This window comes from Haemorhous mexicanus, chromosome 25, assembly GCF_027477595.1.
Source record: "Haemorhous mexicanus isolate bHaeMex1 chromosome 25, bHaeMex1.pri, whole genome shotgun sequence".
NCBI classification, from domain to species: Eukaryota; Metazoa; Chordata; class Aves; order Passeriformes; family Fringillidae; genus Haemorhous; species Haemorhous mexicanus.
The window spans coordinates 4,818,676-4,887,599 of record NC_082365.1 but is presented as its reverse complement, the minus strand read 5'-3'; the positions used below and the strand labels follow the sequence as shown (position 1 = coordinate 4,887,599).

General features: G+C 51.1%; 3 protein-coding genes across 6 annotated transcripts; 1 reads left to right on the top strand and 2 right to left on the bottom strand.

Moving 5' to 3' along the window:
* Positions 1-17,913: 17,913 nt before the first annotated feature.
* RBM15 (RNA binding motif protein 15) lies at positions 17,914-25,568 on the top strand. Of its 2 annotated transcripts, none has more exons than XM_059867865.1 (2): positions 17,914-21,426; positions 25,182-25,568. In XM_059867865.1, the coding sequence occupies exon 1, from the start codon at positions 17,989-17,991 to the stop codon at positions 20,815-20,817; it is 2,829 nt and encodes a 942-aa protein (XP_059723848.1). In that variant the 5' UTR covers positions 17,914-17,988; the 3' UTR covers positions 20,818-21,426; positions 25,182-25,568. The 2 variants fall into 2 exon arrangements, with proteins under 2 accessions (XP_059723848.1, XP_059723847.1); XM_059867864.1 differs by having other exon boundaries at positions 17,914-21,806.
* Positions 25,569-39,842: 14,274 nt separating this feature from the next.
* SLC16A4 (solute carrier family 16 member 4) lies at positions 39,843-62,347 on the bottom strand. Of its 3 annotated transcripts, none has more exons than XM_059867866.1 (9): positions 61,777-62,344; positions 61,186-61,307; positions 59,365-59,497; positions 58,523-58,666; positions 57,068-57,229; positions 55,214-55,756; positions 48,312-48,523; positions 44,996-45,089; positions 39,843-40,138 (listed from the first exon to the last, which is right to left on the bottom strand). In XM_059867866.1, exons 1-9 carry the CDS (start codon positions 61,784-61,786, stop codon positions 39,996-39,998), a joined length of 1,563 nt encoding a protein of 520 aa, XP_059723849.1. In that variant the 5' UTR covers positions 61,787-62,344; the 3' UTR covers positions 39,843-39,995. The 3 variants fall into 3 exon arrangements, with proteins under 3 accessions (XP_059723849.1, XP_059723850.1, XP_059723851.1); XM_059867867.1 differs by having other exon boundaries at positions 61,186-61,304; XM_059867868.1 differs by lacking the exon at positions 58,523-58,666 and having other exon boundaries at positions 61,777-62,347.
* Positions 62,348-64,578: 2,231 nt separating this feature from the next.
* Positions 64,579-67,293, bottom strand: LAMTOR5 (late endosomal/lysosomal adaptor, MAPK and MTOR activator 5). The gene is made up of 4 exons (XM_059867869.1): positions 67,210-67,293; positions 66,561-66,622; positions 65,959-66,076; positions 64,579-64,904 (listed from the first exon to the last, which is right to left on the bottom strand). Exons 1-4 carry the CDS (start codon positions 67,242-67,244, stop codon positions 64,844-64,846), a joined length of 276 nt encoding a protein of 91 aa, XP_059723852.1. The 5' UTR covers positions 67,245-67,293; the 3' UTR covers positions 64,579-64,843.
* Between the last annotated feature and the right edge of the window lie 1,631 nt (positions 67,294-68,924).

Below are 68,924 nucleotides of genomic sequence, written 5' to 3'. Positions count from 1 at the left end.
TATAAGGAGGAGAAGGGAAGGGGCAAGTTCTCCTCTCTGGTCTTGGCTGTGGCCATGATGGGGGGGTTGTGTTGTCTCTGTGCAGCAGAGTGAGAGCTCCTGTATGGGGATAAATTGGGGATAGATGGTGAGGAACCCCCTCGATGTCCTCCATCCTCTGCTAAAACCCCTCAGGAGACACCGTGGATTAGAATTCCTGTCTGTGGGGCTGCTGCTCTGATCTCAGGAAGCCCCTCCTGCCCCTTGCTTTGAATTCTTGGGTTTTTGCTTCTAAATTTAGCCCTCTTGGGGCAGGAGGGGTATTGGAGGAGGGCAGATGATGGATAAGGAGGAGGAGAAGCACTTCTTTCTCTCTGGGTCCATTGTCTAATCAAAGGGAGCCCGACTTTAAAGGCTCCTTGTTCAGCCGACAGGGAACATCCATCATTAAAAATGTTCAAGGGCTTTTGTTCCTCAGTACCTCTTTGAAATTGCTGCCAATGACCAGGCTTGGAGCAACCTGGTCTAGTGGAAAGTGGCCCTGCCCGTGGCAGGGGGTTGGAACAGGATGGGCTTTAGGTCCCTTCCCTCCAAAACCATTCCAGGATTCCAGGATTCTAAACAGAGCCTGGGCTGTGCTGCTCCTTCCCCTCCTCATCAGCCCCCAGGCAACACAACGGGGACCCAGCTCCTAGGAAAAGGAATTTAAATGCAGGAGTTCTTCGGGCTGGGATCTCCCCACTCCAAAATGCAGCATGCAGTAGGAATTTTCTTTTTTCATGTTCAGCCCCTCTCCCCATTTCCCTCTGAAACTGCACAGATGTTGCTGGAGCCAGAGAGGAATTTGGGGATAAACCAGGGATGTTTTCCTCTCTCTTGTGTGTAAAAAGGCAGCTGCTGATGGGTATGGCCGTGGTCCTAAACCAGCTGTAACCAAAACACCAGGCCAGGAGAGGGAGGTGATGCAAGGGGGGGTTCAGCTCTCAAATCTGCATCACCTGTTTGGGCCATGGTTTATTTGGGTCAGGACCCGCTTTTGTCCCCTCCGATGGACAGCTCTGGGGGCAGGATGGGGCCAAGACGCTCTGCTGCGGCTGCGGGGGAGCTGTGGGCAGGGAGGGGCGCTGGGCTCTCCCGCCCGTGCCCGGGATGCTGCTCTCGGCAGATCGATGCTAATCCCGTTGTCTGTGCTGCAGAGCCGGAACCGCCCCGAGGGCGACGGGCAGGAGCGAGGGGTAAAGCGGGATGGCTCCCGAGGCGCTCCAGTCCCTCCCTGCTGCCAGCTGATCCTAAAAGTGGTGCAACAAGGGATCCTCAGCTTCCACAGTGGGCATGGAGCTGCTGTTGAGGGAAGGGCTCCTGTCTCTGGTGGTCACGGTTTGTGCCCATCCTCCGAACCTCACTGGAGGGAGGAAAAAAGAATTTTCTTAGTGAGCTCCCTCCTTTGTGAGCCCCAACCTTTACTCCCGGCTCCTCTCCCCACATTTCATTGCTGCTTTTTCCCTGCACGTTTTCAGCCTGCAGGATAAAATCACCTCCGGAGCTGCCCCACAGCTGTCCCCCGTCCCCCTCAACACCCCAGTGCTGCTGCATTTCCATGCCATCACACCCTTCCCAAGACGCAGCAAGAACCATTCTCTGGGTTTCTCCCTCCAGATTTCCCCCGTGGAGGATGCAGGTGGATGGTTTTGCCTGGCCTGATTGAAATTCGGCTCAGCACACCCTGCCAGGCGATCAGTCCCGCTCCGAGCGGCGGCGGAGCGGCTGAAACGGCCCCGAGCAGCCCCGGCCGAGCACATCGGGCTGGGAACGGGCGGGATCTGCTGGGTGGGGGGGTAATTAGCCTAATGGGGGAGAAAATTGCTGCGAGGGGATGGGAATCATCCATCCGTTCCTGTGTCCGAGGCGGGCTCGTGGGCACGGGGGGCAGAGGAGCAGGTCGCCAGCCCCAGCTCCTGCCACCCATGCGCTTTCCAGCCTCGGGCGCATCCTTTCACTCCCAGATTCAGCTTTGATAGCCCAAACCCAGGCTGCCGGTGAGCTCTGCCGCTTCCAAAAGGCTGCTTTGGCTTTTTCCTTGGATTCTGCTCATTTTTGTGGTTGGAGGAGCCCATTGTGTTCAGTAACTTTGACTTCCTGCATTAGACAGGCCATAAAATGCTGCGTGGTGCTGAGCCTTATTATTAGCATTTATTACTGCGGAGGGAACGGGCTCGGCGAGCGCGGCTCCATGGGTGGGGAGCTTTTTAAAGCAATCACCTACGGCCATGCAACCTGTTATGAAAGCTCTGCATAACCAGGAGGAATTTGTTATGTTGGTAATTAGAGGAAAAACAGCCTCTCTTGACAGAGAAGAGCCCGGTGTGTTTGTTCTGGGAATTAGGGGGGTCGGCACGGCTGCTGGAGGTGTTTCCCCCCCATGTCAGGGTGGTGGTGGGGATGGTGCAGGTTGGCAGCCCAAGGAGCTGTGTTGGCTCCTGTGATGCCTGCCAGGAGCAGGGCTGGCTGCCTGGCTCTCCTTGTGGGCACAGGGGCCATGCTGGGGTAATTCCTGGGTAGGAAAAGGCAGTGCTGAACTCTTGATCATACCTTCCCCAATCATCCTCCGCTTCACACCGTGCCCTGAGGGTGGTCTGGGCTCAGAGCTGCCTCCTCCACCCCTGCTGACCAAGAGAACACTGATTTTTAGCATTGAAAGCTCTGGTCTGGGCAGGATTTTATGGTGTGAGGGGCTTGAAGGGCATAAAATGGGACCCACGAGGCCAAAGCCAGAGTGGGATTTGGTTCTGGGTGGAAGACAAGAGCCAGGAGAAGCCTTGAGACAGGGGAAGAGCAGGAGATGGGCACTGGAACAGACTGCCCAGGGAGCTGTGCAGCCTCTCTCTGGAGATTCCAAACCCACCTGGGGTTCCTGTGTCCAGCTGACTCTGCCTTGGCCAGGGGTTGGACTGGGTCATCTCCAGATCTTCCCAGCCTGACCAACCTTCCACCCTTCTGTAGCTCTGTGAGAGCGGGCAGTGGGATGGGCACAGGGTCAGGGCAGCACAGCCTGAGGGCAGTTTGGGAAGGGATCACAAGCACCATGGTTGCTGGGATGTTCCCAAGGAGCAGGACAAGAGCAGGACAGATTTAACACAGGAGCCACAGCTTTGGTCTTCATCCCTCTGCTCCCTGTGCCCACCTCCAGGGCTTCTGCCCACCTTGCCCACCTCCCCGTGGCTGTCAGCTCTGCCCCTGCACCACTGGGGGACAGTGCCACCACCTCCAGCCACACCAGCACCTGTCACCACTCAACACAACCCCAAAGTGACGATCTCAAGGGCTTCTGTAGGCCAAAACTCAGTGCAAAGGGGTTTGGGGGAGGCTGGAATTTTTGCTACACCTGGATATATTTTTCCTCCCTCCTGCACAGTGGTGCCTGGGGAGGAGAAAGGATGACAGGACCTGAGGAGCTTTGTGGCTGTATCAAACCCTGCAGCAGGTCCTGCAGGACCTTTCCTGCTGCTGGAGAAAGGCAGTGCAGGGAGAGGGAGAGGCAGGAGGACAGGCTGAACTCCTGGAGACACTCAGACATCTCTCCCTTCTGATTTGGTTTAAATTAAACCATCTGGTCACATTAAATGGTAAATTATCTCAGCTGCTGCTCCTCTCCCTGTGGGAACAGAGGCCGGAGGGGAGGGGGAATGCTGGAGGGCTGCATCCCTGGCCCAGGCCCTGAGGAAAACGTGGATGCCATGGAGATGGGTGTGATCTCCCCCTCGGTGTCCCAAGAGCCAGTCACCTGGGAAGATCACAGCCCTGCTCCACTGGCCTTGGGGGAGGGTTCAGAGCCAGTCTCAAATCCATCTAATCAAGTTGAGCGTGGTGTGCCCTTCCCTGTCTGGTGTCCTTGGGAGTCCTTTCCCGGGCAGCAGCACCAGATCAAGTGATCAGAGCTCTCACCACGATGCTGTGGCTCAGAGAAAGGAGGGGAGGCAGTTTCACCAGGATAGAGGGGTGGAGCAGCCATGGGGAATGACAGCCTAAGGCTGGAGCAGGACCCAGATTAGCCCAGGGTGGGATTTTGCTCCATTTCTGCCTGTTCCCCCTGTTGTTTACCTTCCTGGTTCTCCAGGGATGCCTTCAGCCTGCCCTGGGCGGGCACCCGTGGTTGTGGGGGGGACCCTCTTCTCTTAGGGCAGCTCAGAGGCTCACCCAGACCCTGCTGGGGGTCCCGGCCAGGTCCCCTCAGTGTGGGCTGCCAGCCCCTGGCTGAGCTTCACCGACTGCCCTCTGCCCCTGCCACGCTGGATGTCACCTGTGCCAGTGCCATGGAACCCTGGAATGGTGTGGGTTGGAAAGGACCTTAAAGCTCATCCTGTTCCACCCCCTGCCGTGGCCAGGGACACCTCCACTAGCCCAGGTGGCTGCAAGCCCCAACCTGGCCTTGGACCCTTCCAGGGATCCAGGAGCACCCACAGCTGCTCTGGGCACCCTGTGCCAGGGCCTGCCCACCCTCCCAGGGAAGAATTCCTTCCCAATATCTGTGTATTTCTGTCCTCTGACAGTTTGAACCCATTTTCCCTTGTCCTGTCCCTGCAGTTCCTGATGAGGGGTCCCTTTCCAGCTTCCTTGTAGCCCCCTCAGGCCCTGGAAGGAGCTGTGGCATCTCCACACAACCTTCTCCTCTCCAGGCTGGGCATTCCCAGCTCTCTCAGCCTGTGTCACACTTAGCAACACATCCAGCTGCCACCTCTCCATCAGTGCAGCCCCCCACACGCAGCCCCCCAAACCCAGCACCCCAAACCCAACACCCCAAACCCAGGCCCCCAAACCCAACACCCCAAACCCAGCCCCACCAAACCTGACCCCCAAACCCAGCCCCCCAAACCAGCCCCCTCCCACAGAGCCTCTGGCCCAGGGAGGACAGGGGCTATGGGTGCTCATTGCCAGCTCCTCACTGGGACCTGAGCCATCATCTCTGAGGAGCTGTGAGCTCTCTGTGCAGGGCTGTGACAGGGACATGCCAGCTGGTGCCCTGTGCCACCAGCACCCTCAGTGGGGACAGCAGCACTGACAGGGAAGGGCTGGGAGGGCCAGGGAAGGGATGGGAGAGCAACAGTCCTGGGGGGAAGAACTGGAGTGGAAGAAAAAGCAGCAGGAGGTAGAAGGGGCATTCAGGGCTCCAAAGTGCCTCTGGGTGCTGGTAAAACTGCCCTGGGAAGCCAGGGAAGGGATGGATGCTGGTCCTCGAGGGAGGATTTGCCCACTCCAGTGTCCCAGCAGTGTCTGTGTCCCCAGCTCCCCAGTGCCCCTGGAGAGCACCTCTGTCCAGCTGTGCAATGCTCACTGGGGCTCTGAGCATGCAAAGGACACCCACTCTGCCTGGGATCAGACAGAATTACAGAATTACAGAATTCCCTGAGTGGGAAGGACCCACAGGGACCATCCAGTCCAACCCCTGCCCTGCACAGACACCCCCAAATCCCACAATCCCACCCTGGCATCCTTGGCAGCGCTGTCTGAACCCTCCTGGAGCTCTGGCAGCCTCAGGGCCGTGCCCATTCCCCGGGGAGCCTGGGCAGTGCCAGCACCTCTGGGGGAAGAACCTTCCCCTGATCTCCAGCCTGCTCCTGCCCTGGCACAGCCCCAGCCATTCCCTTGGGTCCTGTCCCTGTCACAGGGAGCAGAGACTGCAGCTGTCTCTCTGCTGTCCCTCTGCTGTCTCTCTGCTGTCCCTCTGCTGCCCCTTGGGAGGATGTTGCAGACACCAATGAGTTCTTCCCTCCTCTCCTTCTCCAGGCTGAACAGACCAAGTCCCCTCAGCCCCTCCTCATTAGGCCCCTCCAGACCCTTCTCCATCCTCGTGGCTTCCATTGGATGCCCTCCAGTGGCTTCACATCTTATTTATATTGTGCTGCCCAAAAGTGCCCCAGGACTGGAGGTGAGGCTGCCCTGGGGCAGAGCAGAGCTGAGGAGGACAATCCCTGCCCTGGCCAGGCCAAGGATGCTGTAAGGAGTGACCAAGGCCACCTCCCTGTTCTCCTCCCTTGGCCTCTCTGTCCCCCCATCTCTCACACCCCTGTCACACCCCCACTGCTCTGAGCACAGCAGGAGCTGTCACCTGGCTCTGCTCTGGCCCACGTGCCCAGCTCTGGCTTGCAGCAGCTCTGGGTGTCCTGCTCCAAAGGAATCTTCTCATTGCTCCAGGAGCATCTGGAAGCAATCCTCCTTCCCAGAGCTCCTGGCAGTCAGGCTGGCTGGTCTGAGGGCTCAGTGGGAGCTGTCCCAGTGACTGACTGGCCATGGGAGGGAGGGATTAGATCCAGAGTCCAGGCTGTGGCACTTGACACTCACCTGATAAAACGTTTTCTGAAGCTGTAGGGTCTCCTCTCCATGTCCTGGGTGTCTCCTGGGGTCTCCCTCTGAGGGGCATTTTGGGGCCTCTCACCCCATCTGTACCTCTGTCTGTTAGCCTGAAGCTCATGGGTGCTGCTGAGCTGACAGAGCAGGATCCTGGATCCATCCCAGACTGATTTGTGCTGAAATACAGGTACAGGAGTTGATGGAGAACCTCCAGGACTGGATGTGCAACAGGACTTTCAAAGGACCCCAGCTGAGAAGTTTTACAGCGAGCCACAGCTTCCCTTCTCAGCTCTTCTGTCCCATCTCCCAGGAAGGATTTGGGGAGATTTTTTCCAGCAACAGCCAAATCCTCCCAGCAGCTCGAGGCTGCATTTGAGTGAGGTGTGAGAAACACCTCCGTGCCAAGGGCAGAGCCCAGGGAGGAAGGGGCTGCACCAGCTCACCCAGTTTGGTTTGCTGGGCATGCTCTGAGTGTGTCACTGGTGGTTACCGTGGTTAGAACTGATTGCTGGCAGCCTCAACTTCGGGGTCATTTTGCACCAAAAGGGAGCAGCCAGGGTCTCTTAAAGCATTTTGGAGAGATTTGAAGAAAAATAGAAGCTCTGAGTATCTTCAGGCCCTGGGATTTGCTCCTGTATCTTGTGCCACTCCACCTGCCCGTGGGACAGCTTGGAGGAGCTTTAATGGAAATCCAGGCTGGACTCTGGTGCAGAAATCTCACCAGTGAAACCTTGGGGCTGATTAAAACCTGGCTGCAGGTTAAAATCCTGCCTGGCCAGAGGGGCTGGGGGAGCTCCCTGGGAGGCAGGGCCTCATCAGGGATCTATTGCCTCAGAGGGATCCCCATTTTCTCATTTATAATGTGCTCCTGTCTTCATTTTCTGCTGTATCCTGTTGAGTCACCACTTCCCAAGGCTTGGAGATACCTGAGCAGCTGGGGAAGTGCCACAAAAAGGCTGAAGGTGAGTTGCAGGCAAGAAGATTTGGGTGAAGGTAGAGATGGAAAGCCACAGAGAAGAAGCCAGGAGCAAAGGAGCATTCCCCCTTTCCTGCTGGAAGCCAGCAGGCAATCCTGCCTCTTCCCACTCAGCCAGACAAAATCCCCAGGGACACCTGAGAAATGCCCAAACCGAAGGGGTCAGCGTGAGGGGGAGGCTGATGGAGATGAAACTCAGGGCTGGGAAGGAATCACCTGTGGAAGGGTGAGGGCAGAGCTGGAAGGGCAGATCATGCCTGCAGGGAAAATGAACGAGCCAATGGCTGCAGATGAATGAAGGCTTCCCAAGGGCAGGAGACTGGGTGGAGATGAAAGGGTTAAACCAACGAACTGGTTTCTCCTCAGCACCAGCCTGGGGTTTTGCTGGTTTGTGTTTCTCCCCTGGCAGTGTTTGAGTGCACTAACCCATGTGTGCACACATGCTGCTCTTCCCCCAAGGGCTGCCTTGGAAAATATCCTCTTCCATCTGCGGGGCCTTATTAGCTCCAGGAACGGGTGATTTTCCACAGGTGTCAGATGAGAAAATTGAGATGTAAAGCAGAGAAACAGCTTGGCCCAAGGTGGAAAATAAATTGGGTTTGGGGCTCTGGCTGGACCCGCTGTTTTCTCACGGCAGGCTGGGATGTGCCTTTGCCTTTGAGCAGGGGCTGCTCCCAAGCATCAGGACCAGGAGTAGATCTCATCCTGACCACGGAGGTTTAATCTAATTTAAGATTGCAGAGGTTCTGAAAGCCTTGTTTGGTGCCTGGGTGAGGCTGCAGAGGGGAATATTCCATGCTGGGTGCTCTTGACTGGTGATTAGCAGCACCCTGATGCCAGAGGGGGGCCGGACCTGCTGCGCTCTGCCCTGGGCCAGCCCTGTTGCTATTCTTGCTCAGCTCTGTCTGCTCTTTTTTGGGCTGGTTTTTGTCCTCAGCCAGTCAGGCACCCCATCTCCCAGACAGGAGAGATGAAAATGAGCTCTTGTCCTCTCTGGAGGAGAAGATCAGGAAGAGACACAGAGAAAAAGTGAGGGAAATTAAGCAGAAATAGCTTCAGGGGTCATTTAAAAATATCCCCACGACTGCCTTAAATATATATTTAGCAAGAATTCATAGTCCATGGCTGAAGGAGCTCCAGGCAGCAAATGTGCAGTGTGGTTTTTGATAAAGACCCACAGGATTTATCCCGGCTTAGGGGGGAAGAAGGAGGAATGGAGATGGGTTGGAGATGAGGGAGATCCCGGGGCAGGAGGAGGCTGCAGGTTTCTCCCGTGCCTGTGAACTGCCCCCACACTGCATAAAGCCACATGTTGAACATTTTGGGTCTCTTAAACCAGATCCTTTTCCACCAGGATCTCCCAGCAGGTGTCCTGCTGATGGGGTTGGACCCCAGTGGGTCCCACCAGGGCAGGTCTGTGGTGACATCACCCTGTTCTTCATGGCGCTCCTCTGGGAGTAGCAGTTCCTGGTGCCTCTGCTGGACAAGGACAGCCTAGCTTGGGTCCCTGTCCCCGTGGAGCCTGGGAGCACATGAGGAGGTTCTGGAGCGAGCCCAGCCCTTCTGGAAGGGAGCTGCTGATGGACCAGCCAGAGGGATGGAAAAGCATGGAATTCAATCCATAATGCAGCATCCATGAGGAGACACAAGGGGCAGGGATGGTCCCATGGGATGAAGAGCATGGAGCCACCACAGGGATGAAGCTTGGTGGGTGTGAATCACCAGGGTGGCCCAGGGTGACACTGTGCTCTTTGCATCAGTTGGGATTGAGATCCCAAAGCATGGTCCAGCTCCCAGTTCTCTGGAAATGAGAAGATTCCCTTGTTCCAAGGATCATCCTGGGCTAAACCCCCTGGGAAGAGCAGCCCTCAGAGCCCAGGTCTGCCCAGGAGCTGTGCCACCAGCCAGCACCATGAATTATTCACAGCTCCTCCATAGGGTGGAGGATCTCCTTACACCTGGAGAAGGGTCTCCTTGAGCAGCACAGCCTTGCCCAGAGCTGTCAGCTTGGAAACACAAGATCTGGAGGGAATTGAACTCACACATTTCCTCCTCAGGTCCAGCACTGCTCCAACAGCAAAGTCAGGCGAGGTTTTGACTTTGGGGCCCTGACTGAAGGTTGGTGGGTGTCTCCTTACAGACCTACAGCCTTATTGATTGTCTCCTGCCCGAGGTCCCTCCCCATCCAGGCTGGAACTGTTCCTCTCGAGATGACAAATGGAGCTGCTGGCCTCTGGCTTATTTTAATTGCCATTTTTCCCTTCTCCTGGTGACACAAAGACATGATGAATCCATGCTGGAGCACCCGAGGCAAGACGTGCTGGGGGCTTGGTGGGGGCATTGCCCACCCATACGTATGGAAAAACTGCTCCCTGAACCCCCCAGTGTGGGGAAACTGAGGCACTGGTTAGGAGGAGGTGGGAAATTGTCTGCAAATGAATGGGATGAGAAGCCAGTTTTGGGCTGCCTGTGCATCACAGGGGATGGGAAGGCAGATAACTAGGAAAAACCTGGAGTTTTGTGGTGAGCACAAGTTCTCAGAGCTGAGGGATCCCAGGCACTTTCTCTGGGCTCTCACCTGTGCCCTGGGGTGAAGCATCTCAGCACACCACCTTTTGCCCTTGGGAAGGTGCTGGAGAGGAAGGAAGGTGGCAGGAGGATTTGGTCTGTTCTCCTCCAGGGCTGCAGGCAAGGCCCTGAAGGGACAGGGACAGGGACAGGGACAGGGGAGGACGTGCTGCTTGGCATGGCATGCTCCACTCCCCCCGTGGCTGGAGCCTGTCACACACAAGAGCTGCCAGACGTGACACACACCACCCTGAAGGTGAAGGGAGATGGGGATGATCCTTAGAGGTGTGGAAGAGAGGTGTGAGGTGCCTGGAGCTGGCTGGCACATGGAGCTGTCTCCTGGGGCCATCCCCTTCGCCTCTGTGTGAGTGCCGGGCGCTCCGCAGGCTCCTGCCCAGCGCCTCCCTTCCCGGCTGCTTGTGCAAATGGTTGGAAAATGTCTTTTGCCGCAGGCTGTGTCCTTGTTCCTCCCTGCTGGGACATGGGGAAGGGTGCAGGTCTCGCTGCTGGTCTCACTGTCTGGCTCCTCAGAGCATCCTCAGCGCTGCCTCTCCCTCCCGGAGCAAGTGCCACTTGTCCTGCAAACACGTCACACGCAGCGGTGACGTTATAGCTCAGATCAGGGCTGGGGGGGGGTCTCCCCCATTTTCCCTCCCTTTCCCTATCCAAGGAGAATCCTTTGCCAAAGGCAGCCAGGAGCCCTGGCTGGGATGGAGCCTCTGGTGTTTGGGTCGTTTTGGGCACTCATGGTTATGTGATGTGCCCCCTCCAGAGCTGCCACCTGTTTGGTGTCTGCCCAGCAAGGCCCAGCTCGTCCGTCATTCCCGGCCGTGTCACCGTGTGGTGACATGGAAATGGCTCCAGCAGAGGCTCCAGCGTTTAAAGGCGCCTGCCTGCCGGGATCGCTGCGGGAGCACGGATGGGCCGAGTCCTGCTGGGCCCTGCTGCTCCTCCCGGGCACGGCGAGGAACCGAGGCAGGCGTGGCGACGGACCAGCTCCCTGCCTCTCGGTGGAAGGCTCTGGGAGGGAGCAGGATGTCAGTCTGGGCTCCTCTGAGCACAGGTAACGCTTGGAAGGCAAAGGCAGCAGCTTGCAGGGGGCAGATGGACCGGAGACAGAGCGGAGCCAAAGCACCTGAAGGCCGTGGATGTGTGCATCTTCCCGGGGCTCCGCTTGGCTTCCTTGGGCTGCATCCCTGCGGGAGGAGCCGCAGGGCCCGGCCACGAGGGATCGGGGCTGGGCACCCAAAATCAGGTGGCTCCATCCTGTACAGACATCGCCGTCCTGAGTGGGGCCATTCTCAGCAAGTCCCTGGGAGGGAAACGGGACCAAGAGCACGGGGGATCGCTGGGTGCCCAAAGCTCTGGAATTCTGGGTTCGTGTCCGTGCACAAGATCTCCTCAGGACACAGGGCTTTAGAGAAGGATGTGGCCCTGCAATGCAATCCCTGATCCTGCCTTAATTCTCCCTGTACTTTGGGGGTTTATTCTTCCCTCTCCATTAATCTCTGAATATTAGGTGGAAAGCGAACAATTACCGTGCTAATGGCTCCATAAATTCCCTCATTACTTATTAAACTCGAGCCCTCCCCACGCAGCGGAGGAAAAGAGACGAAATGGAGAAGAAAAGGGAGCGGAGGGGGGTGAGGAGCCAGGGCAGAGGGTCTCGGGCTGGGCTGCGGCGGCGGGGCCGGCTCAGACGCGGTAATTCACGGGCTGTCGTTGCCCTCTGCCGGCAGCGGGACGGGCAGGGGCTGCCTGCCCTGCTCTCCCTGCCCTGCTCTCCCTGCCCTGCTCTCCCTGCCCTGCTCTCCCTGCCCGGCTCTTCCCTGCCCGGCTCTTCCCTGCCCGGCTCTTCCCTGCCCGGCTCTTCCCTGCCCGGCTCTCCCTGCCCTGCTCTCCCTGCCCTGTTCTTCCCTGCCCTGCTCTTCCCTGCCCTGCTCTTCCCTGCCCTGCTCTTCCCTGCCCTGCTCTCCCTGCCCGGCTCTTCCCTGCCCGGCTCTTCCCTGCCCTGCTCTCCCTGCCCTGCTCTCCCTGCCCTGCTCTTCCCCGCTCTGCTCTTCCCTGCCCTGCTCTTCCCTGCCCTGCTCTCCCTGCCCGGCTCTTCCCTGCCCTGCTCTCCCTGCCCGGCTCTTCCCTGCCCTGCTCTCCCTGCCCTGCTTTCCCTGCCCTGCTCTTCCCTGCTCTGCTCTCCCTTGCCCTGCTCTCCCTGCCCTGCTCTCCCTGCCCTGCTCTCCCTGCCCTGCTCTTCCCTGCCCTGCTCTCCCTGCCCTGCTCTCCCTGCCCTGCTCTCCCTGCCCTGCTCTCCCTGCCCGGCTCTCCCTGCCCTGCTCTCCCTGCCCGGCTCTTCCCTGCCCGGCTCTCCCTGCCCGGCTCTCCCTGCCCGGCTCTCCCTGCCCTGCTCTTCCCTGCTCTGCTCTCCATGCCCGGCTCTCCCTGCCCTGCTCTCCTTGCTCTGCGGGCAGAGCCCCGGCATCCCCAGGCCACGAGTCTGGGGAGCCGCGGGGTGTCAGGGGCTGCTGCTGCTGAGGATGCTCCGCAGAAGTCGCTGCTTGGGGACCCAAAGCCCTCGGGGACGATGCTGAGCAGAGCTCACGGCAACACGAGCCTGGCTTTAGCAGCGGTTTACCCCGGCAGCGGCACGGGCAAGGGTGTGGAATGCTGAGCTGTCTCCATCCCATCCCGCCGGGCAGCGCTATCCCGGCTGCGGGGAGAAATCCGCTGCCTCCCGTCTTTCCTCGAGGTGCCGCCTCGCTGCTCGCTGCCAAACCTCCCCGGCATCCCGCAGCGTGGATGTTCTCCGGTTTCTTTTCTGCTGGCCAAGGCGAGGTCCGGGCCACTGCGGGGATCGCAGCCACCGTTCCAGGGAAAGCTTCGCCTCGGTTCCAGGTCGGAGAGCGTGGCAGTTCCACTCCCGGGAGGGCTCTTGTGGCCTCGCCTAAGTGGAGCTAATGGATTTCCATGTCTCCAACAGCCAGCTGGGATATGAGCACATCTCGGCAGCTCTGCTGAATGCAAAACTGCAAACAGGCAAATGCCTCCCCAGCAGAGGGGCTCGCAGCCTGCCTGGATCGGTGGGATTGGAGAGGGAGCTCTGGGATCCATCCAAGGAGCCCACTGCATCTCCTCCTCCATCAGACCCACCTGCTCCTCGGCGATCTGCTCCAGCTGGGTTTGGAAAGGAAAACACACTGTTAAACCCCAAGATAATGTTTCTGGTTTTGTTGTTGTTGGAGTTTTTTTTTTTGTTTGGGTTTTTTTTTTTTTTTTTTTTTCTGTTGTTGATTTGGTTTTCTTCCCAGGGAACAGCCAATTTCTGTGGTTCTGCAACACCCAAGTATCCTGTGGGATGAGCCCAGCTCTGCAGAGGGACCTGGATGCCCAAGTCCCAGGGACACCAGCTGTAATTAGATGTTTAGATCTAGGCCAGGGGCTCAAGGGCCATCTGGCACCTGAATTATTCATACACTTTTATCTAAGCACAGGCAGAGCAGAGCACAGTGCTCCTTCTCCAGCCTGGGCCCAGGGGAAGATTCCTGCTTATGCCAGATCGTTTTTCATGGCCTGACAAACGTGATCCTCTCCAGAGCTCCTTCCCAGTGCTGAGATGCCTTTTCCCAGTGCCAAACCTGCTCCAAAACACACCAGAGCTGCCAAAGAGAGATCCATGCAGATCCACAGAGATCCACATTCCCAGCAGCTGATGCGGAGGTGGAAAAATCCAGAAGGAGAAGTCTCCCCTTGGAAGGAGCAGTTCAGGAGGAGTGAAATCAGATTAAATGTCTATCAGGAGGGCCCGTTCCTGTGGTGATGTGGCCCAGTGCTCCCCCCCAAGGTGTCTTTTACCCTGTGACTCATCTGCTGAGGAATTTTAATCCCTGTCTTTCTCTCCCAACCCCAGGCACCACTGGGAAGGGGAGAGGACCCTGGAGACAGAAGTCTCTATCACTTGTTGTTAAAGTGATGCTTTTCTTCTTCAGCCATGGAGCTGTGCCAGGTTTTACCAGATGTAACTGAAAAATTTCAGATGAAGCTGAAATATGGCACATTATGGTTTTCTGTTCACTTTTCTCTCATCTCATTGAGTGATTCCTCAGCTCCTCTGAGCAATCTGGGCTCGTGCAAGGTGCCCCTGCCCAGGGCAGGGAGTGGAAGGAAATGAGCTTTAAGGTTCCCCCAACCCAAACCAGTCTGGGTTCCATAATCCTATAGACACAACTGGAGATGCAGAAGAGGAGCTGGAGGGGAGAGATCTCTGCATGGGATGTGGGGGCATCTGATCCAGACTGCAGTGATGCTTTCTTCTTGCACACTGGGATATTCTGCTCACTAAAACATGCTGGCTGCTGGGGCTCACTCCTCAGTCAGCTCCAACCCAGCCTCCAAAACCCTTTCTAGCAGCTCTGGAAGGAAGCTGTTGCTGTCAAACCCATGGAAAGGGTGCTCAGGCCTTGGCAGGGGCCAGGCAGGGAGGTTTGGAGTGCCCATCCCTGGAGGTGCCCAGGGAATGCCTGGAGGTGGCACTCAGTGCTGGGGACAAGGTGGGGGTCAGGCACAGGTCAGACTGGAAGGTCTTGGAAGGCTTTTCCAACCTTGAATGACTTCACAATCAGCCATTTACCCACCACTGAAACCCTCCCATGACTTCAGGGTGCCAGAAGATTGTCATCTTCTGGGCAGGGACAGCCACAGCTGATGGCCACTGCTAACACAATCCCATTCCATCCTCCCTTGTGCTGGATTAACTCCTGGGAGCCACCAGATTTCCATGGGGTGACACAGAGGGCACAGTGAGGGCACTGCACCCAGTGAGGGAGCACTGCACCTCCTGTTCTCCTGATTTCCTGCACTCGGGCTGGGATTGTCAAACATGGGCCAGAGGAGCTGGACATCACAGGTTTCCACTTAGTCCTTCCCACTCCAGGGCAGCTCCAGGGAATTCCTCCTCAGGAACTGCTGGATCTCTATGTGTTTAGATGGCAGACAAGAAGAACGACTGGATAATTCTCCAGTTAGCCCTGGGGAATGAAAATACCAATTAAGAGGGTGAAATTGGGGGTTGGGGGGATCAAACTTGGGTTTGGCAGGGTGAAATTGAGGTTTAGAAGGTGAAACTAAGAGTTTGGAGAGTGAAATTGGGGTTTGGGGTAAAACAGGGGGTTTGAGGAGTGGTATTAAAGTTTGGAGGGTGAAATTGGGGTTTGGGGGTGAAACTGGGGGTTTGTGGTATAGTATTAAAATTTGGAGAGTGAAATTGGGGTTTGGGGGGATCAAACTCGGGGTTTGTGGAATAGTATTAAAGTCTGGAGGGTGAAATTGGGGTTTGGGGGTGAAATGGGTTTGGTGGGGTGAAATTTGGGTTTAGAAAGTGAAACTCAGAATTTGGAGTGTGAAATTGGGGTTTGGGGGTGAAACTGGGGGTTTGTGGAATGGTATTAAAGTTTGGAGGACGAAATTGGGGTTTGAGAGGATAAAGCTGCGGTTTGATGGGGTGAAATTGGAATTTGGAAGTGAAATTGCAGTTGTGGGGATGAAATTGGAGTTTGGAGGGTGAAACTGGGGTTTGATGGGATCAAATTGGTGTATTATGGGGTGAAATTAGGGTTTGTGGGTTGAAATTAGGGTTTGTTGGCACAAAATTAATGTTTGGGGTATGAAAATACAGGGTTTGGGATAAAAATCAGGATCTGGTGGGCTGAAATTAGTGCTTGGGGGGAGAAATAGAGATTTGAGATGTTGGGATTAGGGCTTGGGAGAATGAAATGAGGGTTTGGTGGGTGAAATTAGGTTACAGGGGATGAAATTAGGATTTAGGGGGTGAAATGAGTAGTTGGAGTATGAAATTGGGGTTAGAAGGATGGAATAGGAGAGGGTGATATTAGGGTTTGGTGAGATGATATTGGGGTGTGAAATCAGAGCTTAGGCAGGACAATTAAATCTTGGAGGATGAATTTTGGGTTTGGGTGGAGAAATGAGGGTTTGGAGGGGCTGACAGGAGGGTTTGGAGTGTGAAATTGGGGGTCAGAGAAATCCAGTTTGGTTGTGAAATTGGAGGGTTGAGGATGAAACTGGAGTTTGGCTGTTGAACTTACAGTTTTATTGGGGGAAATTGGTGTTTAGGGGATTCTAGGATGCAGGGGCAGCAGTTCCAGCAGGGTTGTGGAAAGCTGGCCCTGCCCCAGCTTTCTCCCCCTTTGAACCTTTCTTTTTCTCACCTACATTTCCCACAGGCAGAGCAGATCAGGAGGAAGAGGAGGAAGTGTCCAGGGCCACAGGTGGCAGCTGGATCCTCACAAAATACAGGGAGTATAGAGGGACCCTCACAAAATACAGGGAATATAGAGGGACCCTCACAAAATACAGGGAATATAGAGGGACCCTCATAAAATACAGGGAGTATAGAGGGACCCTCACCAAATGCAGGGATTATAGAGGGACCCCCACCAAATAGAGGGACTATAGAGGACCCTCACCAAATACAGGGAATATAGAGGGACCCTCACAAAATACAGGGAATATAGAGGGACCCTCACAAAATACAGGGAATATAGAGGGACCCTCATAAAATACAGGGAGTATAGAGGGATCCTCACAAAATACAGGGAGTATAGAGGGATCCTCACAAAATACAGGGAACATACAGGGACCCTCACAAAATACAGGGATTATAGAGGGACCCCCACCAAATACAGGGATTATAGAGGGACCCCTACCAAATAGAGGGACTATAGAGGGACCCTCACCAAATACAGGGACTATAGAGGGATCCTCACAAATTACAGGCATTAGAAGCACTCCTGCTCCATAGGAGCTGTGATTCCCTGACCCTGAGGCCTCCTTCACCTCAGACCTAACCCAAACTTCTTCCTCATCCCTGAGAACCTCTGAGCTCCAACTCCGCAGGGAAACATGGGACTGCTGGTGAGCGCAGGAATGTAGCAACATAACCACTGTGACGTGAAGCTTCAAAGGGGAAATATTTCAAGCGGTTTGGTGGCCCCGAGCAAGGAGCGACTGTCCCTGCAGCTACGCAGGGTTCCAGCCCGGGCAGAGCAGCGCGGGCCCGGCCCCGGGGAGCCCCAGAGAGCTGCGGGGCTGCCGCATCCACCGGGAGCGCTTCCCTGCATTGCCTGGTGCGGACACGCACAAGGAAACAGGGAGAGGGTGAGACAAGCACTGAATGCAGCCGAGCTCCCTCCTCTCGCCCCGCAGTGAGTTCAGGACAGCCCGGTGTGTGCACTGGCGGGCTGAGGGCAGGGACACGGAGCACTAGCACAGCTCCGCCCCGCACCACGGCCAGCCGCGCTCTGAGCCCTCAGCCGCCGCCGCACGGCGAGCTCTGCCGAGGAACGCCCCCTTCCCGCGGCTACCAATCAGAGCCAAAACAAGCTTGATTGATTTTTGTCCTAGCCAATCAGCACTCTGCGTTCCTGCACCCAATCAGACGCCTGGGGATGTTTTTTCGCCCAATGATAAACCAGGAAAGGAGTTGGGGGTGGGGCGCGCTCATTCGTGAGCGGCGTAAAGATCAGCCAATCAGTTCAGTGCTGCAGGTTGACTAATGACCAATGAAAAAAAGGGGCGGGGACAGAGGAACTCGCGAGATTTTGAGAGGTACGATGGGAACCCGCATCTAAGCGAGAGAGCCAATGGCAAAGGGCAGGGCGGGGCCGCAGAACCATTATTGTAACTGGCAGGTAAGCGAGCCAATCAGAAGGCGGAGCTAAGTTCGGCCTGGTGTTCAATGGGCAGCGAAAATCCTCCCATGGTTGAACAGCCACGATTGACAGGTATGACCGTCCAATGAGATCGCCGCGCCCTTTCTAACTGCCCAATGAGCGAGCGGGGCTGGAAGGCGCGCGACGGCGGCAATTCTCGCCCCCCCGCGGGAGCACGGGGCTGGCTGGCAGACCGACAGCGCAACGGACCAATGGGAACGCGCAGCGCCAGGAGATGGGCGGAGCACGCCCACGACGGCAGCCAATGGGCGAGGGCGCCGCCCTGGGCAGCCAATGGGCGCGGGGGGGGCGGCGCGCGCTGCCGGCGCGGCTCCCAAGATGGCGGCGGGTGCGTGAGCGGGGCAGTCGGGGAGGCCCGGCGGGAGCGCGGCCGCCGCCGCCATGAAGGGCAAGGAGCGCTCGCCCGCTAAGGCCAAGCGCTCCCGGGGCGGCGAGGACTCGGCGTCCTCCTCCTCCTCCTCGCGCGGCAGCAAGAAGCCGAGCGGCTCGTCCGGCGGAGGCGGCGGCTCCAACGGCGGGAAAGCGGCGGCGGCGTCCGGCGAGAGCAACAGCGGGAGCGGCCGGCGCGGCGCCCACGCGGACAAGGGCGGCCGCGCCGGCAGCCGCGAGTACGAGAGCGGTTCGGCAGCGGCCGCGGGCGGCGGGGGCCGGCACGGCTATAGCGGTAAAACCGCGGAGGCGTCGCGAAGCAGCAGCAGCCGCGGCGGTGACTCGCGAGCGGCCGCCGCCGCCGCCTCCTCCTCCTCCTCCTCGTCGGAGCCGGGCGGCGGCGAGTACAAGACGCTGAAGATCAGCGAACTGGGCTCGGCGCTGAGCGACGAGGCGGTGGAGGACGGGCTTTTCCACGAGTTCAAGCGCTTCGGCGACGTGAGCGTCAAGATCAGCCGGCTCCCGCCCGGCGCCGGCGCCGCCGACGAGCGCGTGGCCTTCGTCAACTTCCGCCGGCCCGAGGACGCGCGCGCCGCCAAGCACGCCCGCGGCCGCCTCGTGCTCTACGACCGCCCGCTCAAGATCGAGGCCGTCTATGTCGGCGGAGGCAGCGGCCGCCGGCGCAGCAGCCGCTCCCCGGCGCTGCTGGACAAGGAGTCTCCCTATGGCACGGCGGCGGTCGGAGCGGTGGCAGCCGCCGTGCGGCACCCGCCGGCCGGGGCCGCGCAGCGGGCGCTGTCCCCAGCGGGCAGCGGTGGAGCTTTGGGATACCGGGACTACCGGCTGCAGCAGCTCGCCCTGGGCCGGCTCCCGCCGCCGCCGCCGCTGCCGAGGGAGCTGGAGAGGGAGCGGGACTACGGCGGCTTCTACGAGGCGCGGGTGCGGCCGGCCTACGGGCTGGAGCGCGTGGCCGGCGTGGCGGCAGCCGGGGGATTCCGTGGAGGAGGAGGAGGAGGTGCCGGAGCGGCTGCTGAGGAGGAGATCAGCCCTGAGGATGACCAGAGAGCCAACCGCACACTGTTCCTGGGCAACCTGGACATCACCGTGAGCGAGTCGGACTTGCGGCGAGCGTTTGACCGTTTTGGGGTCATCACTGAGGTGGACATCAAGAGGCCGGGGCGTGGGCAGACCAGCACCTATGGGTTTCTTAAGTTTGAGAATCTGGACATGGCGCACCGGGCCAAGTTGGCCATGTCAGGGAAGGTGCTGCTGCGCAACCCCATCAAGATCGGGTACGGGAAAGCCACCCCGACCACCCGGCTCTGGGTGGGCGGCCTGGGGCCCTGGGTGCCCCTGGCTGCCCTGGCCAGGGAGTTTGATCGGTTTGGCACCATCCGCACCATCGATTACCGCAAAGGGGATTCCTGGGCCTATATCCAGTACGAGAGCCTGGACGCGGCGCAGGCAGCCTGCACCCACATGCGGGGGTTCCCCCTGGGGGGGCCGGATCGCCGGCTCCGCGTGGACTTTGCCGACACGGAGCATCGGTACCAGCAGCCCTACCTGCAGCCCCTGCCCTTGCCGCCCCCGGCTCATTATGAGCTCGTGGCGGAGGCGGCTGCTTTTGGGGCTCACCGGGGAGCCCCCCCTGACCCTCTGCGGGGGGCCCGGGACAGGACGCCACCGTTGCTCTATAGAGACCGTGACAGAGACCTTTATCCTGAGACAGAGTGGGTGCCCCCGCCGCCCCCTGTGCGGGACCGGAGTAATCGGGCAGCTGCCTATGACCCACTGGAAAGCCTGGAGCGCCGCCGGGATGGGTGGTCCTTGGAGCGGGACCGCGGGGAGAGGGAGCTGGGCAGTAGCAGTAGGGATCAGCCTAGGAAACGGAGACTGGCGGAGGATGGAGGCCGGCACTTGGACCGTTCCCCTGACAGCGAGCGCTCCTCTTCCTCCCGAAAGCGCCACTGCTTGGCCACGACCTCTCCCCCGGACCGCAGCCCCGAGCTCCTCGGAGGCCGGGAGCGTTACAGTAGTGACCCTGAGCGCTCGTCCCGCTTGCTCCTCTTGGAGCGACCTTCCCCCATCCGGGAGTCCCGCCGGGGCAGCCTGGAGCGGGGGCAGAACGAAAAGCGCGACCGCAAGAATTCCGCAGAGCGGGAGCGCAAGCATCGCTCCGCCGCTGCCGCCCAGGAGTGCAAAAGTCCGGCCAAAAAGGACGAGCGGGCGGCGGAGGGAGGTGGAGGAGGCTCCCGGCTCAAACCTCCTCCCCAAAAACAGCAGCAGGATGGAGCAGCGCAGGCCGGGGCAGCGCCCAAGCTGTGCTTGGCTTGGCAGGGGATGCTCCTGCTGAAGAACAGCAACTTCCCGTCCAACATGCACCTGCTCCAGGGGGACCTCGGAGTCGCCAGCAGCCTCTTGGTGGAGGGAGCGACGGGGGGGAAAGTGGCTCAGCTCAAGATCACCCAACGTCTCCGTCTGGACCAGCCCAAGTTGGACGAGGTCAACCGGCGCATCAAGGTGGCGGGTCCCAACGGATACGCCATCCTGCTGGCCGTGCCCGGCGCCTCCGACAACCGCTCCGCAGCCGGGGCTGCCGAGGCCGCCACCACCTCCACGCAGAGGCCGCTCAGGAATCTGGTGTCCTACCTAAAGCAAAAGCAGGCTGCTGGGGTGATCAGCCTCCCTGTGGGGGGGAACAAAGACAAGGAGAACAGCGGGGTCCTGCACGCCTTTCCGCCCTGCGACTTCTCCCAGCAGTTCCTGGACTCCACGGCTAAGGCGTTGGCCAAATCAGAGGACGACTATCTGGTCATGATCATTGTCCGTGGGGCATCCTAAGGCCCTCGTGTTCTGTTCCCAACCCTGCCTACTCCTCCATGCAGCCCCTCCAGCGTGTGCCAGGTGCTATGGGATACAGCCTTAGCCAGCCCTGTCGTTATTTTAAATAGATCTTTGTTTGTAGGTGACTTTCCTGGGCCGATTTTCTGTTACTACATTTTTCTATAAAGATAGAAGCCAGAGAGGTTGGTTAGGAGTAGCGTGAATAGGATATTTTGAGAATTCCCTATCAATGGGGACAGCAGGGAGGCTCAGCCTGCTTTGATTTACAGAAAATAGAAAAATAATAAAAACTGAGGGTGGGGGGGAGGGGGAAAAGAAAAACTCCTGTCTTCTTAATTTAGATTCATGTCCTTTTTTCATTTCATGTATTTTAAAGCAAGTCCCAAGAGCTCGTCCTCGAGAGAGCTCCAAACTGAACAGACCAGATTTAAAGCACTCAGTGGAAATGGAAAACCATAACTTAAATAACAGACTGGTGTCACCTCCTCTTTTGGGTCCTTGAAATTCCGTGTGGGCCTCAGGCCAGGGGCCCTTTGGGATCCCTTCCCTCGGGAGCCGCAGTGGTTTCCCCGTTGAGTCGCGTGGCTCAAGGTCGACGTTTTTCAGGTGAGCAGCAGCTGCTCTCGGGTACACAGCAGAACACTGAATTCCTTTTTGGAAAGGGATTCCTTTTTCATCCAGCCCCCCCAGGTGCATGCACTGAAACTGGGCTTTTTTAACAGGTGTGTTTCCCTGATTTCCTGGTGTATCCCATATGTGCACTTTGGGTTTGTAGCAGTGACTAGGTTTGGTGAAGAGCTGAGGACTTTGTTGCAAACCAGGAATGTCTTGTGCTCGCTCTGGTGTGCAGGAAACAAGGAGGTGCTTTTAGGAGAACTTGAGTTATATTGTGGGGTTTTGGTTTTACTGCCTTTTTTTTTGTTTTGTTTTGTTTTCCAAGAGTTGCAGGTTCAGTGGGGTCTGGTTCCACAATGCAAACTGAGCAAGTAAGTGCTTCTCTCCAGAGATGCTTTTCATTCTGTGATAATTTAATTACATAAAAGTTCTCATTAACATTTTACCTCTTTGTTAATAGCAAGGAACTGCTGTCTGCTAGGGACTTTTCAGGTACAGTGTGCAGTGGGCATTACATGAGGTTTATCATGGGCACCTGGAGTAAAGTGGTTTTAGCATCCTGGAGAAATATAAAAAATACTCCAAGATACTGAGGTTTGAACTTTTGTTCTTGTGATTCAAGGATGAAACAGTTTGTAGGTTGTTTTTTGGGGTTTTTTTCCAAAGAACATAGTTAATTTTTCTTATTTTTCCCCAACCATTGGGCACTTTTCTCCAGCTGTCTTAGCCACCTTTGGTAATTCAGGCATTTAGGAGGGGAGAAGGGATCTCAATCCCTGATGTGATCTAATTCCATGATACTCTGTTTAACACCAAAAGGATGTTGAGCAGCTTCTAAACTGAAGTGTAAATCTCACTGTATCTCTTTACAGGCCCTAAAATTGTAATCTTGCACTTAAACCCAGAATGTAATCTTGCACTTAGCCATGTTTTCAGGGATTTGGGCAATGGAGAAGCGACACTGCCTCGCTCGGTCCATGCTCCAGTAGATTCCTTGGATAATTGATACAGGCATGAATTGATTTCTCTTACAACTTGCATGGCAAAAATCAAATTCAAAGTGTGGAATAGGAGACAAAGGAGGAAATGTCTTGAATGTATTTTATGGGTGTAACTCAACTTGCTTGAGTTTCTGTCACAAAAATAGCAATTTTTGTTACTGTATCACTTGTCAGAGAGGGCTGTGGTTTAAGAGGGCTTTGATTCCTTTGTCTGCCCAGAATGAGTGGACCCAGCATCCCAAACTTTGTGGTGAACTGAGAATTCCAATGTGGCAGCATCTCTTAAACACAGATTTTGTTTTTTATAGCTACTTTTCTTTCTAAATGAAAAGGTGAAAGCCTCAGTTAATGCTCTTAAATTTTAGAGTAAAATCCAGGATTTCTGGGTTGTCCTTCATTGTGAATGTAAGAGATGGCAGAATTCAGCTGTTCAGCTTACTATTAACAAGGAGAATTTTTGGGAATGACACCAGAAATGCAAATCACTGTGTTTAAGAAGATACAGCGTGTTTACCACTTAATGCAAAGAATGTTTTAATTGAAGCAGGTGCCTGTTGTGTGTCAGCAGGTGATCAATGCTGCAAGTGCTGCTTGCATTCAGAGGGAGTTTTCTGGGAGATTTCTGTCATCTGACAGAAATCACTTCCGAGAGTTTTCTAGGAAAGAGACTTGAACAGCTGGGAATTTAAATCTGCCCCAAAACCGGGGGAAAAAAAGCACTAAAGTTTGTGTTGGACACTGAGAGCAGCATTTGTTCTGCTGATCTGCAGCAGGCACCTGCTTAACAACCCATAAAACTTGGGGTCAGCATAGCTTGTCAAAGCCAGCTTGGTTTGGGAAGCCTTTTGGGAAGAGCATGCTAAGTGCACTTCCATTTTTCCATGGGAAATCACGGCGGTTCCACCTGCCACTGGCTGTGGAATTGTGCTGTGCTGGAGGGCGAGAAGGAACAGGCGAGGCTGTGTTTGACTCCAGGTTTTCTGGTTCCTTATTTAATGGAGCACCTGCTTCTTTGAATCTGGTTTATTTGTGGTTGCTGCTCTGTTTTGTAAGCAAGGATTTTAACACCCTTAGAGGGTTCTTGTGGCAAAACTTTGAACGGTTTTATTTGCTGGCACTGAATTCCCGTGCTGCCGTCCCGGCTGGGCAGGCTGTGCTTTCCTCCTTGGTCTGAGGTGTTCCCCATTGGAGTAACTGTCCACTGAAGCTGGCTTAGCCAGGGCTGAAGGTTTAGAAGCCTGTGGGTGATACCACTGTCTGTAGAGCAAACCAGATGTAGCAGCTGTTGGCTCTCTCCTTGTGTCTGGCATTCAGTTGCTCTGGCGAGAGCTCAGTATTCCCTCCCGACCTTGTGTGCAGCTGATGTTCTTCTATTTCATTAGTGTGTTGAATTAGCCTGGAAAAAGGATGTGCTTTTCCTGGATCATTTCATCCTTGTGCTTTATGCTTTGGGGAAAGAACCTCAAATGACTCGTAGTTCTGTTTGAGATTTTAGTTTGTTGTTTATTTCTTTCAATTGGAAACTTTGCGCAACTTCCTTGGCCCCTGGCCAGTGGCTTTGTTTGCCACGGGAGCACTGAGGTTATCCTCAATCCAGAGGTTTTAGGGGCACAAATACCAACACATCCTTGTCAGCCTCCCAGAGAGAAAAGGGCATTACTGCCAAGCAGACAAAGCTTGCCCTCTCTCTGTTTTGTTTCCTTCAAGGATGTTAAAGATGGAATATTTCAGTGACAACTTTCTTGGCCTCTATGGAGAGCCAAGTTTTACAAAGAACGAGTTTTAATTTCTTGTGGGGGTTTGGGAACCCTCTGGTTGATGGTAACTGAGGTGAAAGGCCTGAGGTGTTAATGGGGAGGAGGAGTGAATCAAAATTGTGAAGACAAGTTCAAAAGCTCTGAGGACTCAGGGAAAAATGCCTTGGAAAATGATAGTTCCTGGCTCAAAGCAAACAGTGTTGAGGGCAGCGCTCCTGGGGAGTGCTGTGTGCCCAGAGGGGAAGAAATGGTTGCCACGTGGCTCTGGAGCTTTTGGGGTTCTTTCCCCTTTGTCCCCCTGTTTATTTCTTTATAGCACTGAAGGACAGATATTCCAATGATCGGTAGACTGAACGATGAGGTGATTTTTGTATCAGGCTTAAAGCAGACCGGGTGGTGCAGAGAGTGGTTCATTGAATATTCATCTTCCTGCAGTTCCGATTGTGTGAAAACGATGGCTCGGAGATATGACTTGAATAGTAACAATTTTAAATTTTATTGGGTGTGTCTTTGATTTGACCTTTTCATATTGGCATTGTCTGCTGTTAGAACTGCACAGCAGAACGAGAGCAAAAGAGCTGTGTAACACTACATTTCATGGTTTTGTTGATAAGTTGCCTTCAGGAAATACCCAGTGAGGAAAATCAACCGAATTAGTAAGAATTAGGTTGGTTTTTCTCCTGGTTAATGATTTCGGTGTGCCCCAACAAACGTTACTGCAAGTTGAGTAATCATCAGTACTGTAAGCCTAGTTTTATCCTGGTCCATAAAGAAGCCCTGCACTACTTGTTTTGCATCTATCCCTAGAAGGCAGCTTCATTCCGAGGTTTCATGCCCGTGGGTGGTATTGGTGCTTTTTGAAGTCCAAGTAGAATACTCAGAAAGGCCTCTTAGCTCTTTATGTTCATCTGTATAATGTAGGGAGGGGAAAAACCCAAATCTGATGTATACATTTGTATTGAAATAACCTTTTTTTTCCTCCTGCAAGCAAATCTGGTGGACTGCAGAAGACAACCGCATGGGATACCAAGCTCTAATGGACCTTTGGGAAGAGAAGCTGTGGCTTATGTGGAATTTACATGGGCCTCCTGGTGGAAGAAAGCTTATCTGTTTAGTATTTGTGCATTTTACTAAAATGGCAGCTTTAAAAAAAAAAAAAAAGTTGTGTATCTGCTATTGTGATGCCAATGCCCGTGTTTTAAGTGGAAAAAAAAATGACCTCTTTGCTTTGTGCTGTGTACACAAGATTGCTGGAAAAGTAAAGGAATACCCTTTTTATGGCTCACACAGCTTAAAAGTAGCTGTCACTCAAACATGCGCTCACAGTTGAGCTGATTTTGTTTCATTCTAAATAAATTGTTTCTTTTGAGGAAAATGGTTTTTCTGCCTGGAAGTGAATTGACGACAAACGTTTGGCCCCTGTGTTGGCAGCGGAGGGGTTCCTGCTGCTGCCCCATTGAGCTGATAGTTGTGGGTCTTGAGCAAGAAGCAGGGAGAGCACCGACACTTTTGCGTTGATCGACCTGTGGTACCAGTCAGAAGAATTTGTGTCTGATGGCCTTGCTGTGGCCCCCGTGTTTGCAGTGAAAATGGGGTCACTTGCTGCGTTTCTCCTCAGCGGGACGGGGCAGCGGTGCTGCTGCTGGCACGCAAGAAGCGGGGAAGCACCACCCTGCGCCTCGGAACGGTGGCCAAGTCTGGGGCTTCGCTGGTTGGAAGAGCTGGAGTTCCTGAATTTTAAGTTTCTCTGATTTATTTTGTTCACCCAACATGTTTGCCTTTAGTTTTGATTCTTGGTTTTTTTTTTTAATTTTGAAGAAAAAAAGTTTTGAAATTGCTTTGAATCTTGCACGTAAAACCTTTGCACCAAAATTGCCAAAAGAAAAAGAGAAATGAGTCCTTAAAAGTGTTTAAATGCTGTTAATAAAGCCTTTCCTGCCGTACGCGAGGCGCTCCTCCATCTCCAGGGGCTTTTCAGCAGTTGTGGGTTTAGTGCTGAATGGATGAAGAGTTCCTGAGAGCTGGAGGCGGTAATTTAAACCTTTGCGTGGTGTCTCAGTGCCTTATTTTGACCGGTTTTGAAGCCAGTGGTTCCACACGCCTCGGATGTGCATGTGCCCTGCCCGCGTCCCGGCCCCGCCGCGCGCTCCGTGCAGTCGCTCTCGGTGTAGTGCAGACGGGGAGAGGAACAGCCGGAGGCGGCCTGAAAACGTTGTGTGCTGTAGCTCTCCTGTCCCGGGGGCTCCTGAGCTTTGGAAAGCTGTTCCCGTGCAGGAGCACAACTCCGTGTCTGCTGCAGGAGACTTCGGGGCGCGCCTGAGGACCGCGGCCGTCGAGAGGAAGCCGCCACCGCTGCATCGTCGGCTTCAGGAGCTCCCGTGCTGTGCTCGTGGTAGAATTCCTGTGACGTGCTGTGAAGACACCTTGAACGCTTGCCCTGTTTGCCTTGCCACACTTTAACTTCCATGGATAACCCCCTGCAGCCGGGCAGGAGCTTTGCTAGGCTGCAGATGCCTCTCAGCCGACGGATGCAGTGGTTGTGCTCTGCAAGGTGTCAAAGCGCTGTGTAAATCCCTAAAACAGGTAAGGGGCTGGAAGAGGTTGGACTGAGTTGTAATGTGAAAGAAGATTGTTGTTCACCTTTTGTTGCCTTGATTCTCCAGTTTATTAATGCTTACTAATTGTGGTTTCCTCAGTCACCATGCTGCTCCACCCGCTCGGGAATGGGGGCGAAGGAGCCGACTCTTGGATGTGCTTCCCTCTTTGTTGGGGAGTCCCCTTGAGAAACATGGCCCTGCACATAAAGCTACATGTTCTCAGCTTGGCAAGCTGGAGCTGTTATTTTGACTTCATGAACTGCTTGAATTAACACTGCTTTAACCCAGAGTGGTGTTTATAATTTGTATGTGTTGATAAGGAAAGCCAAGTCAATGATTTGGCAAATTGTCTGTGTTTGTGGGATGCTGGTATAATAATTTAAATGAAGCTTTTTGTTGTAAATGGGAGCAATTGTAGATATCGCTGGTTGTGAGGGAAGGGAATTGGAGAGGGGAGACTATGGAGATGCCTTTTCTTCTAGGAGTTGGTGTTTGTAGTTAAAATTCCTATTTTTTGCAATGTATTTCTTGTGCTGTTGAGATCCAACCTCTGAATCTCCTTTGAAGTGTTGTACAGTAGGTCTGGGGCTGGTAGCAATAATGGGAGATGTGTTTCAGCCCCTTTGCCTGGGCTGGAGGGTTGATGCTGATGGGAGATGGGTGATCTGTCAGTGTACCCCAAAAAAGGGGCTCTTTTTGGCAAGCTGGTCACCTCTTCAGGTATCCAGGTGTTTGTGTCAGGCCTTGGGCACTATCCCACTTTTTGGGTGTGCTTCAAAATGTCAGTGGCTGTTCCAGAAGAGTTCTGCCTCTCTGAGTCAGATTTCACTGTCTGTTTCACTGGGAGATGGTTCCCTGTCTCCTTTATATCATGCATTTATTCCAGAGACTCAGAGGTATCGTGGGATGTGCTGTGGGATGGTTCTCCTACAGTCACTTTGCCATAGCGAGGTGTTTTTTGGGTGCTGGGTCTGCCCCTCTGCCTTCTGAAGGGCTTAGAGGGATGCTCCAGTGGCCAGGTAGAGCCAGGCTGTTGTTAAAACCAGTCTCTTGGAAGGGTTAAGTGCTCTATATGCATCATATTAATTTGGCTAATGAGACTTCTGGGGAAAGTGGATTTATAAGGAGAACCATTTAATTAACTGCACTGCAGCAGAGAGCAATGCGAGCGGATTAGATGGGAGCAGGTTATTTGAATTCACACTTTTTTTTAGAACTGTGCTTTTACCAGCTGCAGCTGAATTAATAAGTTTAAAACATCAGATGGCCCAGATTCTGCTCGTGGCCAGTAACAAGCTTGTGTTGGCCTCATGCTGCTGGTTTACTATGAATGGCAAATGCTCTTGGAGGATATGCTCCCACCTCTTGTCTTGAGGTCTGAGGCAAAGACTGCAAAGGGTTTGGTCAAGCAGGCAGAGCGCTGGAAAGGCACTTGGGCTGCTGGCTTTGTGATTCCCGTTGTGTTTCCTGCGGTTCTTGGCTCAGAGCCCTGTGCCTGAGTGTAATTAGAGCTGCCTTGAGAACTGGGTGAGGTAAACTCCTAAGGCAGAGGAAGCTCTGAGGGACTGGGTCAGTGCACGTGCTGTGATGGGTTTGACAGGAGCCTCCTGCTGCTCATCCTATTTGTCCACGTGCTGGAGGTGCCTGTAGCAGGAGCAGAGAGCGTGGATGGTGGCACAAAAGTTGCCTGTTTTTGTCCCTCTTTGTAGCCCACTCGAGGGATGTATTAATGAAACGTTGGAACCCGGGGTGGGGATGCTGTCAAACGTGCTGCTGGTGCTGTGCATTAATGAGCTGCCCCCTCCCAGCCCAGCTCTTGGGTTTGAGCTCGTGTGGGTTGTCCCAGGTCGGGGATGGGATGTGGTGGGATCCAGAGCAGATGAGCTGTGGGTTAATTGTGGGTCAATTGTGGGTCACAGCTCTTTCATCTCCTTATCTGCCTGCCTTGACCTTCGTGCCTAATTCTGCTATTGCATCTGAAGATCAGGCTGGAGGTTTTTAGCTCTCTTCAGTATTTCCTGTCCCCAGATGCAGTGAGAGGTCAGGCCAAGGTTTAGCAATGCACACAGCCTGACCCAGCCCCAAGCTGGCAGCGTTCCCTGGCACTGCTGCCCTTTGTGCAGGGGAGCACTTGGATCCTGCAGCCAGCCTCTCCTTTCAGATGCATGTGCTGCATTTCCAGGCTGTACAATTGCACATTTTATAAAGTAAAATGTGTGCATTTACTGCACATGTGCGACTGTACAGCCTGTGCACATTGGAGATATGGCTGGGGACACAAATGTGTGTCTGAGGGCACACGAGGGGTGTGGAAGGGTTTGAGTGAAGGGAAGCCAGCGAGGTCTCCTGGGGTGGTTGTTGAGCTGTTTGCCCATGGAGAGGAGATGTCTTTTGGGCCATGGAGGTGTTTGCAGCCCCCTCGGCCAGGGGATTGCTTTGGTTGTTGAGGTGGGTGCTCCAGCTCTGACCTGGGCAGAGGCTCAGGGCAGGATGAGGTCCTGAACCACCTGAGCTGCTGTGGTTGAGGCTTTTGGGGAGCAGGTGGTGAGAAAAGGGGATGTTGGTGTTTCTCATGCTGCTCCTCTCGGGTGGTGAAGACAAGACTGTGAACAAGGATCAGGAGGGACTCCTCATCAGGAACTGGACTGACAGGACAAAGGGGAATGGATTCAACTGAAAAAGGGGAAATTCAGGTTTGATTTTGGAAGAAGTCCTTATGAGGATGGGGAGGCCCTGGCACAGGGTGCCCAGAGCAGCTGTGCCTGCCCCACCCCTGAAAGTGTCCAAGGCCAGGCTGGATGGAGCTTGGAACAACCTGGGCTAGTGGAAAGTGTCCCTGCCATGGCAGGGAGAGGAAGAAGATGAGATTTAAGGTTCCTTCCACCCCAAACCTTTCCAGGGCTCTGTGATTCCAAGACCTTGTGTTTCACCTGTGCCTGCTCAGCTTTCCCCTCTGGCACTGAGGCACAGCCTGTTCTGAGCTCTCAGGTATCTGAGGGTGCCTTGGCTGCTCCTCGTGGCACTCAGAGCAGCATCCCAAGAGAGCCCAGTCCCAGAAACCCCATCCTTGTCACCACCCTTGTGTCAGCCAGGATGGCTGTGACTCCTTCCCAGCTTGTCCAAAGGCTTGAGGGGCTGGAGCTCAGTTTATTGATGTTCTCTTTGTCACTGGGGTGTTGTAAAGACACCCTTTGCCTCTTCCTTCCAGAGTACAGTCCTGGCTCTGTCTTGTCCACGTGAGAGGTATCTATAGGAGAAAGTGTTGCAAAGCTTGGTGGTGGCTTCAGAGGCAAAGTCTGCTTTGGAAAAGAGACTTTGACCCATGAATTACTTCTGGAATTGTCCGTGGCCATGAGCAAGAGCTCCCATCCCCTTTGTGGTTTCTGCAGGCTGGAAAGTTTTCCCATGAGGATCTCAGCTAACACTAAAATTTCTGGGTTTTCAACATCTGCTTTAATTTTTGTTCATTAGAGTCGCTGATAAATTCCCATGGACTTCAGTGAGAACCATTATGGTATCTTCAAACATTTTTATTTTTATTTTCCAAACAACTCCCACCTCCTATGAAGGCTTCCAGCTCCTCAGAAGTGAAACTTTTAAATTCATGCTCTGCTGTAATGCAGCGTAATAAGGCTCTGCTTCATAAACACAGCTGCAGGACATGTCCCAGGCCAGGGGGAAACCAGCACCAAAAAAAGACTAAAAGAGTGTCCTGTTATCAGTGTGTGTGAGGGCAAGTAAACAGCCCAGACCACGAGGGATCTGCCAGACAGGGGAGGGAGGAACAGCCACATTTCCTGTTGCTGGAAGGCCCTGGTGTCACATCCTTACCCAGTTATTTTAAATTGCTTTTGGCTTTCTTCTTGTGGCTTAAGGTGAACGCAGGAATCCCAGCAGTGTTGGTGGCTGGAGCACCTCGATTGGGGTGGTTTCTGTGCTGCCACAGCTGTGGAAAAGCCTCCTGTTCCCCTTTAAAATGGGAATGATGGAGATTTCCCCCTGTGGGTGATGGGTGTGCTGGGAGCAGTGCAGAGGAGCAGCTTTGCAGTGGGTTGGGCTCAGACAAGCCCTGGGAAGGGCCAGAGGGAGATCCCAGGGATGGGGTTAGACCCAGAGCTGTCACCCCCCACCCTGCTGTCAGGAAAATTAACCCACCAACACCCGAGGTTCATGTCCAAAAGGAGATAGAGGAGTCCTCTGGCTTTATTCCAATCAAGGCAGAGGCCATGGGGCATCCCCTGGGGTCTCTCACATTGTTGGAGGATGCATTCTCCTTTTTATCCCAATTTCCAGCCACATTTCCCTTCTGTCTTTCCGCATTGGCTGAGGTATTTGAGAGGCCCAGACTTCCCAAAACACCTGATACTGAACATTTCCCAAAGATTCCCCTCTAATGTATAACCCTCCCTTTTAATTTTTAATTCTTACGGAATTTAGGGGTTTTTTCTTCCCCATTGTTTCTTTCATTTTTTCAATGTCTAATTTCATTTCTCAGCAAACCTAAAGTTTATTTGTAAAAGCAAATATCTTTTTCCATTCATCAATCAGTGGAACCCTTCCCCTTGTTTCTTTTATCTCCCAGAGCTGGTTTTATCTCCCAGCAGACCCAGAGCTGGTTTGGAAAGACGAATCTGCCATTCCTGTCCCTGCTCAGGCAGCTCAGGGGGTGTGGGATTCCCAGATTGCTCCAAGCACACCCAGAGCTGGGCACGGTGGGGAGACACCTGGAATAATCCCAGCCCTCAGAGGGGAGCTCACTGGGAGATGAAATTGTTCCTTACTACAGATAAAGCTCAGCACCAGCTCCCTCTGTGCCCAGGCCTGCTTTAGCTGCTCTTGGCATCTGGGGAGTGCTGGGAAAGTCCCAGCCTTGGCTTGCAGTAATTCTGGTTTTATCAAGGGCAGAGCCTGACCACAGAGAGTGGGGCAGGACAGGTTCATTTTGTGTCCTCTGAATGCCCAAATCCCTCTTCCAGCTGCTGTGTCCTGCTTTTCAGTCAGGCAGAATGCAGAACAAGGGAGGGAAAGCTGCAGCTGGTGGCCAGGACACTCAGGGGTATACAGTGTATAAATTATAAATAAAAATATATAAATAATAGATTTATTATTTATAATTGTATATAACTGTATAAAATATAGTTATAAACAATATAAAATAATATAAAGATATAAATAATGTGTATACATAAATTAAATGATTATATAGTAAATTTTATAAAATAATATCAGATATAAATAATATGTATAAATAATTTAAATAATTATGTCTTAATATATAAATGTTTATATGGAATAATATAAAATATAAATAATATGTATAGATAAGGAATTATATATAAAATATAAGTAATATGTAGAAATAAATAATTATATATTAATAAATAAATGTTTATATGGAATAATAAAAAATATAAATATGATGTATAGGTAAACTAAATTATATATAAAATATATGAAAATGTCTATAAAATATAAAATATAAGCAATCTGTATAAATAAATTAAATAATTATATATTAATATATAAATGTTTATATGGAACAATATAAAATATAAATAAGATGTATAGATAAATTAAATTATATATAAAATATATTAAAATGTCTATAAAATAATATAAAATGTAAGTAATATGTATAAATAAATTAAATAATTATATATTAATATATAAAGGTTTATATGAAATAATATAAAATATCAATGATATGTATAGATACATTAAATAATTATATATAAAATATATGAACATGTCTATAAAATAATATAAAATGGAAGTAATATGGATAAATAAATAATTATATATTAATATATAAAGGTTTATATGAATAATATAAAATATCAATGATATGTATACATACAATCAATAATTATATATAAAATATATGAACATGTCTATAAAATAATATAAAATGGAAGTAATATGGATAAATAAATTAAATAATTATATATTAATATAGAAATGTTTTTATGGAATAATATAAAATATAAATATATGGATAGATAAACAAAATATTTTAAATTGAAATATTTAAATTATATAAAGTAACATAAAATTTAAATCATATATATCAATAATTTATGAATAATTTAAAATCATTCCAGTGGGTGCAGTGTGCCTCCTGATGTGAGCTCCAGTTGCACCACCTCACTTGGACAGACCTGAGCTGAGGCTTAGCAGCTTTTCTGCTGGCACGTGGAACATTCCTTTTCCAGGGTTTCAGCCCAGCAGGTGCCCACCCCATAAACCACTCCTGCCTGGCAGGCACTGGGAGCAGGTCTGGGGGCAGCCCAGGCTCCTCCTTCAGGGATACACCTGGGAGTAAATCCCTGCTAGCAATGGAGAAGCATTTCCTTCCCAGGAGGGCTGGCACAACCCCAGGGGGGATCCTTGTCTGGGTGGAGAAGCCACTTCCATATTTTCCTCTTGCTTTCTTAATCCTGTGCTGTAAAATTAATCAGGATTCAGGGGATCAGTCCTCTGTCTGTCAGTGCTCAGGAAACTCATGATCTCAATGAAGTTGTTAAGGGTTTTTCCCAAAGGGACTCAGGTGTTTTAGCAGGTCCTTGTTGGGGTACAGTAACATTTGGAGGCTGTTCTTGGGTTCCTTTGGTCCCTCAGATTCCTTCCAGCCACCTCTGCTTCCCTGCAGGTCACTGGATCTTTGGGGAATTCTTGTGTTTGGTTTCTCTGCACCATGATCTTTAGAGGGTTTTTAAACCAATGAATCTGATTAAAATCCTTCCAAATGTGGTTTCCCATCAAGATCCCCCTGGCCATGGCATATTATCCCATGTGCAGAGGATGAGCTTGAGCAGGAAAATGTCCCCAGAGGTGACTCAGGGCGCAGTGCTGAGGCTGGCATTGCTTTTCCAAGGGGTTTGATTTATTGTGAGAGGAATCTTGGAAAGATCCAGGAGGTTGTTGGGGATTTCTTCCCAGTGGAAAGGGTGGAGATGCTGCCTGTGGGGTACAGGAGGGTTGGAAGGCAGGAGGGATCTGGTTCAGGGATGGCTGGGAGGGCACCACCCTCCCACAAAACATTTTCCATGCTGAGGATGGGTTTTGGCCATTGCTGCTGGATTTTTCTGCTGCAGATGAGTAAGGGGAGAATTTCCTATGAAGGGGATGTAAGGAAATATAGGGAAATATAGGGAATGAAAGGGAAACGTAAGAAATGAAATGAAAAATTAAGGGAAATGTAAGAAATGTAAGGAAAATTAAGGAAATGTAAGGGAAATGTAGGGAAAATTAAGGGAAATGTAAGGGGAATTTAAGGAGCATTAAGGGAAATGTAAGGGGAATTTAAGGAAAAATTAAGGGAAATGCAAGAAATGTAAGGAAAATTAAGGGAATGTAAGGGGAATGTAAGGAAAATTAAGGGGAATGTAAGGAAAATTAAGGAAATGTAAGGGGAATGTAAGGAAAATTAAGGGAAATGTAAGGGGAATTAAGGAAATGTAAGGAAAATTAAGGAAATGTAAGGGGAATGTAAGGAAAATTAAGGAAATGTAAGGAAAATTAAGGAAATGTAAGGGAAATGTAAGGAAAATTAAGGGAAATGTAAGGGGAATTTAAGGAACATTAAGGGAAATGTAAGGGGAATTTAAGGAAAAATTAAGGGAAATGCAAGAAATGTAAGGAAAATTAAGGGAATGTAAGGGCGATGTAAGGAAAATAAAGGAAATGTAAGGAAAATTAAGGAAATGTAGGGGGAATGTAAGGGAAATTAAGGGAAATGTAAGGGGAAAATTTACAGGAATAATTTCCCCACGGAAGGGGCGCTCAGGCCTTGGCAAGTGCAGAGCCAAGGAGGTTTGGAGTGCCCATCCCTGGAGGTGGCACTCAGTGCTCTGGGCTGGGGACAGGGTGGGCGTCAGGCACAGCTGGGACTCGACAGTCCAGGAGGGCTTTTCCAACCTTAAAAATTCTGGGATTCTGTGAAGGGAGCAGGGACAAAAGAGATTTTCTGGTCCACCTCAGATTGCAGCTTTTAACCTCATTTGTGTCCCAGGAACCCCTGCTCTTGCATTTCTGCACACATGAGCACCCTGTCGTGGTGTTCATGTTCAGATGTCCCCATCCTCACTGCTGCCTTCTCTCATCTTGTATCCTGCAGAAAATAAATGCCTTTGGTTTTCAGAGCTGCCAGGGGAACTGAACCATCTGTTCTGTGCTTGCCTCCCCAGTGCCAGGTGTGAGCAGAGAAGTGTTTGAGCACCAGCCTGGGCCTGCTGAGTGGAAAAACAAAGGTCTGAAGACTCTTCACCCCCCTCCCAGCCCACTGGCAGGATGGTGCAGGGCTCCTGGGAGGAGTCTCATTGTGGCCATTGGTTTCCTCAGCAATTTTGGATGGACAAGAGGTAATTGTGCCTGGGAAAGGGGCTTTAATGATCAATAATTAATAATAATCCTGTGCAGGATTGTTCTGGGGGCAGGGCTCCTGGGAGGAGTCTCTCATTGTGGCCGTTGGTTTCCTCAGCAATTTTGGATGGACAAGAGGTAATTGTGCCTGGGAAAGGGGCTTTAATGATCAATAATTAATAATAATCCTATGCAGGATTGTTCTGGGGGCAGATAAGGGGTGGTGGTGCCCATCCATGGGCTGGGATGTGGGAAGTGGGAGCTCCTGAGCTGTTTGCTCCTCTGCAGAAGGAAAGAGAGGGGGAGAGGAGCTCCAGTTTTGGAGAATAAGGAGTTGGTGACATTGGTCTGTCACATTGGTGACGTTGGTCTGATGGAGAGAGGGCAGGACTCTCCTTGAGGTCCTGCAGGTTTGGGGGGAGCTTTGCTGGAGTGCTGGGAAAGTCCCAGCCTTGGCTTGCAGTAATTCTGGTTTTATCAAGGGCAGAGCCTGACCACAGAGAGTGTGGGGCAGGACAGGTCCATTTTGTGTCCTCTGAATGCCCAGATCCCTCTTCTAGCTGCTGTGTCCTGCTTTTCAGTCAGGCAGAATGCAGAACAAGGAAGGGAAAGCTGCAGCTGGTGGCCAGGACACTCAGGGGTGTACAGTGTATAAATTATAAATAAAAATATATAAATAATAGATGTATTAATTATAAATATAGCTATAAATATATAAATAATATGTATAAATAATATAGAAATAATATGTATAAATAAATTAGATAATTATATATAAAATATATAAAAATTCTATCAAATGATATAAAATATAAGTAAAATGTATAAATAAATTAAATAATTATATGTTAATATATAAATGTTTATATGGAATAATACAAAATAAATAAGTTAAATAATTATATATAAAATATATAAAATCTATAAAATTATATCAAATATAAGGAATGTGTATAAATAAATTAAATAATTATATATTAATATATAAATGTTTATATTGAATAATATAAAGTATAAATAATATTTATAAATAAAGTAGATAATTATATATAGAATATATAAAAATTCTATAAAATGATATGAAATATAAGTAATATGTAGAAATTAAATAATTATATATTAATAAATAAATGTTTATATGGAATAATATAAAATATAAATAAGTTAAATAATTATATATTTAAAATATTAAAATTTTATAAAGTTAAATAAAATATAAGTAATATGTATAAATATATTTTAAAATTATATATTAACATATAAACGTTTATATGGAATAATATAAAATGTAAATAATATGTATCGATAAATTAAATAATTATATATTAATAGATAAACGTTTATATGGAATAATATAAAATATAAATAATATTTATAAATAAATTAGATGATTATATATAAAATATATAAAATTTCTATCAAATTTTATGAAATATAAGCAATATATATAAATAAATTAAATAATTATATATTAATAGATAAATGTTTATATGGAATAGTATAAAATATAGATAATATGATATATGGATAATATAGATAATATAAAATGTATAGATAAATAAAATATTTCTATATAAAGATATTTTAAATTATATTAAATAATATAAAATTTAAAGAATATGTAAAAATGAATTAAAATAAAGTATAAATAATATAAAATAATTCCAGTGTGTGTGGATGGGGTGGGAGGTGTGGACACCACGTCCTGCTGAGATGTTTCTTGGTGGCCAAAGAGGTGAAAATAGCACAGGGCTTGTGAGAGGAGGAGGGTGTTGAGCAGAGGCTTCATTTCAGGGAGAGGGAGAGAGCAGAGCCTGAGAGGAGCTGGGACTGTGGGCACTGGGAGCAGCAGGTGAGGAGGGAGCTGTGGGGGCTCCTTCCATCCCCCAGAGCTGGGACTGTGGGCACTGGGAGCAGCAGGTCAGGAGGGAGCTGTGGGGGGCTCCTTCCATCCCAGAGCTGGGACTGTGGGCACTGGGAGCAGCAGGGCAGGAGGGAGCTGTGGGGGGCTCCTTCCATGGGGACTGTGGGCAGTGGGAGCAGCAGGTCAGGAGGGAGCTGTGAGGGGGCTCCTTCCATCCCCCAGAGCTGGGATTGTGGGCAAGGCCAGGAGGGAGCTGTGAGGGGGCTCCCTCCATGGGGATTGTGGGCACTGGGAGCAGCAGGTCAGGAGGGAGCTGTGGGGGGCTCCTTCCATCCCAGAGCTGGGACTGTGGGCACTGGGAGCAGCAGGGCAGGAGGGAGCTGTGGGGGGCTCCTTCCATCCCAGAGCTGGGACTGTGGACAGTGGGAGCAGCAGGGCCAGGAGGGAGCTGTGGGGGGCTCCTTCCATGGGGACTGTGGGCAGTGGGAGCAGCAGGTCAGGAGGGAGCTGTGAGGGGGCTCCTTCCATCCCCCAGAGCTGGGATTGTGGGCAAGGCCAGGAGGGAGCTGTGAGGGGCTCCTTCCATGGGGATTGTGGGCACTGGGAGCAGCAGGGCAGGAAGGAGCTGTGGGGGGCTCCTTCCATGGGGATTGTGGGCAGTGGGAGCAGCAGGGCCAGGAGGGAGCTGTGGGGGGGCTCCTTCCATCCCAGAGCTGGGATTGTGGGCACTGGGAGCAGCAGGGCCAGGAGGGAGCTGTGGGGGGCTCCTTCCATGGGGATTGTGGGCACCGGGAGCAGCAGGTGAGGAGAGAGCTGTGAGGGGGCTCCTTCCATCCCAGAGCTGGGATTGTGGGCACTGGGAGCAGCAGGGCCAGGAGGGAGCTGTGAGGGGCTCCTTCCATCCCCCAGAGCTGGGATTGTGGGCAAGGCCAGGAGGGAGCTGTGGGGGGCTCCTTCCATGGGGATTGTGGGCAGTGGGAGCAGCAGGGCCAGGAGGGAGCTGTGAGGGGCTCCTTCCATCCCAGAGCTGTGATTGTGTGCAAGGCCAGGAAGGAGCTGTGGGGGGCTCCTTCCATCCCAGAGCTGGGACTGTGGGCAAGGCCAGGAGGGAGCTGTGGGGGGCTCCTTCCATCCCAGAGCTGGGACTGTGGGCAGTGGGAGCAGCAGGTGAGGAGGGAGCTGTGAGGGGGCTCCTTCCATCCCAGAGCTGGGATTGTGTGCAAGGCCAGGAGGGAGCTGTGGGGGGCTCCTTCCATCCCACGGAGCTTTGCTCCTGCTCTGGTCAAAGCCAAAAGCCAAAGCTGCTCTTGGGGAGACGCAGAAAAAAACTAAAATCCTAAAATGCCTTCCAGAAAGAAATGCTAAAATCCTGAAGCTTTAGGATTGGAAAAGCTCCCACACGGTTCCTGTGTCAAACCAAAGCTGCTGGTAATGTTTGAGTTGGGGAGAGTGAGGAACTTTATTGTTTCACGAGGTGAAAACTCAGGTGTTTTTAAGTGAAAGTTTCATCCCTGCTGCAGAAGGGCTCGGCTGAGGGCTGAGTGCAGGATTGGCTGGGTTTGGTTCATCCCCCTGCAACTCCCAGTGCCTTCAACACCCCAGAAATCCTCATCCAGAAATCCTGGTGCCTTGGACAGTGACCCCTGGGGACCCTCACTGATATTCTCTGGCCCATCCCAACCCCGAGTGCGGCATGCTGAGGTGTCAGGTGCAAACTGATGATGGGTGCAGTGGAAAGGACAATTCCCAAAGCACCTGCAGAGTCCTGGGAGAAGATGTCAAACAGCATGTGAGAAATGGACTGGTTTGTAGCACTGATCTTCCCCATTCCCTGTGATTTTTGCCCCTTTTAAGCTCAGTTTCTTTGGCACTGTGGAATTGTGTCACTGCTGGGTTTGGCCCATCATCTGTAGAGGAACTTTCTTGTGACAGTGTTGGAGCTCCTTGAAACTGTCACAGTATTCTGTAGCTTTTTATTAAATATACACCACCTCATTTTGGGCTTGAAATGATCTGTTTCACAGTTTAAAGGACTGTTTCTATAAGGGAAACAACTCTCTTGCTGCCTTAATATTAAAAAAAAAGGGATGAGGAATAAAAGGGGTAAGAAAAAAAATAGTATCATTAAATCACCTTAATAATTAAAAAAGGGAAAGGTAAAAAGAAAGATAATGCCATTGGCTGGAATGAATATCCCAGGTTGAAATGATAATTTCAAATACCAATTTTTTTACTATAATAATTTCAAATACCAGATTTTTAAAAATTGCACCTTCACTACTGGAAGGAAAGTCCAGGCTGCTGTGTTGTGTCTTATCCATCCAAATGAGGTCTGTGGGATGCTGGCTGGATCCAGGCTCAGCACTGGAGCTGCCTCTGGAATGGAATCTCTGGGAGTCTCTGGAGGGTTGGGAAGCTGGGGAGGGGTGGGTTTGGTCTCTGGCTTTGCTGTGTTGTGGTTCTGGCTTTAATTAAAACTGGTTTTGCCTCCAGGTCCCGTGTGCTGTGGCAGTAACTGTGCCTGGGATGTGGAGTGGCCCCGCTGCAGCATCCTTCCCCCAGAGAGAGGAGCTCCTGGAGCAGCTGATCCTGGTGGAAGTCTCACCCTGCCCTCCCTGTCCCTGCTCTCATCCCCCCAGGGCCAGTTGTTTGTGTGTGAGCAGAATGAGCTGAAATCTCTGGCACTGGGAGCTGCTCATCCCACGAGGTGAGTGAGTCAGCTCTGCTCTGGGAAGGACAGAGCTGAGGATTAAATCTGAGAGGCAGAAAAACCCAGCTCAGGAGCAGAGGCACCATGGGCTGCCTTTTCCCCAGACACTCCACACTGTGCATTTCTCAGCTGGCTTTAATCAGCACAAATATCCAGCTATCCAAACTGACATCCAGAAATTCCAATTTTCAGTGTTGCTGCTGTTGATCCTTCCCAGTGCAGGCAATGGCTGTCCCACGTAGGTGTGATCAAAGCCCAGCCTTTAAAACTTCAGCTCTTGTCCAAATTGGCTTTTCTTAGCTTCCATTTTTGGGCTGCAGGCTCGAAGAAGAAGGAGATGGGTGAGATGAGAGCACAGGCTCCAGCAAAGAGGAAGGAGCAGGCGTAGGTCTGGGTGTAGTCATAGAGCCACCCTGCAGGAGAGGAGGTTGTTATTAAAGCTGGGGGATTTTTCTCAGCGAAAAAAATAATTCAGGGAGGTGGGTGGGAGGCAAAGGATGTGTGTTCTCTTCTAAGAATTGCTCAGATATTTCCCTTAAATTATTTTAACTCTTCCTGGGCAGCATTTCCTGTAAGGAAATGACAGGCAGGTCATTTTTCCCAGAGCCAGCTTTGATCCTTGCAGTGGACATGGTGTTTAATTGGATTGAATTTAATCCCTGAATTTCTTTTGTTTTTTCCTGTTTAAGTAAGGAAAAAGTGGCTGATGGAAGATCCCCTTGGATTGAAGGGATGACTTGCACATGTTGGTATTTGCAACATCTGGGCTGCAAAGCCTCTGTTCTCCAGCCTTGTCTTGTGTGAGCAGACCCAGTTTCATGTCCTTTGTCTAGCAGGAGAGACCCCAGGCCAGGAGCTGGAAGTGAACTTGATAAAAGTAGCTCTGGGAGGACTTAAAAGGAAAAGCTGAATTCCAGTGAGCCTCAGGAATGTCTGGAGGATTCAGGTCACCTTTTAAAGTGACCTCCAAGTGTTGGGTTTGGTCCTGGCAAATCATCAGGGCTCTGGGCAGTCCTTTGGAAGGTGGAGAGTTCCTCTCTTTGAATCTAAAATCTGCAAAGTGCTGGGAGCTGCTGCTGCACATAAAAACCCAAATCCAGTCCCAAATGTGGTGTGGGGTGGGTGGGTGTGGGGCAGCAGCTGAGCCAGATCTGCTGCTGGTGTGAAATGCAATTCCTCTGGAGACATCCATGGAATCCAGACATCCACGGGCTTCCCTGAGTTCCACAAGCAGCAGATCTGGCCCAAACCTGGGCTTCTCACACCCAGGAGAGGCCAGCATGCAGTCCCTGAGTTCCACAAGCAGCAGATCTGGCCCAAACCTGGGCTTCTCACACCCAGGAGGGGACAGCATGCAGTCCCTGAGGCTCGGAGCCATGGAAAGGGAGGGTGCCAGTGAAGTGTGGGGTCTGTGCTGGAGCAGAGGCACTGCCATTCCCCGCTGTAGATTTCCACAGGAGGTTTTACAAAGCACAGAACATCTGCTTTTGCCCACTTTCAGTTTCTCTTGGCTCACTGCTGTCTGGGGGGCAGTCCCTGTGTTTGCTCCTCAGGGATGTCCTGGGAGCCACCTCCTGGAGGAGCTGTAGCTGGAGAGGAAGATGCATCCCCTGGTGGGATCCATTCCCTGCTGGGATCCATCTCCTCATGGGATCCATCTCATGTTGGGATCCATCCCCTCATGGGATGCATCCCCTGGTGGGATCCATTGATCCATCCCCTGCTGGGACCCATCCTGTGGTGGGATCCATCCCCTCATGGGATCCATCCCCTCATGGGATCCATCCCCTGCTGGGATCCATCCCCTCATGGGATCCATCTCATGTTGGGATCCATCCCCTCATGGGATGCATCCCCTGGTGGGATCCATTGATCCATCCCCTGCTGGGACCCATCCCAATCCCTGTGGGATCCATCCCCTCATGGGATCCATCCCCTGCTGGGATCCATCCCCTCATGGGATCCATCCCCTGCTGGGATCCAACCCCTCGTGGGATCCATCCCCTCATGGGATGCATCCCCTGGTGGGATCCATTGATCCATCCCCTGCTGGGACCCATCCTGTGGTGGGATCCATCCCCTCATGGGATCCATCCCCTCATGGGATCCATCCCCTGCTGGGATCCAACCCCTCGTGGGATCCATCCCATGTTGGGATCCATCCCATAGTAGGATCCATCCCCTGGTGCTGCACTGGGGGACTCTCCCATGACCCTGAGGTTCATTCCCAGGGCTGGGATCTGTTTCTGCTGCCTGGAAGTCTCTGGGATGTGGAGAGGGGATGCTGACGTAGTTATTTGTGAGAGGAACAGGACAGAGTGCTCCAGGTGAGTTCTGATTTATTGCAATTCCTTAAATATCCTTCAGGATATTTCTTAATTTTAATTTTTTTTTACTTTCCTGGGGTTTTTTTGGTGCTGAATGGGATTTAGGTGCAGTGGGATTCACCAGCACTGCCTCACTGGCAGCACAGCCACCAACTTCCATCACACCCCAACCTTTTGAAGCATCTCCAGTCTCTGCCCTCAGTTAATTTCCAAAACAAAACAATAATCACTCCTGCTGCAGAAGGCTGAGCTAGGAGCTTGTGGTGCTCAAACCCCAGCAAAGCAGCAGTTTTGTGAGGAATGCTGGAAAATCCCAGCAATTGAATCCAGACTAAACATTCCCAGCACTGCTGGTGCTACCAGCTGGGTCAGGCTGTTTAAATGGTACTGCTGATCTTTAATCAGAAGTTTTATTTATTCCTGATGCCCTGAGGAGCAAAATTCACTGGGAAGGTGAAGGCAAAATTTAGCAAACATCTAAATACGAGTGCCAGCAGAGCTTTTGATGACTCCATCCTCTCCCTTTTCACCACCCAAATTTCTTGGGTCTGGAGTTTGTCCTCTGGGGGCTGGAATCTCTTCCAGAATTTGCTTTACAGGCTTTGCTTCAGCTCTTGTGCATTTTGAGTCAGTGATTTGTACTGCTTGTGGAAATAAACTGTGCCCTTCTCTCCTCAGCTTGCTCCTGGCTGCCAAAATAATGTTTATTCTGCTTTGGGCTGGGTTTTTTCAGCATCCAGAGGTGCCAGTGGATGGGGAGCTCTGAAGGGGTCTCCAGACTTTCCCTTTGGGTCCTGCCAGCTGCCCCTGGATTTCAGGGCTTTCAGCTGAACACATTTGCAGGTAAGTCACCTTTTCCTTCCATTAGGCTTTGGTCTAATATGCAAATTAGGCAATTTTACCCTTTCCAGTTCTCATTAGCCATCATTATTTCCACTGTGTAAAAACACTTGGGTTTGATGAAATTGTAATTCTAAACTCAAGATTTTTGGGAAGTGAGAGCACCAAATCCCAGGGTCTCACAGAGTGTTTAAGTCCTGCTTTCTGCAAGGAGCAGATGGTTTTGGACATTTCATCAGGAGGTTTTTTGTCTCACTCAGTTTTCAATTAAAACTGCATTGCAAGAGAAAATTACAGAATTTCTCTTGGATCCCAAGCCTGGATCCTGAGCTCTGGATTGTTTCCATCCTGCTCTGCCTGTAACAAGATGGATCCAGGAGTGTTTTGCTTCTTGGCTTTATTTGGCCTTTATTTATCCCACCTGCCTTAAGCCTGATTTCTCTGGAAAGCTTTTTGCAGGAAAAAAAAGGCAAAAAGCTTCCCATTAGTGCAGATATCTTGCAGCTGGATGGAAATTTAACTTTTTTAACTGCAGTGTGAGTGTGGATAAGTGACAGCCAGGGTGTTTATCCCCTGCTGTTTGTTACTGTGCCAGGGGAACTGAGGGATGGCTGAGTGCTCAGTGCACCCCTTGTACAGCAGCAGGGATCTGCAGTCCAGGCTGTGCATCACCCTGACACTGGGAGGCTCCTGGTCAATGAAATGTTTTGGCTCCTTGGAATTGCATCCACGGACAGAGCAGAACCAGCCCAGGGATATTGATTGGGAACATTAATTTTTCCCTGTGAATGGAGCTGGAATTCACAGAACCCTTGGCAGCTTCCAGCCAGGCCCCTCTGCAGGCTGGGGGCAGCTGATTTGGAGGGCAAGGAACAAACAGTGATGGTTTGGGCTGGAAAGGGCCCTAAAGCTGCTCCCATTCCACCCCTGCCATGGCAGGGACACCTCCCACTGTCCCAGGCTGCTCCCAGCCCTGTCCAGCCTGGCCTTGGGCACTGCCAGGGATGCAGGGGCAGCCCCAGCTGCTCTGGGCAGCCTGTGCCAGGCCCTGCCCACCTTCCCAGGGAACAATTCCTGCCCAAAATCCCATCTATCCCTGCCCTCTGGCAGTGGGAACCATTCCCTGTGTCCTGTCCCTCCCTCCCTTGTCCCCAGTCCCTCTCCAGCTCTCCTGGAGCCCCTTCAGGCTCTGAGCTCTCCCTGGAGCTTCTCCTCTCCAGGGGAGCACCCCCAGCTCTCCCAGGCTGGCTCCAGAGCAGAGGGGCTCCAGCCCTTGGAGCATCTCCGTGGGCTCCTCTGGACTCTCTCCAAGTCCTCCTGCTGTTGTTCCCCAGGGCTGGGGCAGCTCTGGGGTCTCACCTGAGTGGGGCAGAGGGGCAGAATCCCCCCTCCCCTGCTGCCCAGGAGCAGCTGGGCTGCAGGGAAGGGAAAGCTGTGTCCTGGCCAAGCTGTTTGGAGGAGAACAAGCCCCCTGCTCCCTAGCAGAGGCTGGACACTCATTCCTAAACACTTGAAATCTCCCAAATCCTCACAGCTGCCTTGGTTTCCTGGCAGAGGGGGAAGAGCAAAGGCTTTTCATGCTCCTTATCTCTGGGCCCAGAGCTCTGGTGGCTGAGCTCTGTAATCTCTGTCAAAACAAGAGATTACTGAGGCTTCTCCTGATGTTCCAGTGCCTCTGCCTGGTGGGAATCTTGCTGAGTCTGTCCTTGCTTTCCCTTCCTCTCCTTGCTTCCCCTCCAGTCCAAGTTCAGTGTTATTTTAACACCACTGGGAGTAAAATCCATGGAAATGTGCTTGTTACCCTGCTGTGCTCAGGGCTGAACTCTGCACGTGGGGCTTCACTGCATTTTCCAGAGATTCCAGGCAGCGTTTTCTAAATACTCCAGGCAGCATTTTCCAAGCTGCTGGTTGGATTTTTGCAAATTCCCAAGAAAAATGTTGCCTTTCTATAAAAATACATTTCTGAAATAGGATTTTTTTTTTTCCCTCTCTCTCTTAGAACAGAAAACCCATTCTGGGATGGATCCCTGTAGGAGAGTGAACCAGCAGCAGGTTTATCCTGGATTTCTGGGGTGGGTGTGGGTTTTGTGTAACATCACTCACCTGCTAGAGGGGGTCCTCCCATGGCTCCTATCCCTGCAAAGAAAGCAGCAAACCCCAGGTAGCTGTGGAGCTTCTCCACGCCCACCAGATCCACCTGTTGGGAAACCAAAATACAAAATTAGTGATTGGCTTCAGAGGAGTGAATATGCACAACAGATTGATTGGTTTTTTATTTTTTTTTATTTTTTTTTTTTTTTTAAGCACAAGAGATGATTTGATTCTTTTTTCTGGGGAATTTCCTCTCCAGCTGCAGCTTTGGAAGGACTGGGCCCCTGTAGGTCTGATCCAGCCTGGAACCAGTTTGCCTCCCTAAGGCAGCTGTGGGAAGGACTGGGATGGGAGATGCCTCTCTGCCTTCCAGAAAGAAATGCCAGATTATAATGGTGCCTCCTGCCTGGATCAGGGAATCCTGGAATGGTTTGGGCTGGAAGGGACCTCAAAGCCCACCCAGTGCCACCCCTGCCATGGCAGGGACACCTCCCACTGCCCCAGGCTGCTCCCAGCCCTGTCCAGCCTGGCCTTGGGCACTGCCAGGGATCCAGGGGCAGCCCCAGCTGCTCTGGGAATTCCATCCCAGCCCCTCCCCACCCTCCCAGGAACAATTCCCAATTCCCAATATCCCACCCAGTCCTGCCCTCTGGCAGTGGGAGCCATTCCCTGTGTCCTGTCCCTCCCTCCCTTGTCCCAAGCCCCTCTCCAGGTTTCCTGGAGCCCCTTTAGCTCTGGAAGGGGCTCCAAGGGGATCTGGATCCCATTTAGCCACTGGAAGGGGCTCCAAGGGGAACTCCTGGATCCCCTTTGGGCTCTGGAAGGGGCTCCAAGGAAATCTCCTGGATCCCCTTTAGGCTCTGGAAGGGGCTCTGAGCTCTCCCTGGAGCCTTCTCCTCTCCAGGCTGAGCCCTCCCAGCTCTCCAGGCTGCCCCCAGCCCTGGGAGCAGCATCCCTGTGGTGTCCAGGGGACCCTGCTGCAGTTCTGGGTGTCCCAGGTGGTTCTGGGATGGTTCTGGGTGTCCCAGGAGGTTCTGGGATGGTTCTGGTGTCCTAGGTGATTTTGAGATTGTCCTGGGTGTCCCAGGTGGTTCTGGTTCTGATGTCCCAGTGGTTATGGGATGGTTCTGTTTCTGGTGTCCCAGGTGATTTGGGATGGTTCTGGGTGTCCCTCTTAGGTGATTCTGGGATGGTTCTGGTGTCCCAGGTGATTCTGGGATGGTTCTGGTTCTGGTGTCCCAGTAGCTCTGGTTCTGTTGTCCCAGTGGTTCTGGTTCTGGTTCTGGTGTCCCTGTGGCTCTGGGATGATTCTGGTTCTGGTTCTGGTGTCCCAGGTGATTCTGGGGTGGTTCTGGGATGGTTCTGGTTCTGGTGTCCCAGTGGCTCTGGGATGGTTCTGGCTCTGGTTCTGGTGTCCCAGGTGATTCTGGGATGGTTCTGGCTCTGGTTCTGGTGTCCCCATGGCTCTGGGATGGTTCTGGCTCTGGCTCTGGTGTCCCAGTGGCTCTGGGATGGTTCTGGCTCTGGCTCTGGTGTCCCAGTGGCTCTGGGATGGTTCTGGCTCTGGCTCTGGTGTCCCAGTGGCTCTGGGATGGTTCTGGCTCTGGCTCTGGTGTCCCAGTGGCTCTGGGATGGTTCTGGCTCTGGTTCTGGTGTCCCCATGGCTCTGGGATGGTTCTGGCTCTGGCTCTGGTGTCCCAGGTGGCTCTGGGATGGTTCTGGCTCTGGCTCTGGTGTCCCAGTGGCTCTGGGATGGCTCTGGCTCTGGTGTCCCAGTGGCTCTGGGATGGCTCTGGCTCTGGTGTCCTGCGGCTCTGGGATGGTTCTGGCTCTGGCTCTGGTGTCCCAGGTGATTCTGGGATGGTTCTGGTTCTGGTTCTGGTGTCCCAGCGGCTCTGGGATGGTTCTGGCTCTGGTTCTGGTGTCCCAGGTGATTCTGGGATGGTTCTGGCTCTGGTTCTGGTGTCCCCATGGCTCTGGGATGGTTCTGGCTCTGGCTCTGGTGTCCCAGTGGCTCTGGGATGGTTCTGGCTCTGGCTCTGGTGTCCCAGTGGCTCTGGGATGGTTCTGGCTCTGGCTCTGGTGTCCCAGTGGCTCTGGGATGGTTCTGGCTCTGGCTCTGGTGTCCCAGTGGCTCTGGGATGGTTCTGGCTCTGGTTCTGGTGTCCCCATGGCTCTGGGATGGTTCTGGCTCTGGCTCTGGTGTCCCAGGTGGCTCTGGGATGGTTCTGGCTCTGGTGTCCCAGTGGCTCTGGGATGGCTCTGGCTCTGGTGTCCCCGTGGCTCTGGGATGGCTCTGGCTCTGGTTCTGGTGTCCCAGTGGCTCTGGGATGGCTCTGGCTCTGGTTCTGGTGTCCCAGTGGCTCTGGGATGGCTCTGGCTCTGGTGTCCCAGGTGATTCTGGGATGGTTCTGGTTCTGGCTCTGGTGTCCCAGTGATTCTGGGATGGTTCTGGCTCTGGTTCTGGTGTCCCATGGCTCTGGGATGGCTCTGGCTCTGGTTCTGGTGTCCCCATGGCTCTGGTTCTGGTGTCCCAGTGGCTCTGGGATGGTTCTGGCTCTGGCTCTGGTGTCCCAGTGGCTCTGGGATGGTTCTGGCTCTGGTTCTGGTGTCCCATGGCTCTGGGATGGTTCTGGCTCTGGCTCTGGTGTCCCCGTGGCTCTGGGATGGTTCTGGCTCTGGCTCTGGTGTCCCCGTGGCTCTGGGATGGTTCTGGCTCTGGCTCTGGTGTCCCAGTGGCTCTGGGATGGTTCTGGCTCTGGCTCTGGTGTCCCAGTGGCTCTGGGATGGTTCTGGCTCTGGTTCTGGTGTCCCATGGCTCTGGGATGGTTCTGGCTCTGGCTCTGGTGTCCCCGTGGCTCTGGGATGGTTCTGGCTCTGGCTCTGGTGTCCCCGTGGCTCTGGGATGGTTCTGGCTCTGGCTCTGGTGTCCCCGTGGCTCTGGGATGGTTCTGGCTCTGGCTCTGGTGTCCCCGTGGCTCTGGGATGGTTCTGGCTCTGGCTCTGGTGTCCCCGTGGCTCTGGGATGGTTCTGGCTCTGGCTCTGGTGTCCCCGTGGCTCTGGGATGGTTCTGGCTCTGGCTCTGGTGTCCCGTGGCTCTGGGGTGGCTCTGGCTCTGGTGTCCCAGTGGCTCTGGTGTCCCCGTGGCTCTGGTTCTGGTGTCCCATGGCTCTGGGATGGTTCTGGCTCTGGTGTCCCAGTGGCTCTGGGATGGCTCTGGCTCTGGCTCTGGTGTCCCCGTGGCTCTGGGGTGGCTCTGGCTCTGGTGTCCCGCGGCTCTGGGGCAGGAGCAGGAGCCCAGCCCTGCCCGGGCCCAGCAGCACTCACCAGCACGGGCAGCAGCAGCGCCATGAAGCCTCCGCAGCAGACGGCAGCGGCCGCGGTGTAGGCCAGCAGCAGGGCGAAGGAGGTGGCCAGCGGCCCCAGCAGGTGGGTGGCCCCGCTCAGCAGCAGGTAGGTGACATGGAGGTGGTACCTCTTGGTCCAGCCCTGGTCGGCCAGCCAGCCCGAGAGCAGCTGGCTCAGCATCTCCGTGACGCCTGCGGGAACAGCAGCGCTCTCACCCGGGGCAGTGGGGCATCCTGGGTTCTCTGGCATTTTATAAACTATTGCTTCATGCAAACTTCTTGGATATTATGCATTAATTATAAAGTCAGCTGTATTTTATATTATTATTTTTTCAGTATTTGTATTAAATGGATACTTGTAATACTGAAATTCTCTTTTTTCTAGGCATTTTATAAATTATTTCTTCATAGAAATGTATTGGATATTATACATTAATTATAAAGTCAGCTATATTTTATATTATTATTTTTTCAGTATATATATTAAATGGATACTGTATAATACTGAAATTCTGTTATTTCTAGGTGTTTTATAAATTATTGCTTCATGTAAACTTCTTGGATATTATACATTAATTATAAAGTCAGCTATATTTTATATTATTATTTTATTCAGTATATGTATTAAATGGATACTCTGTAATACTGAAATTCTGTTATTTCTAGGCATTTTATAAATTATTGCTTCATGTAAACTTCTTGGATATTATACATTAATTATAAAGTCAGCTATATTTTATATTATTATTTTATTCAGTATATGTATTAAATGGATACTCTGTAATACTGAAATTCTATTATTTCTAGGTATTTTATAAATTATTGCTTCATAGAAATGAATTGGATATTATACATTAATTATAAAGTCAGCTATATTTTATATTATTATTTTTTCACAATATATATATTTAATGGATACTCTTTAATACTGAAATTCTATTATTTCTAGGTATTTTATAAATTATTGCTTCATGCAAACTTCTTGGATATTATACATTAATGATAAAGTCAGCTATATTTTATATTATTATTTTTTCAGTATATATATTAAATGGACACTCTGTAATACTGAAATTCTATTATTTCTAGGTATTTTATAAATTATTGCTTCATAGAAATGAATTGGATATTATACATTAATTATAAAGTCAGCTATATTTTATATTATTATTTTATTCAGTATATGTATTAAATGGATACTCTGTAATACTGAAATTCTGTTATTTCTAGGTATTTTATAAATTATTGCTTCATGCAAACTTATTGGATATTATACATTAATTATAAAGTCAGCTATATTTATATTATTATTTTATTCAGTATATATATTAAATGGATACTTGTAATACTGAAATTCTGTTATTTCTAGGTATTTTATAAATTATTGCTTCATGTAAACTTATTGGATATTATACATTAATTATAAAGTCAGCTATATTTTATATTACTATTTTTTCAGTATATGTATTAAATGGATACTCTATAATACTGAAATTCTGTTATTTCTAGGCATTTTATAAATTATTGCTTCATAGAAATGAATTGGATATTATACATTAATTATAAATTCAGCTGTATTTTATATTATTATTTTATTCAGTATATGTATTAAATGGATACTCTGTAATACTGAAATTCTATTATTTCTAGGCATTTTATAAATTATTGCTTCATAGAAATGAATTGGATATTATACATTAATTATAAAGTCAGCTATATTTTATATTATTATTTTTTCAGTATATGTATTAAATGGATACTCTGTAATACTGAAATTCTGTTATTTCTAGGCATTTTATAAATTATTGCTTCATGCAAACTTCTTGGATATTAATCATTAATTATAAAGTCAGCTATATTTTATATTATTATTTTTTCACTATATATATTAAATGGATACTCTGTAATACTGAAATTCTATTATTTCTAGGTATTTTATAAATTATTGCTTCATGCAAACTTCTTGGATATCATACATTAATTATAAAGTCAGCTATATTTCATATTATTATTTTATTCAGTATATGTATTAAATGGATACTCTGTAATACTGAAATTCTGTTATTTCTAGGCATTTTATAAATTATTGCTTCATGCAAACTTCTTGGATATTAATCATTAATTATAAAGTCAGCTATATTTTATATTATTATTTTTTCAGTATATGTATTAAATGGATACTCTATAATACTGAAATTCTATTATTTCTAGGCATTTTATAAATTATTTCTTCATAGAAATGTATTGGATATTATACATTAATGATAAAGTCAGCTATATTTTATATTATTATTTTTTCAGTATATATATTAAATGGATACTCTATAATACTGAAATTCTGTTATTTCTAGGCATTTTATAAATTATTGCTTCATAGAAATTTATTGGATATTATACATTAATTATAAAGTCAGCTATATTTTATATTATTATTTTATTCAGTATATAAATTAAATGGATACTCTGTAATACTGAAATTCTGTTATTTCTAGGTATTTTATAAATTATTGCTTCATGCAAACTTTTTGGATATCATACATTAATTATAAAGTCAGCTATATTTTATATTATTATTTTATTCAGTATATAAATTAAATGGATACTTTGTGTAACATTGAAATTCTGTTATTTGTAGATATTTTTATATTTTATTGCTTCATATAAATTTATTAGATATTATACATTAATTATAAAGTCAGCTATATTTTATATTATTATTTTTTCAGTATTTGTATTAAATGGATACTTGTAATACTGAAATACTCTTTTTTCTAGGCATTTTATAAATTATTGCTTCATAGAAATGTATTGGATATTATACATTAATGATAAAGTCAGCTATATTTTATATTATTATTTTATTCAGTATATATATTAAATGGATACTCTTTAATACTGAAATTCTGTTATTGCTAGGTATTTTATAAATTATTGCTTCATAGAAATTTATTGGATATTATACATAAATGATAAAGTCAGCTATATTTTATATTATTATTTTTTCAGTATATGTATTCAATGGATACTCTGTAATACTGAAATTCTGTTATTTCTAGGCATTTTATAAATTATTGCTTCATGTAAACTTCTTGGATATTAACAATTAATTATAAATTCAGCTGTATTTTATATTATTATTTTATTCAGTGTATATATTAAATGGATACTCTAATACTGAAATTCTGTTATTTCTAGGTATTTTATAAATTATTGCTTCATAGAAATGAATTGGATATTATACATTAATTATAAAGTCAGCTATATTTCATATTATTATTTTATTCAGTATATGTATTAAATGGATACTCTATAATACTGAAATTCTGTTATTTCTAGGCATTTTATAAATTATTGCTTCATAGAAATTTATTGGATATTATACATTAATTATAAAGTCAGCTATATTTTATATTATTATTTTATTCAGTATATGTATTAAATGGATACTCTGTGTAATACTGAAATTCTGTTATTTTTGGGTATTTTTATATTTTATTGCTTCATGTAAATTTATTAGATATTATACATTAATTATAAATTTAGCTATATTTTATATTATTATTTTTATTTAGTAGATGTATTAAATGGATACTTTGTGTAACTTTGAAATTCTGTTATTTCTAGGTATTTTTATATTTTATTGCTTCATATAAACTTCTTAGCTGTTATAAATCTAGTTATATTTCATAGTATTTTATATTTGTTTTTATTATTTGTAGTATATATAATATATTGAGACTTGACTTTGCAAAATATTTAAATTCTGTTATTTCTCTAGATATTTTAATATATTGTTACTTCATATAAATTTATTAGATATAAATGTAACTGTATTTTATATTAGTATTTTTATTTAGTATATGTATTAAATTGATACTTTGTGTAATGTTAAAATTGCATTATTTCTAGATATTTTTATATTTTATTACTTCATATGCATTTATTAGCTATTATAAATCTAGCTATATTTTATAGTATTTTATATTATTTTTATTATTTGTAGTATATGTATTATATTGATACTTACAGTATTTTATCTTTTATATTACTAATATTACAATATAATATAATATAAATAATATAATATAATATAACATAACGTAATTTATATTATATTATATTATATTATATTATATTATATTATATTATATTATATTATATTATAATATATTATATTATTATATTATATTATATTATATTATATTATATTATATTATACTATATTATACTATATTATACTATATTATATATCGTATATTATATTATATTTTTATATTATCTATATTATTTTCTAAAAAAACTATTTCATATAGTTAAATTATACTTATCTTCACATTACTATGTTTATTATTTAGTATTTGCATATTTTAAATATTTTTATATTTTATATACATTAAAATATGATATTACCTATTATATACTCTAATATAGTTCTATTTTGCAGTATTTTATATTATTTATATTATTATTATAGAGTATTCATATTATACTTGATTATTTATATTAACCTTAATATAATTTATTCTTCTATTTATTTGATAATGTTAATGATTTGCACTATTGTATATTACTATATCCATTATTTTTATATATGTTTATTTCTATAGTTTTAAATTATTATATTTATCTTTATTACTGATTTTTATCACATTACTTTATTTTTTTATTCAGAATTATTTCTGTTGTTGGCTGTGTCACATCCCAATTTCCCTGTTCTTGGTGAGCACATCACCAAAAACCTCCAGGTGTTTTTAGGCTACAAAATCCAGGGTTGGGGTTTTCCCTTTTCCTTTGTGCTGCTCTACCCAAGGGCACCAAAGTGCTCTGGGAAAATTCCCTTCGGGGGGAATTCCACCCTCAGGGACTCTGCTCCCTGAAATGCCCTAAATCAGGAGAGAGCAACCTGCTGAAGAGAAAAATCTGAGCTTCAGAAGAAAAATGCAGCCGAGGTTTTATTTTTTCTAAAACTAATTCTATTTAAATTCTAAACCCCCAGGCATTTTCTAGAAACCCAGACATTTCAGAGGCTCAGCAGCCTCTAATAAAATAGATTACTATTTTATATTTAATATATAAATATATCTAATAAAAGAGTTGTTGGGGTTTTGAGAGTCTGGGGTTTGAGAGCTGTTTTTGACATTTCTTGGTACATTTTAATGAAGCAAACATCAAGGAGCTCTGGAGTGAGCTCATGTCCCACTAAGCCTGTGTCCCTCCCACTCCTAACCCCAAACATCCATTAATCCCTGGGCATTCCTAACACCTCAGCAGCTCCTCCCTGCTGAACATTCCCCAGCACTGCAGAAATAAAATCGGGTTTGTACAATAAAATATTCGCTGCTGACTGAGGCTGGAGCCACTTTCTTAGCCCAGCATGGCTTTGGTGTTAATCCTAGCTTAGAGCCAGGCAAGGGTTTGGGTTTTGGGGAGTGTGCCTTAGAGCCAGGCATGGGTTTGGGTTTTGGGGTTTGGGTTTGGGGAGTGTTCTTTATAACCAGGCATGGGTTGGGTTTTGGGGAGTGTGCCTTAAAGCCAGGCAAGGGTTTGGGTTTGGGGAGTGTTCTTTATAACCAGGCATGGATTTGGGTTTTGGGGAGTGTGCTTAGAGCCAGGCAAGGCCTTGGGTTTGGGAAGTGTTCTAAACCAGGCATGGATTTGGGTTTTGGGGAGTGTTCTTTATAACCAGGCATGGCTTTGGGTTTTGGGGAGTCTGCCTTAAAGCCGGGCATGGGTTTGGGTTTTGGGGTTTGGGTTTTGGGGAGTGTGCCTTAAAACCAAGCATGGGTTTGGGTTTGGGAAGTGTGCTTAGAGCCAGGCATGGGTTTGGGTTTTGGGGAGTGTGCTTAGAGCCAGGCAAGGGTTTGGGTTTTGGGGTTTGGGTTTTGGGGAGTGTGCCTTAAAACCAAGCATGGGTTTGGGTTTGGGGAGTGTTCTTTATAACCAGTCATGGGTTGGGGTTTTGGGGAGTGTGCCTTAAAACCAAGCATGAGTTTGGGTTTTGGGGAGTGAGCCTTAGAGCCAAGCAAGGGTTTGGGTTTGGGAAGTGTTCTTTATAACCAGGCATGGATTTGGGTTTTGGAGTTTGGTTTTAGGGGAGTGTGCCTTTAAAACCAAGTACTGGTTTGGGTTTTGGGGTTTGGTTTTTGGGGAGTGAGCCTTAAAGCCAGGCATGGGTTTGATTTTTGGGGACTGTGCCTTGTTTTCTCCCCCACTTGGGGGTGGATATTCCAAATCCAGATGCCTGGATCTGAGCATGGTTTTGGGGAATGTGCCTTAAAACCAGGCTTGGGTTTGGGTTTTGGGGTTTGGGTTTTGGGGAGTGTGCCTTAAAGCCAGGCATGGGTTTGGGTTTTGGGGAGTTTGCCTTGTTTTTTCCCCACTTGGAGTTTGGGATATGCCAAATCCAAATGCCTGGATGTGGGCATGGGTTTGGGGAATGTGCCTTAAAACCAGGCTTGGGTTTGGGTTTGGGAAGTGTGAATTAAGACCAGGCAAGGTTTTGATTTTTGGGGACTGCCTTGTTTTTTCCCCCCATTTGGAGGTGGATGTGCCAAATCCAGATGCCTGGATCCACATTAATGTGGGAGGGTTTTCCCCCAATATTGAATTTCTCCCTTTTGGGTTAAGCTGGAGGGTTCTGGATGCACCTCTGGATTCTGGTGGCTTGTGGGTTGAAGCCCAGCAGGGCTTGTGGTGGGCAGAGAGCACCTTGTAAGTGGAGATTTGGGGTTTTGGGGAGCAGGGAGGGTCTGGCATCATCCAGCTGGCACTGGGCTGAACCTGTGCCAGGAGGATCCATCCCAGGACATGTCTGGGGCCATTTCTGGGCAGAGTTGGGGGTGTTTTTCTGTGAGCTGGGGTGGGAGGGGTCCCTGTGCCTACCAGCCACGGCGATGAGGTAGGAGCCATCCCTGCTGCTCATGCCCAGCGTCCTGGCTCTGGCCACCAGGTGGAAGAAGGGCACGAAATAGGCCAGGTGGCTGAAGAGGAAAGACCAGGTGAAGATGAAGAAAACGGGATCCTTTAGCGGGGAGAAGTCCAGCAGAGGCTGAGGAGGTTCCTCTTTGGTGGCTGCAGGGGGCTGGGGGCCTCTCCTGGCCCTGGTGGGGGGTTCTGAGGAGCAGCTCTCCGGGCTGGGTTTCTGCAGCCTTCCCCAGGCAGGACTGGCTGGCTCAGAGACATCTCTGCCATGGGGCACCACGAGTGACACTGAGCTGGGAGCCTCCTGTGCCTGGAGAAGCTGTGATTCCCTCTGAGTGCTTCCATCTGAACACCCACCAGGAGCTTCTGGATCCTTCTCTGCCCCTGAAGACCCCCAGTGTTGATTTCTGGCGGATTCCCGAGGCAGCTGGGGGCTGACAGGCCACAGCAGCATGCTGGAAGGCACCAGGTTCAGCATGATGCCTCCAAACACCAGCAGAGTACCTGAGGGAAGGCAAAAGGTGGTTTGTTCTTGGGTTGGAAAGGGGGGAGCAGCAGGAAATGGCCTCTGTGGAACAGGGTGTGATTTTCAGTGATGGTGGAGAAGGTTCTGTTTGCCTTCTCCTTCTGCAGGAGTTAACTAAACAGGGATTTTTATTCCTGTTTTTCTAGCTGGAAGTTCATTTGCTGTGATGCACAGAACAAATCCACAGCTGCCTCTGGGATCTGTTTGCTTTTCCTCATTTGAAGTCAGGATGGACCTTCAAGATGGTCTTGAATCACTACAGTGAAATGAGGGATCTCTGGTTTGATTTCTGAGATCTGTGCTTTGACTCTGATTTTAATGAGTGATTAAGTGTTTAATTATTAACAAGATGTCCCCAAACTATCCTAGAAGAGGCAGAGTTATTCCTTGGTGTGCTGAATTTTTAAGAGCCTCTTAGAGCCTCCAGATCTCCCCAAATTCCCTCTCAGAGCTGATGAATTGGAAGGAACAGGATTCAGCTGCAGCTTTGGAAGGACTGGGCCCCTGTAGGTCTGATCCAGCCTGGAACCAGTTTGCCTCCCTAAGGCAGCTGTGGGAAGGACTGGGATGGGAGATGCTTCTGTGCCTTCAGCTGCCCAGACCTGGAGGAAGGAGTTTGAAACTCTGAATACCTTCCAGAAAGAAATGCCAGATTATAATGGTGCCTCCCTGCCTGGATCAGGGAATCCTGGAATGGTTTGGGCTGGAAGGGACCTCAAAGCCCACCCAGTGCCACCCCTGCCATGGCCAGGGACACCTCCCACTGTCCCAGGCTGCTCCAAGCCCTGTCCAGCCTGGCCTTGGGCACTGCCAGGGATGCAGGGGCAGCCCCAGGGGAACTGAGGGATGGCTGAGTGCTCAGTGCACCCCTTGTACAGCAGCAGGGATCTGCAGTCCAGGCTGTGCATCACCCTGACACTGGGAGGCTCCTGGTCAATGAAATGTTTTGGCTCCTTGGATTTGCATCCACGGACAGAGCAGAACCAGCCCAGGGATATTGACTGGGAACATTAATTTTTCCCTGTGCATGGAGCTGGAATTCACAGAACCCTTGGCAGCTTCCAGCCAGGCCCCTCTGCAGGCTGGGGGCAGCTGATTTGGAGGGCAAGGAACAAACAATGATGGTTTGGGCTGGAAATGGCCCTAAAGCTGCTCCCATTCCACCCCTGCCATGGCAGGGACACCTCCCACTGTCCCAGGCTGCTCCCAGCCCTGTCCAGCCTGGCCTTGGGCACTGCCAGGGATGCAGGGGCAGCCCCAGCTGCTCTGGGCAGCCTGTGCCCTCTCACCTTGCCAGCCATAGGCCTCGATGAGCAGCTGGGTGAAGGGGGCCATGAGGAAGGTCAGCCCCATGCCCGAGCGGGCCAGGGCGTTGCAGAAGGCCAGGCGAGCCCGGCAGCGCTTGGCCGTCATCACTGCAGCTGCCTGGTACAGGCAGGCAAAGCCCATCCCTGGGGAGGGGAAAAGGAGAGTGAGAGACTCAGCAGGCAAAGCCCATCCCTGGGGAGGGGAAAATAAGGGACTCCCACCCCAGAGAAACTCCATCCCTGTGGGAAGGGGGAAAACAACATGAGACTCCCACCACAGACTCCATCAGGCAAAGCCCATCCCTGTGGGAAGGGGGAAATTGAGAATAAAGGTTCCCACCATAGAGAGACTCCATCAGGCAAAGCCTCTCCCTGAGTGTGGAGCCTGGCTGGGCAGGGCTGCTCCTGTGTGAGCCTGGGACTGCCACTGCCCAACGGAGCTGCTCCGAGGAGTAAAGTCAGAGCAGTGACAATGGCACTGCACTGACAGCCCAGTGTGGGAACTGCAAAAACATCCCTGAGGGAAGGGGGAAAATGAAAGGCTCCCACCACAGAGAAACTCCATCAGGCAAACCCCCCCCCATCCCTCTGGGAAGGGGGAAAATGAGAATGAGGGGCTCCCATCCCAGAGAGACTCGTGGTGCTCCATGGCAGAGATGTCTCTGACCCAGCCTTGGGAAGGCTGCAGAAACCCATCCCAGAGAGCTCCTCCTCAGAAACATCCACTGAGGCCAGGGGAAGCCACAAATCCCTTCCAGTCCCAAAAAGGGGCTCCTGTGTGGGGATTCCATGTGCTGCTGTCCCAAGCTGGCAGTGCCTGGCTCGGCAGCAGAGGGGATTTCTGCTCTCACAGTCAGGGGAGAGCGAGATCTGGGGGGTGGGCTTTGGTGTCTGGGGGATTGGAGGCTCTGCCCTTTTATAAGGGATTTTAAAAGGCCAGGATCCGTGTAGGTCCAGGAAAAAAATCAAGGTTAGTTGGGACTGGGATGTTGAAACTGGTGTTTTATTCTGAGCATGAAACTTTGGCAGTTCACACGGTGTCTCACAGAAGGGAGCTGGGGATGCCTTGGACTGGAGGTTCATGGATTTACAGGATATCCTGAGCTGCAAGGGACCCACAAGGATCACATCCAGCCCTGCCCTGCACAGACACCCCCAAATCCCACCCTGGGCATCCCTGACAGTGCTGTTCCAAACCCTCCTGGAGCTCTGGCAGCCTCTGGGCTGTGCCCATTCCCTGGGGAGCCTGGGCAGTGCCAGCACCCTCTGAGGAAAAAACCTTTCCCTGATCTCCATCCCAAACCCCTGGCACAGCTCCTTCCTTGGATGCAGTCCCTGATCACCTCAGGCTCCTCCAGCTGAACAAAACCCCCTTCCCCAGGTTTAAGGCTAAAGAAGCTGATTTGCTGCCCATGCAGTAAACCGTGGCCATCTCACCCAGCAGGAAGCCCATGGAGAAGCAGAGGAAGGGGACACTGGTGGCCTGAGTGCTGAGCAGGCAGCCCCCAGCCACCAGCCCAGCCCCGAGCACGGAGGTCGGCCGCTCTCCCAGGCGCTGGCACAGCACGGCCACCAGCGGGGCTGCAAGGCAAGCAGGGACACAGCTCAGCCCAGGGGGACACAGCTGCTGTGGCAGGGCTTGGGGACTGGCTGGGACCCCTGGGAAGCCTCAGGAGGCAGCGGGGGACAGGGGGTGTGGGAGGGGTTAATGTTCAGCAGAGAGACTTTGCCGTGCCCTGAGCTCGGGGAGTGGGGCAGGGAAGGAGGCAAAGCCCAAAGGTTCAGCTCTCCTGAGCCTCCTTCCTCAATCACACCATGCCCAGCAGCTCCAAGCTATTCCACAGCTGGGACAAGAGTGTTGTTTGCTCTGGAACTGTACAATAAACCTACAGGGAAGTTCAGGGGATCCCAGAATGGTTTGGGTTGGAAGAGACCTCATTGCTCATCCAGTCCCACCCCTGCCATGGACAGGGACACCTTCCCCTATCCCAAATTGCTCCAAGCCCTGTCCAGCCTGACCTTGGACACTCCAGGGACCCAGGGACAGCCCCAGCTGCTCTGGGCACCCTGTGCCAGGGCCTGCCCACCCTCCCAGGGAAGGATTGAAGGATTCCTTCCCAATTTCCAATTTCCTCCCCCTATCCCATCTGAAGGCCCAGTGTTTAGAGCACATTCCTGCTCGGACACGTGTGGGTGCCATGTCCAGTCTGGAGCAGTCTGGGGTGGGAACTGGATGCACGGAGCCCCCTCAGTGCCCCAGCCCTGGGACAGCAGCTCACCTCCCAGGAAGCGCAGGGAGGACATGATGGAGCCGATCCAGCTGAGCTGCTCTGAAGATCCCCCCATCTCCTCTCGGAAAGCCACGAAGAAAATCCCGAAGGTCTTGAGAGTCCCCATCACGAGCACATTGACCTGAGTTGAGAGGGGGTGGAGGGGAGGTGCCACAGGGCATCAGGAGGGGGAAAAGCTTTTCCTTCCCCTCATTTTGGGGGGATGTGGGAGAAACAAAGGGGGACGCTTGAACTGGTGTTGGGGAATGCAGCAGGGTGGGCTGGGGGTGGCCATGCTGCAGTTTGGTCTCAGCAGACCGTCAGCAAACCCTTTGCAAACTGATTTTCCAAAGGAAAGGAACAAAGTTTCTTTCCCTTTCCCTTTCCCTTTCCCTTTCCCTTTCCCTTTCCCTTTCCCTTTCCCTTTCCCTTTCCCTTTCCCTTTCCCCTCCCCTTTCCCTTTCCCTTTCCCTCTCCCTTTCCCTTTCCCTTTCCCTTTCCCTTTCCCTTTCCCTTTCCCTTTCCCTTTCCCTTTCCCTTTCCCTTTCCCTTTCCCTTTCCCTTTCCCTTTCCCTCTCCCTTTCCCCTTCCCTTTCCCTTTCCCTCTCATCCTAGAGCTCAGCCCTTGTAGGATGCTTTTACTTTGAAGTTACTTTTTAGTACTGCACCAATGGTCAAAATGGATCAGTTCGGAGCTCACTGGGAGCTGCTGAGGGGGTGAGGGCAGCAGGGATGGATGTTAACTGGGGCAGTTTCCCAGGATTTCTCTGCCACAGGGGCAAAGGACAGACAGTTTGTGTCCTGAATTTTAATTCCTGTTGTCTCCCTGGTGGCAGGTGGTTAATGATTGGCAGGGAGTTACTCGGGGTGGATTTGAAGGGAGGAAAGCTTTCCTAGCTTGGGGCATGGTGCCTTCTTTACAGTTGGACTCAGTGACCCTAAAGGTCTTCTCCAGGCTTCACAATCCCTTGATTCATCTTTGGTGGGAAGATTCAGCCTGGGGCACAGAGAATTAGTGGATTTAAGGGGTGTTGAGGTGCCAGGTCCTCCCAGAGAGCACCCGAGAGCGTGTGCTGCTCCCAGTCAGTCCCTGGCTCCCAGCTCACTGCCCGAGGTGGGACCATGCCCTTGCTGAAGGGACAGGACACCCCTTTGGGGTTTGACACCCTTTGGGGTTTGACACCCCTTTGGGGTTTGACACTCCTTTGGGGTTTGACACTCCTTTGGGGTGATGTGTTTGAGTTGGGAAAAGCCATCCTGGCAAGGGGACCCTCCTGTCCATCACTAAGAGGTTTGCAGGGGGCATTCCACAGGGAATGGCATGGCTGGGGTGAGCCCTGGGATGGCTGGGGTCAGCCTGTCCTGTGCTGGGGTCAGCCTGTCCTGTGCTCAGCCTGTCCTGTGCTCAGCCTGTCCTGTGCTCAGCCTGTCCTGTCCTGTGCTCAGCCTGTCCTGTGCTCAGTCTGTCCTGTCCTGTGCTCAGCCTGTCCTGTGCTCAGTCTGTCCTGTCCTGTGCTGTGCTCAGTCTGTCCTGTGCTCTGTCTGTCCTGTGCTCGGTCTGTCCTGTGCTCGGTCTGTCCTGTGCTGTGCTCAGTCTGTCCTGTGCTCTGTCTGTCCTGTGCTCGGTCTGTCCTGTGCTCGGTCTGTCCTGTGCTCAGTCTGTCCTGTGCTCGGTCTGTGCTGTGCTCGGTCTGTCCTGTCCTGTGCTCGGTCTGTCCTGTGCTCGGTCTGTCCTGTGCTGTGCTCGGTCTGTCCTGTGCTCTGAGCCAGGCTGGAGATCCCCCTGCCCCTATTCCATCCCCGGGAGGGTTTGGACCATTCCCCGCTTACCAGGAAGAAGTGAAACACCACTCCCCACGCCCACCCTGCGCCTGCTGCTCCCGTGCCTCGGCTCTTCCCGGCTGATGGAGCCTCCGGAGCCTCCAGCTCTTCATCCTCCTTCCCCTCTCCTGCTGGCGAGAGCGTCAGGACACGTGAACACCTTCCACGTTCTGGTCCCATTCCCAACCATTCCCAACCATTCCCAACCATTCCCAACCATTCCCAACCATTCCCTGGAGCCCCGGGCTGTGCTGGGGCAGACACCACGCTCGCATTCACTCGTGTGATTCGTCCACCGGACTCTCTGACAATTCCACGTTATTCCTGTCTGGAAACAGATTAATATTCTTCCTCATTCCCACCAAATTGCTGTAACCACTTCAGCTTTCAGGGCGGGCGAGTGCCTTCGTGCTGCTCTGGCAGCTTGGGCTGTGCCAGAAGCCCGGGGGTCACTCGGAGCTCTCTGCCAGCTCTCCCACTCCAGCTTTCTCTGCTTCCATCCTCTGACCCACCCCGTGCCCCTGGCAGAGGCAGGATCCTGCCCGAGGCAGCAGCTGGACCCTACAGCACCTGGGGTGATGATCTGGAACTTTTCCTTACCGCCTTGCATGCTGGAAAACCCTCCCCGGAACAGTCGACAGCAAAGAGGAATCTCTTCAATCTTTTCAGAGCCTCTTCAATCTCTTCAGAGCCTCTTCAATCTCTTCAGAGCCTCTTCATCTGCCCCAGAGATTAAATCCCCCCTTCCTGACTTGGCAGCCCAGAATCTGCTCTCTCATTCCCGTGCGGTGAGGATGAGGATGATGGTGTCTGTGCTGAGCGGGACATGGAGCCTGGCAAGCGCTGGGGGGACGGACCCATCCTCTTCCTCCTCCTCCTCCTCCTGCAGAGCTCGGCTTGTGAGGCCCCAGGGCCGGCAGTCCCTCCCCTTGCCCAGCTGGGAACAGGAAACCCGGGGCGTTTGGAGCAGAAATCCTGTTGGGAAGGAAAAGGAGGGGGAGCCTGCAAAGTTCGAAGCCGGGGGAAAGCTCCGGGTCCCGCCCGGGCAGAGCCGGGCTGGCAGCGCTGGGCTGGAGCCGGGCTGGGGCCGCTGCTGCCCGCAGGGGAGCGGAGCTCGGTCCCTGCCTGTCCCGCACGGCCTCGGCCGGGAACGGCACTGGAACAAACGGGACGGGAGATCTTTCTGCTTGGGTGGGGAGAATCGATGGGTTACGCAGCGTGGGCCGCTGCTCCCGGGAGTGGCACAGAGAAGAAGGAAGAGTGCAGCTTTGTCCGCTGGTCTGCAGGCAGAGCCCGGGCTTTCATCCTCACCAGAGCACCGAAAAATTCCCATTATTTTCAGTTTGACATTCGGGATCCTCTTTTTTGGCCGACGTCTTTAGGTTAGGGTGAAAGGTAAAAAGGGTCTCAGCGGACACTGGATTCTGTTCCTCACGTCTAGACTTCACTTCGATCTCTTCATTCCGTGGTGGCTCGTTGTTTTAGGGGTTGTTGCTAGGTTTGGTGAGGGGTTTCCTCATTTGCATGCCACCCCCGTTGTCCCCTCCTCCTCACCGTCCCGGGGGGTGCCATCCCCCAGGGAGCAGCAGGGTGGTACTCGACAAAGGGGGATTTCCAACCATCAACAACAGGTGATTACAACCTGAAACCATCAACAACAAACGGGGCTCTACCCTGGCAGCAATTGGTGTAACTTGTGAACTCGGCAACCTTTTTAAAACAATGGGCAACTTTTCTACTCCTAACAGGCACCGCTGAGGGGGGACCGGCTGGGAAAGTGCGCGATCTGCAGCCCCGGGTTTTGGCTCCCTCGCTGTGAATCTGCCGAACTCCCGGGTGAGCACAGCGCTGCTGCTCCTGCTGAGCTGCCACCCCGGGTGGGATTCACCCCGAGGTCAGAAAAAACTGACCAGTGGGGCCAGCGATGCTCTCTGCTGTGCCTTGGCACAGAATGCAAAAGCTGCATCCTCCCGGGGGAGCCCAGGACCTCTGGGAGCTGTCCCTGCAGGAGGGGCTGGAATATGCACCCTGAGCCTTATTTAGGCAGGATCAGGTTTGTAGTGAGTGTGGTTTGAGGGGGCAGGGGGGCAGCAGCACCTGCACTCAGAGCTGTTGGATGCCAGGGGGAAGTGCAGCTCCAGCTGCTGCCAGCCTGGAGGGATGGAGGGAGAGGGGAGCAGCACTCCCCAGGGCCAGCACAGAGCTTGGATAAGCCAAGATCAGGGCTCTAAGTGTGGAGCCTGGCTGGGCAGGGCTGCTCCTGTGTGAGCCTGGGACTGTCACTGCCCAACGGAGCTGCTCCGAGGAGTAAAGTCAGAGCAGTGACAATGGCACTGCACTGACAGCCCAGTGTGGGAACTGCAAAAACTTCCACAGACACTGAAAGATTTGACTTGCAGCCTTGGGAGAAGCTTGGATTGATGTAAAAATACAATACATGGATATTAAGCGGAAAAATTATAATTATATTGCTATATAGAATTTTCTATATAATATTTTCTGTATAATATTTATATTTCTTATGTTTCTCTAGTTGAAAGTAAGAATATGCCTGAAGTAAGTGAGAAACTGTATGGGTAAGATGGTGAAAGGTTTATAGTGTAGTACTAAAATAGTATGGAGTAGGTTGGGAGTTTAGAAGTTATACTAGAAACATTAATTTAAAACTTGTGAGTTAAAAGCCCATTAGATCAAAGTATCTGCAGTGCAGCAGAAGTAAATAAAGGTGATAGGTTAGAAAAACAAAATAAATCCTGTGGCCTTTTCTGTTGGGTTAGAAAGTTCTATATTGCCTTATAACAAAAAATCTTGGGCTACTCTTGAGCTGTGGCAGACTGCCTGCTCCTCTGAAATCCCACAGCCTCTGAGACTGATGTTCATCTGAGCAATAAATCATTTTAGCTTGAAAATAGTCCCATCCCTTCATTTCTAGCAGTGACAATGATACCCAAGTTTTCTCTCATGCTCTGCTGTGAAACTTCCCTTCCCCTTCCTGCAGCTGCAGCCCAGCTCCTTCTCCCCCCCAGCACACAGGAACCACTGGGGTGTAGCAGCTCCCCCAGCTTTTTGCAGAATTGTTTCCCTGCAGCATTTCAAATCTGTGAGAGGAAGAGGGGCCTGGACTTGTGAGGACGTTGCCAAGATCCCTTCCCAGCTCCCCAGGGCCCTGGCAGGGCCAGGTCTGAACTTCAACCCAAGGCACAGTGAGCAAGAACTCCCACAGAATGTTTAACTTGGGGAGGTGAAATGTTTCCTAGGAGAAATTCCTCAGAAGGCTTTTGTACCTTTCCTACTGAGGAGCCTCCACGAGTTCCAGTCTTTCCCCAGAGAAATGCTAAAGAAGGCAGTGGGAGAAGTCACCTTGCAGGCCCAGCTCTCCCAGCCAGAGCAAAGAGCAGGAAGGAAGGTTTTTACAGGCCATTTATTGATTTCTTCAACAAATGAGGCCCCCACATACAGCAGGGAGGATCTGCTTGTTACAGAGCCTGGGGTGTGCCCACGCTTCATCCTCAGCAGCACAGGGGCTGAAACGGGAGCTGGAGAGCCTGGGAGCTGCCCAGGAGCTGCTGAGAGGGAGGGAGGGAGGGAGAGCCTTCATCCCAGGTGAGGAGCTGCAAAGGGAGGGTGGCAGTGCAGGGAGGAGCTGGAGCAGAGCTGCTCCCAGGGCTCAGGACAGCAGCTTGTGCACTGCCACAGTGATGCTGTCGTGCTTCTGGATCATGATGTTCCTGCAGCAAGGACAAAGGGCTGAGGGGGCAGCTGGGCCAGCAGCAGCTGCTGGGAGTGGGCAGCGGGCAGGGGAATCACTGAGCAGCCCCAGGCCCCATCCCCATCCCAGACCTCAGCTGCTCCATCTCCCCACTCCGGGAGCAGAGCTGGAGACATCCCTGCTGCCCCAGTGACTGACAGGCTCTGCCACCCACAGGGACCCCAGGCTGTGTCACCCACAGGGACCCAGGCTGTGTCACCCTGTGTCACCCACAGGGACCCCAGGCTGTGTCACCCTGTGTCACCCCCAGGGACCCCAGGCTGTGTCACCCTGTGTCACCCCCAGGGACCCAGGCTGTGTCACCCCCAGGGACCCCAGGCTGTGTCACCCACAGGGACCCAGGCTCTGCCACCCCCAGGAACCCAGGCTCTGCCACCCACAGGGACCCCAGGCTGTGCCATCCACAGGGACCCCAGGCTCTGCCACCCCCAGGGACCCCAGGCTGTGTCACTCACAGGGACCCCAGGCTGTGTCACCCACAGGGACCCCAGGCTCTGTCACCCACAAGGACCCCAGGCTCTGCCACCCACAGGGACCCCAGGCTCTGTCACCCACAGGGACCCCAGGCTGTGTCACCCTGTGTCACCCACAGGGACCCCAGGCTGTGTCACCCACAGGGACCCCAGGCTCTGTCACCCACAGGGACCCCAGGCTGTGTCACCCACAAGGACCCCAGGCTCTGTCACCCACAGGGACCCAGGCTGTGTCACCCACAGGGACCCCTGGCTGTGTCACCCTGTGTCACGCACAGGGACCCCAGGCTCTGTCACCCACAGGGACCCAGGCTCTGTCACCCACAGGGATCCCAAGGGGAAGTGCTCCTGAGCTGCAGTAACCAGCAGCCCCTGTAAGGTTTCCCCCTGCTTTTCCAGCCCCATCCACCCCGTGCCTGTGGCAGTGCCTCCCCCCACAGCTGCTCCAGACCAGGAGCTGCTCCAGGGCTCTGCCTCCAGGAGCTGCCAGGGCTGGGGAGGGCACAGGGGCTCAGCAGGAGCTGCAGGCTGGGGCCTCACCCGCTGTCTGACTCCAGGCACACCACGGGCGTGTCCGTGGGGTCCGAGGTGAGCTTGGCCGCCTGCTGGGCCAGCACTGAGATGATGCCAGCGTGCTCATCTGACAGGGTGCCCCTGCCTGCAGGGGGGAGGCCGTGGGTAACCCCCTCCCTGTGCCGGGCAGTGCTCTGGGACAGCCCTGATTGCCCCCCCAGGCCCAGGGGGGTGCTCAGCCCCAGCCATTTCCCTCCCTGGGCCTGCCCTGGCCCATTTCCCTATCTCCCCAAATGGTTCCTCTCCCTCCACCAAAAATCCCAAACTGAGGTGTCAGGAGGAGCTGGCCCCAGTAGGGACAGGCAGGTGGTGGCGCCTGGGGACACCCAAAGGTGGGGCAGGGCAGGTGTCCCCAGAGTGATGCAGGACAGGGCACCCTCAGGGAGGGTCTCTAGGGCTGGGCCTGGTGCCCCCATCCCCATCCTGGGAGCCCCTCAAAGGGGATGGGCAGGACCTGGGGCACCCCAACCCCCGTGGGGCAGGGCCAGGTGCCCCCACCCCTGGGAGCCCTCGAAGGCAGTGCCAGGAGCCCCCCCGGTGCCCCCCAGGCCAGGAGCTGCCTCACTCACAGCCCAGGTTGAGGCCCTGCGAGTCGGTGCACAGCACGCCCACCACGGCCGGGCTCTTCATGCTGCGGGCGACAGCGGCGCTCAGAGCCCGGCCCCCTCGGGGGGACAGCCCGGGACAGCCCGGCCCCCTCGGGGGGACAGCCCGGCCCCCTCAGCCCCCGGCCCGGGACAGCCCGGCCCCCTCAGCCCCCGGCTCGGCCTCCATGTCCCTCCCGTCCCCTCGTGTTCCCTGTATCCCCCCGTATGACGGACACCCCCAGTGTTCCCCCCATCTCTCCCATGTCTCCCCGACCCCCATATCCCCCTGTGTCCCCCCTCCCTATGTCACCATGTCCCCCCCGTGCCCCCCGTGTCCCCCACATCCCACCGTGTCCCCCCGTGCTCCCCCGTGTTCCCCCATCTTCCACCATATCCCCCCGTGTCCCCCTGTGTTCCCTATGTCCCCCGTGTCACCCCCATATCCCCCCACATCCCCCCATATACCCCCGTGCTCCCCACATCCCCCGTGTCCCCCCACATCCCCCATGTTCCTCCGTGTCCCCCCACATCCCCCCGCGTCCCCCACATCCCCCGTGTCCCTCCGTGTTCCCCCACATCCCCCATGTGCCTCCGTGTCCCCCCGTGCCCCCCACATCCCCCGTCCCCTCACGTCTCCTCCAGGTGCTGTTCCAGCGTTCCCTCCATCGCCCCTCGCCTCCACTTCCGCACCGCCCACGTGACCCCGCGACGGCGGCTCCGCAGGGCCAAAAGCGCTCGGGACGCGCTCGGCTCCGCGGGGATGCCCCGATTTTGGGGATGCCCCGATTTTGGGATGCCCCGATTTTGGGGATGCCCCGATTTTGGGATGCTCCGATTTTGGGATGCTCCGATTTGGGGATGCCCCGATTTTGGGGATGCCCCGATTTTGGGATGCCCTGATTTTGGGATGCCCCGATTTTGGGATGCTCCGATTTTGGGATGCTCCGATTTGGGGATGCCCCGATTTTGGGGATGCCCCGATTTTGGGGATGCCCCGATTTGGGGATGCCCCGATTTTGGGGATGCCCCGATTTTGGGGACGCCCCAAAATCCGCCGGTGCCGAGACCCCCCCGAGCCCGCTGTGCCGCTGCCACCTCCCCCAGCACGGTGCCCGGGTCTGGGGGCTCGCAGCAAACCCGCCCCCCATCAGCCCTCCCCGCTGGCTGTTTTCCCGCAGAGCACGCGGCACAGTTGCGATATTTGGGTTTTTTCCCTTCTTTTTCTCGATTTTCTCCTCCCCGCAGCGCCGCCCGGGGTTTGTAGAGCCGAAGGAAATTCAAGTGGGGTTTTAATGATGCTCCTGGATTCTCCGTGGCATCACAAATCCCTTCCCGAGGTGTCGGCTCCTGATGCTGCCCATCAGTTTTCACATCCCCTCTTTATTTTATCCAGGAAAAATCAAGGATGAGACAATCTGAAGAGTGAAAGTGGATGCAGGAAGTGCCATAAACGTGGGAGTTTTGCTTAATTTTTTGGACATCTCCCGGTGGAAAATACCACGAATTATTTTCTCCCAGCAGACCCCACCACAACAAAAAGAAACAAAACATCTTGGCAGCTTCTCGCCATCCTCATTTCCCAGGAGCGGGAATTGCCAATCTCCCAGTGGCTTTCAGCTCCGGGAGGTGACAATTTAGTGGGAAATCCCTTGATAAAATAGAGGGACACCCCCATTGCAGGAGCAGGCTTGGCTTGATTCTAGATTGGTGTGAAAAATGCGTATTTTATGATTGGCTTTTCGCAAATATTAAAATGAGTATTACATGTGTTATGTTAGAAAGTTATGCTGTATTAATTCTCTTCAGTAGTGTGTTAAATATAGTTTTAGGTTATAAATAAAAGTTAAAATAGAAACTATGCTATGTAAGATACTTTTTTAAAGAAAGGACTCTCACTGAGATAGCAGCCACAGGACACCTGAATCTTTCAGAGAAAGGGAATTTATTGTTCCTTTATCAGAAGACACTAAATTCTTCCCACCTCGAAGGTGCTGTCAGGATTCAGAGGAAGAAGCTGACCCTGCCCAGACAGAATCCTGTGTTTGAATGGAATTTGTGCATCATGGATGAGGTGTATGAATATGCAACAGGCTGTTGCTTTTAAGGGTCAATCCTCTGTTAACGTGGGTCATTTTTGGGCTTATTTTGCCCAGAAAAGGTACCCGGACTGTCCACAACTCTTTGTTCTTATTGTCTTAATTCAAATTGTCTAAATTATTATTACTCTAATTGTATTACTATTTTATGATTATTTTATTACTATTAAACTTTTACAATTTTAAAAACAAGTGATTGGCGTTTTTCACAATTGGGAATTGGAGCTGTCCACAATGAAGGTGGTGGAGA

What these genes read in the sequence shown, in the direction of transcription:
- RBM15 (XM_059867865.1), top strand. Translation starts at nt 17,989, where the DNA reads ATGAAGGGCAAGGAGCGCTCGCCCGCTAAGGCCAAGCGCTCCCGGGGC.
- LAMTOR5 (XM_059867869.1), bottom strand. Translation starts at nt 67,244, where the DNA reads ATGGAGGGAACGCTGGAACAGCACCTGGAGGAGAC. An exon ending in GCAGGGCCTCAACCTGGGCT is followed by an intron (nt 66,077 to 66,560) that starts GTGAGTGAGGCA and finishes TCCCCCCTGCAG; the next exon opens with GCAGGGGCACCCTGTCAGAT. An exon ending in TGCCTGGAGTCAGACAGCGG is followed by an intron (nt 64,905 to 65,958) that starts GTGAGGCCCCAG and finishes TCCTTGCTGCAG; the next exon opens with GAACATCATGATCCAGAAGC.
- SLC16A4 (XM_059867866.1), bottom strand. An exon ending in CTCCATGGGCTTCCTGCTGG is followed by an intron (nt 57,230 to 58,522) that starts GTGAGATGGCCA and finishes TCCCCTCCCCAG; the next exon opens with GGATGGGCTTTGCCTGCCTG. An exon ending in CGCTGCTGCTGCCCGTGCTG is followed by an intron (nt 45,090 to 48,311) that starts GTGAGTGCTGCT and finishes GTTTCCCAACAG; the next exon opens with GTGGATCTGGTGGGCGTGGA.